Source organism: Lissotriton vulgaris, chromosome 8 (assembly GCF_964263255.1).
Source record: "Lissotriton vulgaris chromosome 8, aLisVul1.2, whole genome shotgun sequence".
In the NCBI taxonomy this organism is placed as follows: domain Eukaryota; kingdom Metazoa; phylum Chordata; class Amphibia; order Caudata; family Salamandridae; genus Lissotriton; species Lissotriton vulgaris.
In genome coordinates this window covers 787,059,142-787,131,230 of record NC_141696.1, presented here as the reverse complement: position 1 = coordinate 787,131,230, position 72,089 = coordinate 787,059,142, and the positions used below count along the sequence as shown (strand labels likewise).

Sequence of the window (72,089 nt, the reverse complement as noted above, 5' to 3'; positions counted from 1 at the left end):
CCTTTGCTCGCCGGTCACTCCGGACTATCACCCAGTTTCCTTCCTGGATGTCGACGTCCTTGGCGTGTCTGCGCCGATCGGCGTATGTTTTCATTTTGAGTTTCTTCTCGTGGTCCATCTCGACTAGGGTGTTGTGGTCAACAGTGATGGTCCGTGGTTGGGAGGTAGTGTTCATCATGGGTAGTCGAGTGCGGGGCGCCCTCCCTAGCATTAGGGTGGCTGGGCACTGGTTTGTAGTGTTGTGCGGTGTGGTCCGGTATGCCCTCAGTACCTCATTCAGAGTCTGCTGGATGTCTCGGTGCGTTAGCTCAGCTTGCTGAATTGCTTTTTTTGAGGGTCCCCATAAATCGCTCCACCATGCCGTTGGCCTGGGGCCACAGGGGAGTGATTTTTTGATGTTTGAAGTTAAGGTGTGTCGCAAAGTCTATGAATTCATGACCATTGAATGGGGGCCCGTTATCAGATTTTACTCGTAGAGGAATGCCCCATGCTGCGAAGATCTCATCCAATATTGGAATAACTGCTGTAGCTCTGGTGGATGATATCAGATGTGCAAACGGGAATCGTGAGTACTCATTCATGACAACTATGATGTATTGTCCTGACTGCAGTGGTCCGAAGAAGTCGACCGCGACTTGTTGCCATACCCCGTCTGGCAGCTCAGACATTTGGTGCGGGGCAGGTGGCTCCTCTCGACTGACAAGTTGACATGTCATGCAGTCTTTTAGGGTTGACTCTACCATTTGGTCCAGCGTGGGGAACCAGACGCGCTCTCTCAAGGTCTTATTTGTGGCATTTATGCCTCTATGGCCTTCATGGGCCAAGTTGATGACTCCTTGGCGTAGCTTGTGTGGAATAAAAATTCTCCCCCCTCTCAGAAGAAGGCCATTGTCGCTGATGGAGAGTTTGTCGTGTACGCGTTGGAAGGCTGTCAGGTCGCGAAGAAGTTGTTCTGATTCTTGAGGCGTGTTTTTCACATGTCGCCAGGAGTTCGTGCGGATGCGGGTCATGACGGCTTGCACAAGCGGGTCATTTGCTGATGCCTCTTGAATGGCTTCCAGAGGAACTGTGGGTGGACAGGCTGCATCGACGATGAAGTGAATGTAGTCATCGGCCAGGGAGTGAGCAGGTTTTGCGTTGTCCAGAGGGTGTCGCGACATATAATCGGCTGGATTTTCGGCTTTTCCTGGCTTGTGGACGATGGTGTATATGTAGTCTTGGAGACGCAGTCCCCACCGTTCGATGCACGGCGGTATCTTGGCGTTAGGGTTGCCGAAGATTGTGATGAGCGCCTGGTGGTCCGTGACGATTGTGAAATGTTTGCCATAGACAAAAAGATGGAAATGTTCGCACGCCCACACCACATCCAGGCTTTCCTTCTCCGGCTGGGAGTACGCTTTTTCAGTGTCTGTGAGGCTACGGCTCGCATATGCAATGATGTGGCGCTGGTCTGAGTTTTCACAGTACTGGGCTAGGATAGCACCTAGGCCTACTGGGCTAGCATCCACTGTGATTTCAGTCCTCTTGTTTGTGTAGAAGTAGGCGATATTGATGGCTGAGCTGACGGCTTGTTTAATGATAGTGAATGCCTGTTCGCATGCATCGGACCAGTCGAAAGGCTGACCCTGGCGTGTGAGTTCTCGTAGGGGGTAGCTGATTGTGGCGTAATCGCGGATGTAGCGCGCGCAGTAGCTCGCCATTCCGAGAAATGAGCGAAGGTCGCTGACATCTCGGGGTGTCCTGGTGTCAGCAAGTGCGGCTACTTTTTCTGGGTCAGGCTTCATCCCTTCCCTGGAGAAAATGTGTCCATAGAACTTCAGGGTGTCTTTGTGGAATTCACACTTGGTGGCATTGAGCGTCAGGTTGGCATTCAACAAGGCGTGACATACCCTGTCCAGGGCCTTGTCATGTTCAGTTTGATCTTTCCCGAAGACTAGCAAGTCGTCACTATAATTGAATGCGTTTGGAATGCCTTGTATGACTCGCCGGATAGCCTCCTGGAAAATCTCGGCGGCCGAGGAAATACCAAAGTTCAGACGCTTGTAACGGAAGAGGCCCTGGTGCGTGGTAAATGTCGTGATATATCTTGATCTGTCATGAAGCTCCAACTGGTGATAACCTTTATTGAGGTCGAGTTTGGAAAATACAGTGGCGCCATTGAGTCTTGTGATCATATCACTTATGTGGGGTCCAGGATGGCGCTCCCGCTCGATGGCGGTGTTGGGAGCGCGCATTTCTACACACAGTCTGACTTTGTTGTCTGGCCCCTTTTTGGGGACCACCACAACTGGGGACACCCATGGGGTGGGTCCCAACGTACGCTCGATGATGTCAGTCTGTAGAAGATCTTGGAGCTCATCGTCGACGGCTTGCTGTAGGTGGAAGGGCACCTTCCTGTGGTGTTGAGCAATGGGTGTCACGCGTTCGTCTATGTGCAGCTTCACTTTGAAGTGGTTCAGCTTCCCAAGGCCCTTGATGAGGTTCGGGAATTTTGCCACGATGTCGGGGGCATCTTCGGTCATATAGAGGAGCTCCACTAGTCTCAGTCTTTCTGCTGTCGGTAGGCTGAGTAAACAGTCGGCCACATCCGGTCCTTCTACAACATGAATGTAAGCTTAGATTTTCCTGTCTTTGAATGCCAGAGTTGTGTGGAAATGACCCAGGCACGGAAGGGGTTTTCGTGACATCCATGTAAATATGCGAACCGCTGCTGGCTCCAATTTAGGTCGTTGCTTCATGTTGTAGTATTCTAGTGCACAGATGTAATTCAGTGATGCTCCTGAGTCCAGAACAAATTTCGCCGGATGTTCTCCCATCATGATGTCTAATTTGGGGTATCGTTTCAAGCGGTCTGGGTCTGATACCATGCAAATGTATTCATCGCTGTCTTGTGACACAGGCGTGTGTGGCGAGGAGTCGCTGGACGTGGGCCTGCGTGAGCGGTAAGAGTCCATGGTTTGGCGTTGGGAGCGGTAGGTGCTCGTGGACCGGCCTCGTGATTGATATGGGCTTGTTGATTGACGACAGGACCTCAAAGAGCTGGATGAGCGTTCTTCTCTCCCTTTTATGGCACGTGCGTGGTGTTGTGTGCCGCGTCGTGAGGTCGATGACCTGCGTGTCGATGACCTGCGTGTTGACTGTTTGGCCTGACACGCCACCTCAAAGTGATTGTCTCTCCCACAGCGGTGGCATCGCTGACCAATTGCCGGGCATTGCCCTGAGTGCGGGTAGTCCTATCCACACCTATAGCATGCGGGTGCTGATTTGGCCGACTTGTCATGTCGCGAGTCTCGTCGGGAGGATGATTTCTGAGAGGAGTATGTTGGCTTGTTAGATCTGTGTGAGCTGGTCATGGATCTGGTGGTTTTGTGTGCTTGTACCCGGAGAGCGTGTTCTTTCCGGTCAGGCTTGTGGGTTTCCATTCGTTTAGCGTAGTTTTCTGCCTGGTCGTTGATTCTTGTCAGTTCCTCGATTTCTTCCAAGGTGTATTGTTTCTTTAGAAGTCTCCGACGCAGTGATTCAGATTGGCATCCATCAATAATGCGGAGTCGTAGGGCGTCCTCCGTCTTGAAGTTGTCGAACTCGCAATGACGCGCCATCCTTTTGATGTGCATGATGAAATCACTCATGCATTCGTCCTTTTCTTGGGTGGCTAGATTGAATGTGTATCGTTCGTAGTCCACGTTGCGCTTGTGGAGAAAACGTCTGTCAAGGGCTCTTTTTACATCCTCATAAGTTGCGGTCGCCGCGTTTGGCAGTTCTTTGATGATTTGTGTTATTTCTTGGCCTATTAAATTTCTTAAGGCTACGAGTTTTTGCTTGGGGTCTTGTACCAGAGACCCAACCATGTAATCTTCGAAGTCCTCGCTCCAGTTCTTCCAGGCAGGCCCCATGCTGTTGCCTGGCGTCAATGCCAGCGGCTGTGGTTGTCGCATGAAGGGCGCCCCCATGGGCGCGTGAGGCAACATGACTGCAGTAGCCTGAGGCGCTGGGCCTGCTACGACGTTTCCCCCGGACGTGCTGTTGGGTTCAGTGTCGGACATTTGGAGCTGTGACTTTGTTTGGCTGTATGTGAGGTTTTCCCGCTCTTTAGTTGTTGCAGGGACTTGATTTTGGTGAGACGGGGTTCTTCCGCCCTTTTCCTGTTACAGGAGATGTAGTTTTGGCTGGATGGGGGCTTTCCCGCCCTTTCTGCTACAGTTCGTGGTTTATTTTAGGAACTGCCTGACTTTAAGATGGCCGCCGTCTTTGCTTCGTGGGTTAGCCAATGGCCAGCGCCTGACCTTAAAATGGCCACCGTGTGGGACGCTGCATCTCGGGGCTTTGGCTGCTCATTATCCACTCGCTTGCATTCTAGCTGGCTGCCACAGTCACTCTCTCTTTTTGCTGCGGCCGCGGCGGGACTCACCCCTGCTTTCCGCTGCGTGGTTCGCGCTTCCTCGGTGGACGGGTCTCTCGCGTCCACAGTGGCGCTGCTGCGTGTCGGTATTCCTCGCTGCCATCTGCACGGCAAGGCATGCGCTTCTTGCTTGCGCTCCAGTATTTAATCAGGTGGCACAGGATTCTCTGGCAGGCTGGCTCCAGCAGTTTCGGCGCCGGTTTCTGTTTCGCGCTCTTCTTGCGCTACCGGGAGGATGACTGCGGACTCGCTGGTCCGGCCGGATACATGCGGCTGGGCTGCGCAACTGAAATTGTGGGAACACAAGGATCCCACCCTCGTCGCCAATGTCGCGTTTACCCACATCAATGAGACTCAGGAGTCGGAGCTGCTTGGTGCACGTCTTACTTTATTCCCTGCCAGCACCTTACTGGCTTACAGACTATGTCTGGTTCCGGTTCCCGTTTCCGGTCCCACCCTTTCCTGGTTGCCTGTCCTGTCTCGATACCGGGTCAGGCGCAGCGACATGACACAGGGGATAAGTTCTATCTACTTTTCTTGGCTAGGAATGAGCGCGGACAAACAGATACCCTTAACCAAAGCCATTTTCTAAAACAAAACATTTCTGTTTCTGGTATGGACTGGGGAAAATCAGCCGTTTGTTGGGCCCCATCACATATCCTTGGCAGTATATGAAAAATGAATGAGAGCCCTATCAGTAAACAAGAAGAGAAGACTGATTTTTTTTACCAGTTTCTGTAGGTTCATTTAATAAAAAGTGAAGTGACTAAACTCGGTTGACACCGAGGGCCCGATTCACAAATACATATAATATCTTTTTATGTGCAGAATTCTCCGCCAGACAGTGGAGTGTCCTCTGTAGTAAACTTACTATTAAAATCATTTGTGTGTGAATAGCGAAAAAGAGTAAAGTTACACAAAAGTGTAAGTTTACCTTTGTGAATCAGGCCTTGAGTTGTTAAATTGTTTAAAGAATGTGAATGTATTAAAACGCTACATTTCTTCCATTTATCTAGTCAGCAACATATAGTCGGTCGGACACCTGCCAGAGGCAATGGCGGTCGGATGCTCGTTGGACCAACATCAGAATGAGGACCTTTATGTTACTGTTGCATGTTTTCTTTATGCATGTTTTGTCCCTTTGTCAATGTTTTGCTATATTTTTCTTCTCCTTTCTCTCTCCTTTTGATCAAACAAAATCAGTTGAGTTCTGCCAAAATGATTGCCGGTGGTGCCCACCACCGGCGACCCTGGCATAACTTAAGCACAGACTTTAACAGAACAGACTCTGGACCTGTTTGGCAGATGGTTACTTCTTCATAAACGTGACCGATTTCCAGCCTGTCTTGTTACAAATGACATAGGATATAATGCACTTGTATTGAGACGGATGGGATATCCGTCACTTTTGTGATTGAGTAACTAGTCCACCAAATTCTAAATAAAGTCTTCTATCTGCTCACAAAATGCCAACTTAACAACCTTGTTACTGGGAGTAGTTTCAACTTTCTCCTTATATGTCACTTTATTCTGAATTTAAAGGAGGTAGACATATTGAGCGATGACAAAGAATATGTAAATCAGGCAGTACTTATAGTTTTTAGGGTTCAGCTACAAGCAACAAGTTGTTTATTCAGAAAATAAATATTTTCAACAGAAAGAGAAGGGCAGTATGGTGTGGATTGAATGTACATTACAAAGAAATGGATTCCCTCGAACATAAAAAATAATAAAAAAGGGGATGTTTGCTCAAACGACTCTAAGGTCAGGAAGATAATGCTATAATCTATCATAAATCAAGCAAGTCAGAGGAGCAAGTGTTTGCTCTGGAAATGTTCCAGAAATTTCAGAACTGTCCAGTCACATCAAGCTTGTGAAAGAGGTTTTTGACCTACTTTCAGGCCATTAAGCTGACCAGGAGTGAAAATACCTGAAAAGGCAGAGATAATTTATTCCTCCTACAATCAGTGTACTTCAACTGAACCAGCCACACAAATAACACAATTTAAAGGTTTGTTTGGAATTATAATTCAATCAGAAAAAAAATGGCCAAGAGCAACTTGGCCTAATTCAATGACTAAGGCCCTGATTACGAGCTTGGTAGTTGGGATACTCCGTCAAAAACATGACGGATATCCCGTCTGCCATATTTATTTATTTATTTATTTAAAGGTTTTGTAGAGCGCGTAGTAACCCTAGAGCATCCCAGCGCTAAACCTGAATCTCCGAGGGTTTCAGCAGTTGAGGGAGTTATGGGTGAGGGAAAAGGAGGGTATTTAGGCCCACATGCATCATTGTGTCATTTTGCATTTCTTAATTTGCGAAAAATAAGGAATCGCAAATTAAGAAGTGCAAAATGCTATGCATCATTTTTTCGGTATTTCTTTGTGATTCGGTAAAAATCGCAATTTTTACCGAATCCCAAAGAAATACCGAATTCTTAAGTTAATTTTCGCAATTCCCATTGATTCCTATGGGCCAAAAGGCCCATAGGAGTCAATGCAAATTGCGAGTGGCACTTAGAAAATTTCATGGGTGCAGCGGGGGGTCCAAAGGACCCCCCCATGCACCCCTGAAATGTATTTTTCGCATCATGTTGCACACACACATGTCCTAAGGACATGTGTGTCCGTAACATGAATGTTGAAAAAAAAGCATTTTCAACATTTTAAACACTTTTTCCAAATTTACCGAGTGGTTCAACCACTCGGTAAATTTGGAACCCTAATTGCGAATTTCCACTTCTCAAAGTAATGATGCATTGCTTTTAAGAAGTCGCACATCTGCGACTTCTTAAAAGCACCCGCAATTTTAGAACTCGCAACAATGTTGCGAGTTCTTAAATTGCTTCATGCATCCCAAAAAGCACTTTTGCATTCGCAAACGGCCGATTTTAAGGAATCGCACCGTTTGCGAATGAAAAAGTGCTTGATGCATGTGGGCCTTAGTGATTTCCTAAACTGAAGGAGATTGGGTTCTAATCTCAGTCTTCTTGGGAGGTTGTTCCAGTGTTTGGCCGTGTGGACCGAGAAGCGGTGGCCACCGGTCCTGGCTTTTTTAACTCTGGGGACTGTGATGAGATTTTCTCCGCTGGATCGGAGGGCCCTTTCCGCTTTGTAGGGGATGATGAATTCCTTGAGGAGGGGAGGGCCGTTGTTGTTAAGGGTTTTGTGGGCCAGACAGAGAGCCTTGAAGGCCACTCTTTCTCTGACTGGGAGCCAGTGGAGGGACTTGAGGGCTGGTTTAGCAGATTATCTTGCTGGTGTACCGGTCAGCAGGCGCGCGGCGGCGTTTTGAACTTTCTGCAAGGTGTTGAGCGTGGCTTCGGGAGCTCCCAGATATATTGCGTTGCAGTAGTCCAGTCTCGCCAGAATGAGGCCCTGAATGAGAAGTTTCTTGGCGTTCGCTGGGAGAAAGGGGAAGACCTTTCTGCAGGCTCTGAGGAGTCCGAAGCATATTCCTGCAGTCTTTTTTGCCTGTGTTCTAAAGCTTAGGTCGTTTTCGATCCAAACGCCTAGGCTTTTGACCTCTTCCTTAGGGGTGGGGGGGTCACCCAAGCAGTCGGGCCAGAGGTGAGGCGGCAGGGAGGGCCCTTTGTGGCCGAGCATCAGTATCTCGGTCTTTGAGCCGTTTAGCTTTAGTGAGGAGAGGTTCATCCAGCGGTGGACTTCGGTGAGACAACTGTGGAGGTCGGAGGGGGAGTAGTGGGGGTGTGAGAGGGTTACCACCAGCTGGGTATCGTCTGCATAGTTGATGATTGATACGCCGAATGGACTGACCAGTTTCTCCAGTGGGGCCATGTATACGTTAAATAGCATAGGGCTCAAGGATGAGCCCTGCGGTACTCCACAGCGGAGGGGGATAACGGGTGAGTGGCTGTCGTTCTCCCAAACTTGGAAGGAACGGCCTGTTAGGAAGGATTTTAGCCACTTCAGGGCCGTACCCTTACTCCGATTTCTCCCTGTCGTTGGATAAGGGTAAGATGGTCCACAGTGTCGAAGGCCGCACTGAGGTCCAGGAGGATCACTGCCACTGATCCTCCCGTGTCCAGAATGCTTCTGGCCTTCTCCACTGCTGCCAGGAGGGCGATGTCAGTGCCTTGTCCTGGACGAAACCCTGTCTGGGAGACCCCTAGTAGGTTGTTGCTCTCCAGGAATAGTGACAGTTGTTTGTTCACTAACTTCTCCGCGATCTTACTATTTCCTGGGAGAAGGGAGATGGGTCTATAATTGGAGAGGTCCTGTGGGTCTAAAGAAGGTTTTTTTAATAGGCCTTTGACCACTGCCGCTTTCCAGCTGGGGGGTACTATGCCCTGCGAAAAGGAGGAGTTGATCAATGCCGTGAGGGGGAGAGTAATGGTGCTAGTCACTTTTTTCAGGAAGCGGAGGGGTGCGGGGTCGAGGGGGGACCCACTTTTGATTGAGGCCAGTGTTGCCTCAACCTCTTCCGTGGTGACTGGACCGAAGGTGTCCAGGGAAGGTGAGGGGCTATAAAGCGGATGGGGGGGATGGGTGGTAGAATTAGTACGATCCCAGTCCGTATGCCCCGGTTCGGGGGGGGGAATGGCTAAGAGAATTTTTTTTATCTTCTCGTCAAAGAAGGTAGCAAGATTAGTACATTTGCTTTCCGCTTCTTTGGGGTCGAGTGGCTTGAGAGGGGGGTCAGGGGCATGAAGGAGTTCTTTGAGAACGGCAAAGGTTTCATGGGCCGAGCATGCGGCATTTTTGATTCTGCTCTCGTAGAATACAATTTTGGTATTCCGTAGCTCCTTTTTATAGACATTTATGGAGGTACGAAATGTATCTTTTTTCTCTGCTGTTTTGTCCTTCCTCCAAAGGCGTTCGTTCCTCTTACAAGCCTTCCGCAAAAGGTTGAGTTCAGGGGTATACCAGGGGGACGGGTTGACTCTCTTGGTGCGTTTCAAGGAGCTAGTTTTTGGCAGGATGGTATCAAGGGATTGGGTGACCCAAGTATTGAATTCTTTGTCCGCAGCTATGGTGTCTTGAGAAGGAAGGGGAACGTTTTTCCTTAGTTTAGCTGCCCATTCAGCTGGGTCCAGTTTGTGCCATCGTCTTGTCCGGGTTCTTATTTTGGGGGGTTGAGGGGGCAGAGTGTTAATCGCCCATACAAAGGGGACCAGGAGGTGATCGGTCCAAGGGAGGGGGACGTGATCAACGGTTTTCAGGTCTGGGATGTTTGTGAATATGGGGTCGAGCAGTTGCCCTCTTTCATGAGTGGCCTGTGGGTTTTTTAGGTCAAGGCCGGTGGAGGTGATGTCCTGTAGCAGTTCTATCGCTTGCTTGTCGGCCGGGTCCAAGAAGTGGACATTAAGGTCCCCCAGTAGTAGGTAGTTGGAGGAGGATGTACACTCAATGGAGATCTGATCGATGATTTTGCTTGGAAATTCTGCCAGATGGCCCGGAGGGCGATATACCAGCATTCCAGACAGTGAGGTAACTGGGGAGATTTGTATGGCAAAGTGACAGCTTTCACATCCCTTGATGTTGCCGTCCGAGGTTCTGCATATTACATGCTCCATAGAATATGATGGAATTGTAATACAGCAGGCGGGATATCTGATGGCGTTTGTGACAGAGTAACCCTGTCCACCAAGATCGTAATCAGACCCTACATTTCCTAGCTACTGAAGAATCAGAACATCTGCGGTTTGTCACTGTAGGCACCAGGTTGTTCTCAAATCAAATAGAAGGCTATGGTCTAAAGAATGTGCAGTTGTCTCTCTTTGTGTGTGGAACCAACAAGTATGCATAGATGAGGGCTGGAACCTGTATGTACATGTTGCAGGATCAAGTGCTTGCCAGCTTCAGCTGGTATTGCTGATGGCCTGAGTATACAGTTTTCCTTCCAACTGACTTTTGAAGAGAGACTTGTAAGTCAGACTGCTGAAGATGTTATATGTGAGCCAGCCATTCTGGCCAGTGGAATTATCTGAGCTTTGTTTGCAGTAGCAGTGTGAGAAATTGGGTTGTTGGTTGAATTAGCCTGAGCTCAAGCAATAGCCACAATCCCTGTAAGGGAGAGCTACAAAAATCACTGAATTAACCTGTGCTTAACCTGCTGGTGGCTTGGCACAAAAGCAGTCAGGCTTAACTTAGAGGCAATGTGTAAAGTATGTATGCAGCATTCAAACGGTAACGAAGTAAAAAGACCACACAAGGAAAATCCACATCAATCTAGAAGAGTAGAGTAAAATGTAACACATTATTTGCCACCAAAATGATCAAAATTCAATCAGTAGAACCAGAGTTATGATTTCCTAAAATGTAAGGTAAAAACTAGCTAGTAAATAATTGAAGTGCCAAACGTGGACATCTAGTCAGGCGAGAACGGGTCAACGTTGAAAAATATGGCTGAATGTGGTGGAGCAAGGGTCTGATACAAACAGTGAATGGGAGCTGGTTGGTGCATACCTCTGGACCTTGAAGAAATCCTGAGAAACATTTTATGAGAAGGTAAAGTTCAGCGGGGCAAAGCTGAAGGTGGTGTCCGAGGAGGAAGCATCATCATCAGGGAGCAGCTGGTCAAAGTTGTAGTGAAGATTTCCACGTTCTGACTTAATTGCTTTTTTGAAAGGCGAAAATCTCCAGTGGGACAAGCCTGAAGGCTATCTGACAATATTTCCATGCTGCTAGATACCCCTTCGGTGAAGGCCCACAAACCAGGATTTGCTGCTGTGGAAAAGAACATAGTGGGAGCTGCTGAGAAATCAAGCCCACCTGCAATGCACCTTGGTCAGATAGACATCAGGTTGGGCCTGTCTTCTCTCAGTTCTCAAAGCAGTTTTTATCCCAAAATGTTCTATGTCACAAGTTTTTGATTTTGGATCTCTTGTCACCTTTAATACCAAAACCATTGGTCCAGGACTGGAGGGGCACCACTTGGCGGTTTATGAATCACTTAGACTGGGTCCAGGTGCGGGTTCAAGATGGTAGAGACTTTTCTGTCAATGAGGCTATGATCAAGAGGCCAGCCAATTAGGCTTTGGAATCAGCCTGGTGATCCTGGGTTCAACAGTAGAAACAGGGCTCAAACAGCATGGCAGGCCTCTGAGGGTTCAAGGCATTCTCCAGCCAACAAAGCAGTGCTTCCAAGTGCAGCTAAGTAGTCTTGTGGAGTTGACAGCAGGCCACAGCATCAGGCAGTCATCTGAGAGACGTTTGAGAGGTTTAGGACGTTAAGTATAGAGATGGACCTATTTTTTTACTCAGTGCATTATTTGAAGTAGAAGAAGTTTCTAGTGAATTCCCTTTGAAGTGCTTTAAATTTCCTTACTCCCCTGCCCTGAGTCTGTAGGAACAATGAAGGGGTGACAAGTCCTTTCTGTGAATGCAGAATACAGCCTATTCAGTTGCAGGTGGGGCCGTGCTCAGGTCTGCCCCTAATCCTGCCAGTTGATAGCCCATCTAGGCACACCTAATCCCTGTGGTGTGTGGCTATCTGGGAAGTATAAACAAAGTCCAACTGGCAATTGTACCCAGTCATGTGACCCAGGAGCAGACTATAGGTACCAAATAGTTAGGGCAGGAAAATGCCAACTTTTTAAAAGTAAAACCAAAGGGGATGATGGACGGAGTGTTGAACATTGCAAGCAGTCACCCCCAGTCAACTGATCTGGGTTTAATCCATCATCGTTCTTTAGCTCACTCTGCCACCACAGTTCAGACATGCAAATCAGTCTGAACCTGTGCCTCATGGGAACAGACCATCCCGAAATGCTAAGCCATGTCTTTCCTGGACCGGAAAAAAGCATCATGGGACTGCTATCTGGCTAATCAGCCATCATCAGCCAGACTAGCTTGAATCCAGTGGCAAAGTGAGCAAGGGACCCATGTATGACATTGTTCTGCATTCTGACCATCAACTGTTGTTTATGCATTTGTCACCCCGAATAGGACGGATAAGCTCAGACTTGAGGTCCATGCTCTACATGTTATGTTATGTTATGTTAATAACAATTTCTTGAGCGCACATACATCCTTGGGTTTCTTGGCGCTATAAAGTCAAGACAATCAACACCACTCTTAAGCATAAGCCTGTTGGAACAGCCACATTTTTAAAGATTTTCGAAACGCCTGTAAGTCATTGCTCTGTCTGATCGAGAGGGGAAGAGCATTCCAAAAGGAGGCAGCCAGATGGTGAAAGCACCCTGGCGTTTTTTCTTGAATGAGGAGACATTTGCAAGGATTAGGTGTTTAGAGCGTAGGTTGCGCGAAGGTGTATAGTTAGTGATAGATTGCCTGATAAATATAGGGCCATTGTCATGAAGCGCCCTAAAGGTGAAACACCCTGTTTTAAAGGCAATTCGCTGGGCCACTGGCAACCAGTGAAGTTTTTCCAACCCAGCTCTGATTGATTGCCACTTTGGTTGTTTCCAAATCAGTCTTGCCGCCTGGTTTTGGACCATCTGTAGACGTTTTAATAGGCCCACCGGGAGACCCAAATAAAGGCTGTTTGAAAAATCTAGCCGGGGAGAACGAGGGCAATCACCACTTGAATGAGTGCAGAGTGTGTTAGGAGATGGGCAATTTTCCTGATCTTCCTAGTTGAAAAAAACTAGTGGAGACCACCATTCCCACCTGTCCTTTGAGGGATAAGTCCTCATTAAGTGTAATCCCCAGGCTTTTTACCGAGTGGGTCTTTGTAGGAGGGGATCCCATGTCTGTTGGCCAGCAAAGTTGCCCCCAGCTCAGTCCACTTTCCCCAGGCAAAATCAATTCTGTCTTACCTGGGTTCAGTTTAAGATGGTTTAAGGTCATCCAGTTCTGTATATGCGACATTATGGCTGAGCATTCGGCGGCAGAATTTGGGGAATTTAAAGGAATAATTAGCTGAAGATCATCAGCATAGTTAAATAAGGTTATTTTGTAATTTTTTAAAGAATAAATCAGTGGGCGGAGGTAAAGGTTAAATAATAAAGGGGAAAGTGACGAAACTTGGGGAACAACACAAGTCGATGACATCTTGGGGGCTGTAAAAGATCCCAAACGCACTGATTGTGTGCGATTTGTGATAAAAGAGGCAATCCAATTCAGAGAGGGGCCCCTGAGGCCGGCCTGCTCAACACGGTTGATCAAGATGTTATAGTCAACCGTGTCGAACGCGGCCGACAGATCAAGGAGCACCAAAGCCTGATGTATGCCTTTGTCAGCATTAGATCTTAGTGTGTCTTGAACAGCCAGAATGACAGTTTCTGTAGAATGACATGGACGGAATCCCGCTTGGTTTGGTTCCAAGTATTTCAGAACTTTCAATAAAGTTGGATAAACATCTGGAGACATGTGCCTCCAGAAGTTTAGAAAAGAAAGGGAGAAGGGAAATAGGTCTGTAATTGACTAAAATTAAGGGATCAGCTCCTGGTTTTTTTAATAGTGGAATCACGGTGGCATTTTTAAACCCATCAGGGACTTTGCCCTGATTGAGTGATTCATTCAAAAGGGGAAGAATTGCCGATGGAATAGCTAGGTACACTTCCTTTAAAATGTGGGGGGGGCAACTGTCAAAAGGCGAGCCTGATTTAACACGTGAAAGAAGTTCTGACAGGGTCTTCTCATCGATAGGAGATAGAGTATCTAGCGTGGCTGAGTTAAAATAGATATCTTCAATAGGTTCCCCACCCGGGAGACCTTGAATATTCTTTTTAATAGTGGCGATTTTCTCTATGAAGAAATCGTTTAGGGAGTCACAGAGCTCCTGTGAGGTCGACAGAGGAAGCACAGTTCTATCGCTGTTACACAGGTCATTTACAATATTAAAAGTATCTTTTGTTTTATTTTGGGAGTTTAAAATTTTTCCAGAAAAGTAATTAATTTTACTTTGTAAAATAAGCTTCACGTATTTTCTACGAGCCGTAATATATTCCTCCTTATCTTGAGGCTTATATTTTGCTCTCCATTTCCTCTCTTTTTGGCGTACCTCGAGTTTTAGATTTTTAAGATCCGAGGTAAACCACTTGTGTGCATCTCTGGTGCGTGCCCGTGTAAATTTTGTGAAAGGTGCATGAGAGTCAGTGGCCTTTGAGAGCCAGTGTGAAATCTCCTCTTCCATAAGATTTACCGCCTTTTTAGATACTGGTACCGTAGATGCCAGTGTTTCAATGAAGGCAGGTATATTTATGGCTTTCCATTTCCTAGTTTCGCCGCCCGCCAGAGGTGGGTTTTTAATATATCCACCAATAGTTAGCGTAAACTGGATAAGAGCATGGTCAGACCAAATGCAAGGCATTATAGATGTTAATGTGCAGGAAAGGTTATGCGACCAAATTTGGTCTAACGTGTGGCCTTTCTCATGCGTAGCCACATGTATATGCTGCGTTAGATTGATATTGGAGAGTAGTTCTGAGACTTCCAGCGCCTGAGGGTCGCTGGTAGTGTTATCAAACCAATAATTTAAGTCCCCGACCAGAAGTACATTTGGGTATTTAGTCACAAGATGTGCAATCTGTTCTGCCAGTGACATGGGGAAAGTAGTCATGATTTGAGGAGGTCTGTATATCAGGACAAGTAACAACGACCCCCCAGTTGTATCCATTTTCATTACTATATTCTCTGTGTCACTCAGGGTAAGAGAGGGCAGTTGTGTAAATTTATGCTCTTTACGAATGATAGCTGCCACTCCTCCACCCCTTTTACCCATCGGGCGATTCTCAGCTAAGATATAGTAATCGGAAGGAAGTGCTGCGAGAATGTCCGGTAGTGAGTCCTGAGAAAGCCAGGTCTCTGTGATTAGGAGAATGTCCAGTTTTTCAATGGAGAGCAGTAAAAAGATGTCAGTTTGGTGCTTGACCATAGATCTGGTGTTAAGATATTTGCACCGTAGCTTTATTTGGGGGGTATTAGCCGATGAAGCAGTGCAGGGTGTGGCAATTGGATAGGCTTCCGTGTCCTGAGAGATACCATACATGGCCGTACGTCTCCGAATATAAGGAGCAATTGGAGGGCAGAGGTGGGGTAGAGGTCTGAGGGAGATAAGCTCCTCTGCTGAGTAAATGTATTTTTGGGCATAGTCTCTGGCCCCTGGTCCCGGCTGGGTGCGGACGGGCGCAGACGGGCTTGCCTTAGGCGCGCCTTCGGCACACCATCGGCGCGCCCGCTGCGCTCGTCCGCTGCGCGTATGCGTCATGATGTTATATAGACGTTTGTGAGCGGTTGAGCACTAGAGCGCCACCCTGCCACAATGGCTGCTCTGCGCGTCTCCACCAGGAAGTGAGTGCCTCCCTCCACACAAACAGCACAAGATTGCTGCGGTGGACCGGGGAGAGCACTCGGATCAAAGGACAAGCTGCCACAAATGTGCAAGTAGTTTTCACCGGCACACAATCAAAATTAAAATATTTCTAGATCTCAAATGTACATTTAGCATTTAACAGTTAAAATATCACAAAAAGCGTAGTTGGGTTCGTGGGGCTAGCGCGAGAGGTAGTGTTTCATTCTCGAGCGCGTCAGCCCGTCTGAGCCTTTAAATACACTATGAGCGGTTGAGCACTAGAGCGCCACCCTGCCACAATGGCCGCTCTGCGCGTCTCCACCAGGAAGTGAGTGCCTCCCTCCACACAAACAGCACGAGATTGCTGCGGTGGACCGGGGAGAGCACTCGGATCAAAGGACAAGCTGCCACAAATGTGCAAGTAGTTTTCACCGGCACACAATCAAAATTAAAATATTTCTAGATCTCAAATGTACATTTAGCATTTAACAGTTAAAATATCACAAAAAGCGTAGTTGGGTTCGTGGGGCTAGCGCGAGAGGTAGTGTTTCATTCTCGAGCGCGTCAGCCCGTCTGAGCCTTTAAATACACTATGAGCGGTTGAGCACTAGAGCGCCACCCTGCCACAATGGCCGCTCTGCGCGTCTCCACCAGGAAGTGAGTGCCTCCCTCCACGCAAACAGCACGAGATTGATGCGGTGGACCGGGGAGAGCACTCGGATCAAAGGACAAGCTGCCACAAATGTGCAAGTAGTTTTCACCGGCACACAATCAAAATTAAAATATTTCTAGATCTCAAATGTACATTTAGCATTTAACAGTTAAAATATCACAAAAAGCGTAGTTGGGTTCGTGGGGCTAGCGCGAGAGGTAGTGTTTCATGCCACTGGAATCAAGCTATGTCTGGGCATACCCTGCCAACTTAGGGCGAACAAAGCAAAACCTAAGGGGATGATGGACAGAGTGTTGAACATTGCAAGCACTCACCTCCAGTCAACTGATCTGAGTTTAATCCATCATTGTTCTCTAGCTCACTCCTCCATCACTGGATTCAAGCTAGCTTGGCTGAAGAAGAATGATATCCCTGAAACCGGTCCTAGGATGCTTGTTTCCGGTCCAGGGAGGACCTGGCCTGGCAGTTCGGTCTGGACTGTTCCCATGGGGCAAAGGGTCAAGACTTATTTGCATATGGCTGGGTCCAAAAAGGAGTGGCGTAGTGTGCAAAAGAATAATGGATTTAACCCAGATCTTTCCACTGGGGGAGAATGTTTGCATTGTCATCATTCCTTCCATCATTTGTTTGCTGTAACACCTCCTTAAGTGGATGGGACAATAAGTGCTGCAGGCCTACTAGTAAGATTTATTTGACAGATCCTTGGTATATGGTATAATACCCTATAAGAGACTCATAAGTAAATTAAATATGCCAGTCAGTTGTAAGTAAATTTTAACATGTTTAAAAGAGTGAGCACAAACACTTTAGCAGTGGTTAGCAGTGGTAAAGTGTTGAGAGTCTAAAAGCCAATGAAAACAAATTGGAGCAGAAATGGGAGGGTAAAGGCAAAACATTTGGGGGAAACCACTCTAAGGCTAACAGATCTAATAAATGGACTATCTACACTCAAGAAAAGGGTGGCAACACTGGGCATCTGGTGGGACCTCAATACAATAGACATAGCTCAGCTAAGATAGCATTTGAAGAATTTGATACTGAAGAGCAGTTAGAGGGACAGAATACCAAACTGTAAGAGGAGAGAAGTGCATAGCAGGAGAACAGAACTGATAAGTCAATAGAATACTGGAGGAATGGAGCAGCCGTGGTGAGAGGTGTAGAATCGCAGATAAAGAGAGGAGCAGAGCTAGAGATCCCAGGGACACAAGAGGGAGTCCAAGTCAATATCCACCACTGGTCACTGACCCAGTCATTGCTGGGAGTTGTTGAGGAGTCCCATGTTGCCTCAGTCATTGTGAAGCATTGTAGCCTAAAGAACGTTTGCTAGATAACACTTACGATTTAAAAAATGTATGATGGAGGCTGAATCCTTTTTGAAAATGTTTTGAAAGAAAAAGTGGTCTCATAAAAAAGTCCGCTCACCCTATTTAAAATTTTTAAAGACTTGTAGGATGTGCAGTTACAGCTTTGCACTGCCATAAATAGGCATTGGAGAAGGTTTACTTGGAAACATTTCTTGTAGGCTTTACATATTACCACTGAGAATTGTATTAGTCAGTATGACCACTTTACTCTACATTGATTGGTCCTTGTTTTCTTCAACCCCTGGCATCTGACTGTAGTCCACAATCCATACAATCCTATCTTCTTTTGATCACCTGTAAAGAAGACCACAGTTGCAGATGGATACCATCTATAGGTATTCTCTACCCCTACTTTCAGGCTTCACACTTCTTCCATTATTCCTCAGGGTTCGCAAGTTCATATAAGTGCCCCAAGTATAAAGACTTCTAATGAAACCTAAACTTCTTAGAATCATCAGAGCTTTTGGCAGTATTATGTGAGGAACTCACATTGACACACTGCCAAAAAAGCACTCCCAGTCAGAGATCATTCTATAGTGGATCCATATTTTATCGTTAGGAAAGCGCAAATAAATACCAACTGTTCCTACCTCTTCCCTATTCACCCACAGGTGTTACCATTAGCCCATTGGCAAGTGAAAGAGGACATTTGGGAGGGGACAGAATTGAGGCTTATTTGCTAGAAATTTTTTATTCGTCTGATGTATTTTCATATGTTACGTTTTGTCTAACATTTGTTTCCCCCTAGCAAATGTCATCAAGCATTATGGCTTTAACATTGTGGCGTATGCCGATGACACACAGCCTATTATCACCTTGCATCAGGATGAGGGACCCTCTGTGGTTTGGCTTAGATATTGCCTGGTTGAGCTAGAAGAGTGGATTGATTACAGCTGCCTCAAACTTAGTGCCTGAGAAACTGAGGTTCTCATCCTTTTAAAGCATCCATCTACATGGTCCACTGCTTGGTGGCCAGACATACTTGGATCAGCCCCTTTTCCTAAGCCAAAAGTAAAGAACCTCAACATCTGGTTTGACACTTATTTATCATTTGACAGCCAGATCTCCAGCCTAGCAGGAAAATGTTTCAGAATTCTAAAAACATTGAACAAGATCACGGGCCTTCTCACTAAGACTGCCAGAAAATCAGTTGTCCAGGAACTGGTCATGTCCAGACTGGACTATTGTAATGTGTTATTTCTCAGAGCCTTACGAGGTATACTGAGAAAGCTCCAGAGGGTGCAGAGTGCAGCCGCATGTCTGCTGATCAATCTTCCAAGGCGTTTGCCCATGGGACCTGCCCTTGCCAAACTACATTGGCTTCCTGTGAACAAGAGAGTTCCCTTTGAAGATACATGCTTTTGCCATAAAAGTTTGAACAGAAAAGGACCTTGATATCTATATTCTCTGGTGAAGCCTTTTTGATCCCCAGGGAAGTCTTAGGGCTACAGGAGCCTCGCTCACGGTGATTCCCAATATTAAAAAAGCACATATGGGAGAATGTTCCTTTAGCTTCCTACCTTGAAAAATATGGCACACCATGCCTTTGGCTCTGAGACAGGAATGCTCAGAACCAGCCTTTCCTAAGAAAACTTAAATCCTTGCCTTTAACCCCTTCCCTGTGTCAGGAATTTTGCCACGGTGTGGGGATATAATTAGGGGCATAACCCCTTGCGTGCTCAGGACGACCCCCGGCCATCCTACGTCACGCTGGGCATGTGCTCAGGACAGCCGGGGGCCGTCTGAACTCCGCCCACAAATTAATTCTCCAGCGCAGGTGCAGAATGCCGTGCTGGGGAATTGGTGGCATTCGGACGGCCCCGGGCCGTCCTGAGCACACGCCCAGTGTGACAGGATGGTTGGAGGCCATCCTGAGCACACAAGGGGTGAAGGCTAATTTAAGGGCCTGCAGAGTGTGTTAAACAGGTTCTGTAATGGAGAATGAAATCCTAGCTCTACAAATTACCTATTATTAATATTGTCAGCTGCATAAACTATTACATAACCTGGCTCATTTTCCTATGACAACTGTCCAATCACTTCAAAGAACTGATAGTTGGGATGGGCAGGGTATGTACAAGGTACCTTCTATATGCCACTGCAGCAACAATGTTTCACCCAGTGCATACTGTCAAAACCCTTGGCTGAATGAATTCAAAATCTTTACAATTCAGTTCCATCAGGATGTTTGCTTATGCACATTTTCAATGACAGTGGATGTCTTTCTTGCACTACTGTCAAATGCCCTGCGGTAGCCCAATGGGTAGTGAAGTGCATGTTTTCTGTAATCCACCTTGCTGCTCCAAATGCCGATTATAAGGTAAAGTGAGAAGTTCTGACTCCATTAACACATTTGCCACTAACAATGGCAGTGTTTTTAAAGCAGGGACACAGTGATTGTTTAAAAGTATTTGAAGCAGGATACTTACTGTAAGAAGTTGGGTTATTGGTTGAGAGGGGTAGAAACCCCATTCAGGGAACAACCACAGTCCTTGTCAGAGTAAACCACAAAAGTGACTAAATTAATGTGTGCTTAATACTTTGGATGCATCGCACAAAAGCGATCAGGCTTAAGTTAGAGGAAATGTGTAAAGTATTTATGCAGCAAACAAACAGTATCACAGTGACAACACAACAGAAGAAAAATCCCAAATCAATTTAGAAAAATATAGTACATTTTATTAAATGAAATGACATGAGAAAGACATAAATCGCGGTCATCTGGTCGCACTAGTCCGTGGGACAGTCACAAGTTTAGGTTACCCGTATTGGAGCGTGGGGAAGATGCAGGTACCAGGTTAGTTCATTGAAGATTTCCTCCCCATGTCTGGAACTATTCTTGTTGGAGGAGGCTTTCCAGCTTAAACAGCAGGTCGAGGGTTGCTTGTGGTTGTTGCGGTAGCGCGAAGATCCAGTCGGTACTGGAGCTTTGTGTTGGCGATCATTGCAGGTTGTCATTGATGTAGTGGGAAATGTAGGTCTTACATTGGCGGTCTTTGAGGTCATTTAATACAGTTGTTATTTGCTGAAAGAGCAGGTCTCACCAGACCTTTCAATTTGAAGTCTTTGCAGGTGATAGAGTTTTGGAGCGAACTGATCCGTTCACAGTTGTAACAAGCAAAAACTTCAGTATTTTTGCCTTTTCTTTTTGGAGTAGTTTCCACTAATGTCAGCCTATGGTGAATGACCTAAGGAACACCCCCTAAGGGTCAGGACTTACTCTAGCAGAGGCCAGCAGCAGGGCCCAGGCAGGTCCAGTTGCAGCTGATCAGCTGGGCATCTGATGGTGGCCTATGAAGATTATTATGCCCTGGTAGCTCACATAGGAGCTCAGCCAACTGACTTCTCTTTGGATAGGCTGGAAGCCAGTCAAGCAGGTTCAGTCGTCCTTCTTCAGACACCAAGGCAGTTCTTCAAGCAGCAGGGCAGTTCTTCTCAATCTTCCACAGGTACAAGAGTGTCCTGAAGATTCAGTCTTGAAGTCCAATATTTGTACCTGATGTCAGCCACTGTATGTAGGATTTCATGCCCTACTCCCAAAACTGGCTCTGGAAAACGTTTCCACTTTCCCTGGTCAACGGCTCCAAACTATCTGGGGTGGCGAAAGGTTGAGCAAGCCTGGTATTAGTTTCCTTTGTGTATGCTGTAGGTAAAGCCTTCATAAGTGTAAATGGGGCTGGGTACAGACCCTCCCCAGTCCTCCTGCTAGGATGGACCTCTGACTTGGGCCCATCCAGGAGCTTAACCCATCCCTGGGCCCACCCCCAGGACAGGCGACACAGGGGAGGCCTCCACGAGTCTGTGTAGGGCAACCAAGGTCACCGGCCTATGCTCCTGAACCCAGCCAGGTTTGGGAAGGCCTGCCTGGGCCCAGGGCATGGAACATTGCCTGGGGAGCCCAGCCATCTGGTCGCCCCATTGGAAAGCATTGCACATGACCAGATGGCCGAGGAGAAAGGAGCAACCAAATGGCCGGGCTCACTCAGCCTGCCCCGAGTCTTCCCTGGAGGGCTCCCGCCTGCCCATGCATGACTCAGGGGCTCTGCATCCTGGGGCTCTCAGAGACCCCAGCTGGGCTAAGAATGAGGATCCTCCAAATCCGCTCCAAAGCAGGAGCTTAAGTCATCCCTGGGCCTGCCGCTGGGCTAACCCGCATAGAGGTGGCCTCCACTGGCCTGTGTCAGGCCACCAAGGGCCCTGCCCTATGTTCCTGATCCCAGCCAAGCTGGGGATGGCCTGCACGGGCCCAGGGCGTGGGACGGAGCCTTGGGTGGGAACACCCGGCCAGCGCTCTCAGGCCCGGACACCCAGGGGAGGACTACCCAGGACTGATGGAGCCCATCCCGGGCAATTTGCCACATGGCAGGCCGGAGGAGGTCGGCGTGGCCATCTGGTCACCCCACTGGAAAGCATTGTGCACAACCAGATGGCCGAGGGGAAAGGCGCAACCAGAAACCTGGGCCCGAAGGACGCCAATCTGCCTGCCCCGAGCCTTCTCCGGAGAGGTCTCACCTGCCCATGCAGGGCTCGGGGCTTTGCTTCCCAGAGGCTCATTAGAGCCCTTAATGGGGTGTCTGGCATGGGCCTGCAAGGGGGGGCCCCCGGCAAAACTCTGACCCAAGACCTGCAAGTACTTTGACACGCAGGTGAAGTGGGGGAGTTCTGCCCCAGCCCAATGGACCTCTGTGACAGGAACCCACACCCTCTGCTGGCCACAGGATATGGGCTCCCACAACCCACGGCCCGCCCTGGGGGGGGGGGGAGCCTCCCAGGCAGCAGGGACCCCTGTCCTTGGCACACGGACCCTTGGCAGGCCACAGGACGGGGGCTCCCACAACCCAGCCTCTGTCTGAAACCCAGGCCCTGGGGGGATCTGATCCTGCCCAGGCATGAGGGACCACCGTCCCAAGCACACGGATCCTTAGCTGGCCGCAGGACATGGGCTCCTGTTCCAAGAATTTTTTTTATAACTCCATGGAACTACGCATAGCGGCACTACGCCAACTCTTCCCAGGGTAAACTGAAAATTGAGATCAAATGATCTTTTGCCCTTCTGCTCCGCTGGAGTTTTCTGTCCTCCCTGAGCTCGCCTTAGGACACCTGCATTATCATTTGACCAGTATACCGCCTTAGTCAAACTCCCTACCTGCCACTGTCCACGGAGCGGGTCACCCCCGGTGGGTGCCTGGCGCTTGGAACCAGGAGCGAGAGCCCCATGGGGCTTGCCCCCGTCTCACTGGGTAAGTGAAAAAACTGTAACAATAATTGTATTTCAATGGTGGCCCGAGGGGCTCACAGTTATCCTACACCTCTCAGGTCTCTTCACAGTGGCAGACTAGGGTCAAGCTCAACTGGGGGTTCTTTCCCCGCTGACTGTGCCTAGCCCCTTCCCTTGGCTGTGGTTTCGCTAGATAGTAGGTAAGGCCAGAGGTAATTCATCCATTCATGCATGTCACTAAATAGATGACAAGGCATTTGGCTACCTTTAGAGAGTATAGTTACTCCAGCCTTTTACCCGCGCTTCATTGAATTTCTTCACTTTGACATTCAGAGCACTGGGCTGAAATCATATCGGGTGAACACCCGCCTTGGGCCTTTGTGATGCTTTGTTTGAATTAAACAGTCAGAATCTCCTGGTCTGCATCAGTTCAACGTCAGATGTTAGGTGACAGCTGAGGCAGAATGCCAGCCCCACGCCCCATGTGAGGGGGCACGGGGAGAGGCGACCACCAGAGCTGGGATGATCCACAGGAAGGGCCCAGTTTGTGTCCAGAGTTGGTGCTGCCCCAGAGGGCAGTGCTTCATCCAGCTGCGGCACACACCCAGCCCCGCTTCACGCCACAGCCCGACCAACCCAGCCCTTAGAGCAAATCCTTATCAAAAAATTACAGATCTGACTTGCCTAATTCCCTTACCTACATTGTTCTAACATGCCAGATGCTGTTCACCTTAGAGACCTTCTGCGGATATGGGTATGGCCCGGCACGAGATTTACACCATTTCCCCCGGATTTTCAAGGACCAGCGAGAGCTCACCAGACGCCGCCGGAACCGCAGCGCTTTCAAAGGCTCGGGTCCCTCTCTCGGGGCGAACCCATTCCAGGTTGCCCTTCATAAAGAAAAGAGAACTCTACCCGGGGCTCCCGGCGGCTTTTCCGGGATCATTGCATTACCGCACTGGACGCCGCGAGGGCGTCCGTCTCCGCCACTCTGGGTTCGGGGATTTGAACCCGACTCCCTTACGATCGGCTGACCCATGTTCAACTACTATTCACATAGAACCTTTCTGCACTTCGGCCTTCAAAGTTCTTGATTGAATATTTGATACTACCACAAAGATCTGCACCTGGGGCATCTCCACCCGGGCCCTCGCCCCGGGCTTCCGTGAGCACCGCATCAGCCCTCCTACTCATCGTGGCTTAACTCCCGCTGCTCTCAGCGATGGCTGGGTCTGGGCTTGATGCTCCAATCCCCATCCATTTTCAGGGTTAGTTGATTCTGCAGGTGAGTTGTTACACACTCCTTATCGGATTTCGACTTCCATGGCCACCGTCCTGCTGTTTATATCAACCATCACCTTTTCTGGGGTCTGATGAGCGTCGGCATCAGGAGCCTTAACCTGGTGTTCGGTTCATCCCAGAGCGCAAGTTCTGCTTATCAAAAGAGTCCCACTAGGCACTCGCATTACATGCCCGGCTCCACACCAGCGAGCTGAGCTTCTTACCCATTTAAAGTTTGAAAATAGGTTGAGATTGTTTCGACCCCAAGACCTCTAATCATTCGCTTTACCAGATAAAACTGGGAGCTCCGAGCACCAGCTACCCTTATGAAAACCTTGGAGGGAACCAGCTACTAGATGGTTCGAGTAGTCTTTCGCCCCATACCCATACCCAGGTCGGATGACCGATTTGCGTATCAAGACTGCTAACAACCTCCATCAGAGTTTCCTCTGGCTTCTCCCTACCCAGGCTTAGTTCACCATCTTTATTGTCCTATCACGCATGCTCATGCTCCACCTCCCCCACAGAGTGGGAGAGACAGGCCAGTGGTGCGCCCACTGCTGGAAGCGAAGCAGGATCTCACCTCAGCCGGTGCGTGTGGCCCTCACCTTCATTGCACCACAGGGTTTTGCTCGGCCCTCCTACTCACACACGTGTTAGACTCCTCGGTCCATGTTTCAAGATGGGTCGGTGGGTAACTGACATCACCGCAGACCCCTGGTGCCCAGCGTGGGCTTCCCCGCCCGGTACCCCGAGGGGTGGCTGGGAGCGGGCCGCCTGGGGAGGGCACAGAGGCGGTTGAATCTCCCTCAGCCCCACGGACACGGTGGAGCTGCTGGTGGGGGGCTGTTATACCCTTCATCAGAGCGGAGGGCCACCTGCCACCCGAAGCCTTCCCAGACGACCTGGAGCTGGTAGCGAGGCACCACTGTAGAGGAAATGCACCCTGCGAGAGCCAGGTAGGGCCCAGGCGCCAGTCCCAAGGAGAGGATCTGGAACTCCTGGGCCACCAGCTTTCCCGCCGTGTTGAATTCTCCAGGTGGACTACATGGACCCCCACCCTTTTACCTCTTGATGGTTTCAAGCCCTCTTGAACTCTCTCTTCAAAGTTCTTTTCAACTTTTCCTTATGTAGGCTATTAGTCTTGCGCCTGTATTTAGCCTTAAATGGAGTTTACCACCCGCTTTGGACTGCATTCCCAAGCAACCCAACTCCGAGTAGACCCGATCCTGGGGTACCGGGGGACGCTACAGGCCTAACACCATCCACGGGGTGAGCCTTGATCAGAAGGACTTGGACCCCCTGAGAGATGCCCAGGGAGTCGGTCTTCTATACACCACATTTCTGTGCCCACCGCTGGGTGGGGATTTGGTGCTGGGCTCTTCCTTCTTCGCTCGCCGTTACTGGGGGAATCATGAATAATTTCTTATCCTCTACTTAGTAATATGCTTAAATTCAGCTCATCACCATGTCTGATCTGAGGTCTTAGTCAGAAAAAACGCCAAAGCGTTAGGGAGATCCGCCCGGGAAGGCCAGGACCTTGCAGGAGCAGGGGCCTGGCTTTCCGGCTGCGCATGCTCTCTTCCCTGGATCGGATCTGGAGGGGTTTTGCCCTCCCCCGAAGCCATTTGCGGAGGTGGGCACCTGAGGCAAGTGGGTGCGTGCCACATGCAGCATGCAGCCAGGCCTGGGGTGGACCGGTCACTTGTACCCATCACCATCGGAGAAGCAGGGAGGTGAGGCTAGGCGCGCCGGTGGCGTAACTCCACAACAGGACCCAGTGAGGGACTCTTTCACGAGTGATTGGGGGCTCTGACCTTGTGGGGGGACGAAGGGAAGCAAAGCTAACCCTGCAACAGCCCCAGCTGCGTCCAGGGGTACCCCAGGGTGATTGACGATTGAGCGACCCTCAGACAGGCATAGCCCCGGGAGGAATCCGGGGCTGCAACGTGTGTTGGAAGTGTCGATGATCAATGTGTTCTACAATTCACACTAATTCTTGAGGCTAGCTGCATTCTTCATCGATGCGTGAGCCAGGATATCCACCGCCCAGAGTCACAGGCAACTCTTCAAAAATGTTTGCCCACCTGCAGGCACAGGAGAGGCTGGAGAAAGGCAACGCTGTCCATCCACTGCCTATACTGAGAGACGGCCTGGGCGCCCTGTTCAAGGCTTCCGCTCTGGGAGCCAGACTGCACCGTTGGGAGAAAAAAGGCATTGCCAGGCGCTCAGCTCGGGAGTATTCCCACCCACCTATGGGCGAGAAGGGGGCTCCTGTATCGAAGGGAGGAGGCAGCCCCACTGCTGCCGGTCCCTCCTGGAATAACCGGGAGGGACCACGCGAGTCTTCAAACCCTTCACCTGTCCGCAAGTGACCGGGTCAAACCGGGTACCTTTTTTTTTTTTTTGCAGAGTTTTATATAGCGCGAACTAGACCCGAACCGAATCAGGTATCAGAGCGCTTTACATATATTACCAGTTACGTTACATGAGGACACACATTCATTTTAGGCACTGGGAGATTAAGTGATTTGCCCAGAATCACAGGAGGTTTTTGCGTCGTTACCAAGACTCGAACCCAGATCCCCAGGTCCGAGGTCGAGCGCCCTAGCCGTTAGGCCAACTGGCAAAGAGGGAGGATCACCCCACCTGCACATCAGCTGACCATTGCCAGGTGGCCCGAGCCATGCACGCAGGCTGGCAAGTAGACCACTCCACCCTTTCCCAGGTTGGAGGTGCCGAAAGGGAAGTGCCAGGTGGCTCCCTATCCCGCCCGCCTCCCAACGAGAGGAGCTGGGGTACTCTCACAGGTCCTCTGCTCCTTCCCGTCCAGGCCACCTTGCCACGCGAGAAGGGAGCTCCTTGGTCGCCTGAAGCACGGTCGGGCCAGGACTTGGGCATTGGAGGGCCCAGGCAGTGGCAGAGCCTTCGAGGGGGGTTGGTACCAGCCCATGGAGGCACTGCCATTCAGTTTCCCCCCGTTGCAGGGGTTGTGCCGGGTGAGCGTGGGTTCTGTCTTGGGAGGACCTACCACTGAGGCACTCCCAGGAAAGGTACAGGGGACGGGGCCCGCCGCCCATCCCCAGAACCTCACGCATCAGTCAGGTCCTGCCTGGAGGAAGAGACCCGTCAAAGGCCTGGACCTCACCCAAATGCCCCATGTGGCCACAGACCGTTTTGCAAACTGGGGCGTGCCAGGGCAGTGCCAGGCACCGGGCCTACGGTGTGTGCTTGCAGGAGGCAGCTGAAGGTTTCTGGCTGGCATCACCAGTCTCTCAGGCCTCTCTGCCGTTAATGATCCCTCCGCAGGTTCACCTACGGAAACCTTGTCATGACTTTTACTCCCTCTAGTTCAGGGGTCTCCAAACCAGTCCTGGAGGGCCGGATCCATTCCAGATTTTTTGGACATCCCCATTGAGATACATGTAGTAATTTAAAAAATCTGGCATGGATCCGACCCTCCAGGACCGGTTTGGAGACCCCTGCTCTAGATAATCAAGTTTGATAGTCTTCTCGGCGCTCTGCCAGGGCGGTTGCCGGCCCTAGAGGACCGATCCGAGACCTCACTAAACCATCAAATTGGTAGTAGCGGCGGGCGGTGTGTACAAAGAGCAGGGACATAATCAATACAAGCTTATGACCCGCACCTAGTGGGAATTCCTCATTCATGGGAAATAATTGCAATCCCAATCACTATCATGAACTGGGTTCAGATGGTTACCCGCACCTGTCTACGAAGGGTAGACACACGCTGATCCGTTCAGTGTAGCGTACGTGCAGCAGCCCCGGACATTTAAGGGCATCACAGACCTGTTATTGCTCGATCTCGTGTGGCTGAAAGCCACTTGTCCCTCTAAGAAGTTGGACACCGACAGCTGGGGGTCGGGTAACTAGTTAGCATGGAGGTCTCCCATTTGTTATCGGAATTAATGAGACAAATCGCTCCACCAACTAAAAACGGCCGTGCACCACCGCCCATACAATCGAGAAAGAGCTATCAATCTATCAATCCTTTCCCTGTCCAGGCCGGGTGAGGTTTCCTGTGTTCAGTCAAATTAAGCCACAGGCTCCATTCCTGGTGGTGGCCTTTCATCAATTCCTTTCATTTTCTGCTTTGCAACTATACTCCCCATGGAACCCAAAGACTTTGGTTTCCCGAAAGCTGCTCGGTGGGTCATGGGAATAATGCCACCGGATTGCTAGTCGGCATCGTTTATGGTTGGAACTACCTTGGTATCTGATCATCTTTGAAACACCGACTTTCGTTCTTGATTAATGAAAATATTATTGGCAAATGCTTTCGCTTTGGTTCGTCTTGTGCTGGTCCAAGAATTTCACCTTTAGCGGCACAATACGAATAACCCCCGGCCATCCCTTTTAATCATAGCCACAGTTCATAAAACCAACAAAATAGAACTGGAGTCCTATGCCTTTATTCCTAGCTGAAGTATTTAGGCGACCAGACTGCTTTGAACACTTTAATGTTTTCAAAGTATGCAAGTGTGCATTTGGGGAGGGAGAGCAAATGACAGGCAAACCTATTTGAAGTAATCTGTAGCCTAGTTCCTTTATCAAAGCACCAAACTCCAGCCCCATAGTTAGCCACTCTTAGGCATTTTTCCAGATAAATCGCTAGCATGTGATGCACTTGTTTACTTTCTAGTTTGTCAGTAAATCAAAAAAGGGCATTAATACTCTGCGCAAACTTGTTTTTTTTGGCTTTCAATTACTGGTTCCAAGATCCAGATTTATTAAAGACCAGACTCTAATAACTGAAATTGTTCATTGTTTTGATGGGTTTAAAATGCAGCAAATATTTTGAGTTAAATTTAACTGCACGTTTAGGACTGCAAGACATAACAAAAGTTCTACTGATGTTACCTTCAAAATACAGACCTTCCATGAAGGCTGAGAAACAGTTTAAAAGATATTGCAGCACTAGGGGGGTGCGACCTATAAGGACAGTGTCATCTGCATACAGCTTAGCTGGAATAGCATGCTGTCTAATCTGAGGCAGGTCCCTGCATGTTTGAACCAACTCTCTCTCCAGAAGGTTGGCGTATAATGTGAAGAGGAACAGTGCAAGGGCACAGCCTTGCCTTACACCGTGTGATGTATAAGTCTAAGTTCTTTTTGTCAATTCCTGGTGGCATCGTTGACGCACTTGTGCGTCATTCAGACCATGTTGAGTGACTGTTCAAAGCTATTGTTATTTTGGAGTAAACATTGGTGTACTATATGTCACATTTTGAATGATGATATATCATTAACAGTCAGTGTTAACTATGGGTATGCACTTTATAAACACTTCAATTCCAAGATATACCTGCATACACCAGATGTATGCATACTGTACTTGGAGTGAAGGCTTCACATACTGCATTTGGTAAGTGGTGGAACTTACTTATATTTATTGAATAGAGGGGATTATAAACTGTTCTCCACAGGGCTTCTTTAATCATGTCCACATTTGAAACATTAACTCAGGTTTTATCACAGACTAAAGAAGCATATGGCGGTGATCAAGATCTGTGTAAGATGTTTGGGAGAGCCTACCTCCTCTACTGCTCTTCCCATTTTTCCCATCTTTTAGTTTTGTACATCACATTTCACCCTTTATTTCTTCCCTTTGTCAACTAATAGATTGTAAATATGATATATATTTTATTAATATATGATGTTAGTAACAATAAAATTTTAATTGATATCACCCTTTGTTGTTTTTACTAAGGTTACAGGCAGAGTAATCTGTTTTATTTTTATAAAAATTTAACTTTTATTAAACATTGCATACTAATATCTAAGAAAAAGGGAAAAAATACTGTCTGCTCATGCCTAACCAATACATGTCTTACAGACGTAAAAGTTGGTAGAAGATTGATTGTGCCTATCTAGTTCAACATAAACAATTCCCTTTCAATGGGAAATCCCAGAATTCAGCTCCTCCACCTATATCATTTTAATAGTCTGTGAAGGTGGTAAATGTTTTTTCTTTTGCGAACAGTTTGGAATATTGCAACGTTTTTGACTTTGCTGCTACTTTATGAAAATCACCACATTTACTACAATTTATGTCTTACATATTGTGCAACATTAACAATATCTTCTTTTAGATACCTTGTAGAAAATAGTTAGGATTCCCTTCCAACTACGCTAAATGCACTAACCCAGGATGTTTGGCCATACATTTTGATCTGATGCAAAACATACTAGCAAACTGTTTAAAATCTACATTTGTGGATCTCGAAATGTAGATTATGCTTCAATTGCTTGGGTTTTCCCCTGTTTTGAGGTGTACAAAACCGATTTTAACAGAATTGCTAACAGTTTCAAGGCCAAAACACAAAATGTCTTCTAAATGCACAGTTAGTAAATACAACACCCTGCGAGATGTATAGGTATTTTCATATTACAAAATTAGCACCCACATTTTCTGGGTATTCAGAATAAGGCCTTCGGTGTTCTTCCTTTACACAATGCCAGTGTGTAATGAAAGCTTTGCAGAAAGTCAATTTGCAGAAACAAAATCTAAGAATTTGTCAATATGCTTAGACAAAATGTACAAAAGGCAGATTGGCAGTGATAGTTTCGACATGTATTTTCCAACTAGGATTAGTGCAAAAAATATCTTGCTATGCAGTGAAAAATATTTGGCAAAGCAGAAATACTTTGTTCGGGAAAAGAAGGAAATTCAGACAACTTTGCAACCTCTACAAAGGGGGAACAACTGGGAACTTTGCAAGACATTGTTTACGCCTATGTGCCACTCAACATTAGTTAATTTCCAAAAATCAAAAAGGCATAATATTTGCTCCCACCATGTACCCTTACAGACTACACCTTCCCATTTCATACTTCAACCGTGGTCAATAAATAATGATGATCAATCAAAAATGCAAAAATACTTAATCAAAGTACTGAAACGGCAATACTACATATAGTAGAAGAGGAATTACTTGCCCTTGACCACAACAAAACATGCATTTTAATCCTTCTTGACTTACCATCAGCATTCAACACAGTCAACCACAAGCTGTTGCTAGATCGTCTGGAATCCAGGATGGGCTTCTCTGGGAACGTTTTAGAATGGTTCAAGTCCTTCTTGAGGAACAGAACACAGAGATTTCTGGTGAATCATAACCTATCAGCTTCTTTCCCCACCCCAATCTGAGTTCCACAAGGCTCAACCTCTCTCTGTAACTATTCAACCTATACATGGAACGACTAACAGATATACTGCGCTATGCCAACATCTCTTTCCACATGTACGCTGATGACACTAAGTTTATATGAAGGTTTCATCTTTGGAGGAGATTAAATCAATACATGAGGCATTAAAGGCAACAATGCTATGGTTAACCAGAAATCAGTTCAAATTAAGCATGCAAAAAACAGAATTCCTCCTTATATCCCCATTAAAATTCTGACCGCAGTAAAAGAATGGACCAGCTCTATCACCGCACTTTAACTGCACCCGGAACATGGTGGATTCAACCAAATCTCTAGGAACTTACTATTGGTCAGAGCCTGAACATGCAAGACCACATCAACTCGTTAGCTAAGAATGCCTGTTTTCACTGGAATTATATTAGAAAATTTAGACCATTCATGGAAACAACAGACCTCAAAATGGCAGGCCAGGCATTAGTAATCTTGAGGACCAAAAATGGAGGCACTACACTTTCCCAAGATTACAACGGCTCCTCTAAAAGCCTGCCTAAACGCATTAACAAGGCTTATAACAGGATCAAAATAATTCGACCACATCTCCCCTCACACGAAGGCCCTGAACTGGCTACCATATGAAGCCAGAATTCAATTCAAAATAGCATGTATCACACACAAAGCGTTACACCGCAATACACCATCGGTAACTAGCTCAGAAATGGGTAATGTATGGGGGTAACAGATCCTCCAGGAGCGCCAGTGATCTGCTACTGAAGCCACTGATGTTTTAGAAGAAAAGAAAATATGACAGAGCATTTTCTGGAGCTGGTCCGAAAATCTGGAACTCGCTACCTCCAAGCATCAGAAGAATAACAAGCGCCGCAAGATTCAAGAAAGAAGCCAAAATATGTCTAATGAGCAAATGTTTTTTTTTTGTATGTTCTTATATAGCGCTCGACTACCCGGAGGCATCTCGGCGCTTGCCTTGGGAACCCGTCCTGGCCTTTCCCTGTGAGATAGCCCCTAACGGGCATCCCCAAGGTGAAAGCCAGGCATCCCGCCGCGGGGGGCCGTTGTGGAGATTAAGCAAGCTTAATGCCCAGAGTTGCAGAGTGTGAACCCATGATTAGGTCAGGCACCGAAGCGAGAATGATCGAGTCCGTGGACATTTGAGCTCAAGACCCTGCCGCGTCGGGAATTGAACCCTGGTCCCGGGGCTGACCTCTGCTTCAGGGTCTGCCTGCTCTAACCAGTGAGCCACACTTCTCCTCCCGCAATCTTTCTGTTCAATCTTGCAGCCTTATCTTTAAACTCCTGCTTTATCCAGTACGAACATCTCGTACCAAGGTCCCATCCCACCTAATATTTTTAGGGGCTTACATTCAATAATGTCAACTAACTAATTTGCAATACTTGGGATCCGCCAGACTTACATTCTGAGAATGTGCATGAGTCTTTGTTGCTGAATGAAGTCAATGTTACGATTTCTGTATTGGTAAATGCTTTTTAGCAAAATGTACAATAAAAACTAAGTATATATTGGTTTAATGTGAAGCGCTCTGATACCCCACGGGGTCAAGTTCGCTCTATATAAAACTCTATAAATAAATTAACTTCTCACCACACATATCCGGTCTCTTTTGCAGCTCCAGTGTCATGACTCGGGTAACCCAAAACGAAAATGACCCATTAATAGAAAAAAAATGTAACACCTGCCATCTCTAAAAAAATATTGTTAAATTATGAGCAAATACCTAGGGATCTCTTTTTTTTCCTTCCCGTCGCGTGGAAATTCAAAAAGAGTAAGTTATGCGGCTAAACTGAGAGAGAGAGAACATTTTGTTTATTTAGACCATGGTCTTTAAAAAATACAAAAAACACAATAGGGATCCAGGTGATGGTGACAATATAAATTCTATACCAAATGAATTACCATTAAAATACATTTAAGAAAACGATAGCACCCACAAACAATCATAACTCATTAAACGCAGTTTATAAGAACATCAAAATCCATAAAACTCTCATTAATGGGAGAGCACTAAAATACATTTAGAATCAATGCCCCTCCTTTAATTTCTCCCGGACAAACTGTAAAGCAGAGGCGGTATACTATCTGTTAATGGCAGTACAATACCTCATCGACTCTGTTATCTTTTAGCTCGTAAGAAAAACTGTAAATTATTTTTAGAAATGCACGCACAATCCTTGTTTTGTCAGACTGGTTATGTATCTGATCATTAACTCGATAACAGTAAGAAAAAATAAACTTTTAGTGAAAAGAAAATTGATAAAATATTTGCAGACTAAAACAAATATTAGATACAACTTGTATATTCAGATTAGATTTGTCTGACTAAATTTGACGTGTGTTAGATCTGGGGGTCCCTAGTTGGCAAGGGTATTCACCTTTGTCCAAATAGGGACCCTTACTTCTAAGTCGGGGTAAGGGGATTATACTCCTTAATAACCGTTCTCACCCCCTTGGTAGCTTGGCACGAGCAGACAAGCTTATCTCAGAGGCAGTGTGTTAAGCATTTGTGAATATATACAGTAATGCAGTGAAAACACTACAGATGGACACAACACAGGTTTTATAAAAATAAGTATTCTTTAAATAGACTTAAACACAAGACCACATAAACAACAAAAATCCACAATACTACACTTAAGATTACTTAAAAGATGATTAAAGTCTATTAGTTCAAGTTGTTGGTAAATGCGACAAAGTTCTCAGCAAAGTACCTGAGTGCGTAACGCAAAGTGAACAAAAGGCTTGCAAAAGGGGAGATGCGTCGGTTCCGTGACCCGGGGGTACGGTTGCGTCCTTCCTCAATGCTTTCGCAGAGTAGGAAACTCTTCGTGAGCCTTACCGGTGCGGAGGTGATGGGTAGATTCCCGGCCTGCGGGCCCGTTGCGGTGCGCAAGATGGCACCTGGATGCAATGCGATGCGATGATGATGCGATGACGCCCTGGCAGCCTTGCGACAACTCTGTACTTTGGAGGGGCAACAGGCCCTGCGACACACTTCTCCGGTGATGCGATGGCGATTCTCACGATGGCATCACACTTCTCCGGTGATGCGACAGCAGGCAGCTTCGATGAACACGCTTCCAGGAAGATGCGGCGAAGGCTCTCTTCTCCGGCGTTGCGATGATTTCAGCTCCTGCAGCAAACCGCTTCTTCTCGATGCACCGTGCTTCCAGCTCCCAGCGACACGCAAGTGTCTGGAGTCAGAATTCCCAGTAACGAAATTCACTGGGGACCTGGAGATGAAGTCTTTTGTCCCTGAGACTTCAGCTGGAGGCAAGCACAGATCAAGCCCTTGGAGAATATTCTGTAGATGAAAGTCCTTACAAAGTTCCTTCTCCTTTCCCTTGGTAATGAAGCTACCACTGCAGGCCAACCCAGCAAACAGCACACTTGCAGAGGGGCAGTCCAAACTCCTGCAGCTTCCTTGGTTCCTCTCCTTGGCAGAAAGGTTTCTTGGGATCAGGGTCCCAATATTTATACCCCAAAATCCTATGTTCTCTCAAGGCAGAGAGACCTCTGCCTAGTCCAAACCAGTTCCTGAGCACTTTGTTTACATGACTTTCTTCTTCCTTTCACTGTGTAGGGCAGAGACATCAGCCGCCCCACAGGAGGTGGAGCCAGCACAGGGGAGGGAAGATGCAGCTCTGGAGCACTCTGTGGACATGATTCCTCCTCTCCTTTCACAGTGCAGGGCAGAGACACCAGACAAGCCACAGGAGTTGGAGCCAGCATTGTAAAGGGAATGCCCAGCCCTATTCAGGTCCCAGGTGCAACTCCTCCCTCCCATCTAGATGCAGATCTCTCTATTCACCACCGGGCTGCCCCAGCCTGTCTCCTGGCATCCCCCAGTCCTGTCACTCACAAACCCAGACAAGGAATACACAACCCAACAGAGGCAGGCCTGGATAGTTAGGCAAGAAAATACCTACTTTCTAAAAGTGGTATTTTCAAACACAGAATATTAATACCAACTTTACTAAAATATGTATTTTATTACTCTGCGTTCAGGCATAGTAAATTTGAATTTCTACCATGTTCCCTGAGTCAGTTAGGATTATAAGAATGTAAAAATCTAACTGCCCATTCTGGCCTCTGAGAAATGGTAGCCTTCAATAGTGAAAAACGGATATGGCTGTAATTCACTACTAGAAAATGCTATACATATCATAGCATGTCCTACCTTATACTTACAATGTACCCTGCCCTTGGGCCTACCATAGGGGTGTCTAATATGAAGCAAAGGGAAGGTTTAGGGACTGGCCAGTGGGTGTACTTGGCCAAGTCGAAATGGCAGTGCTAGACTGCACACAGGCCTTGCAATGGCAGGCCTGAGACACACTTTACAAACTGCTTCTGTGGGTGGCACAACCAGTGCTGCAAGCCCACCAGCAGCATTTGATTTACAAGCCCTGGGCACACATGGTGCACTGTACTAGGGGCTGACAGATAAATCAAATAACCCAATCATGGAATAACCACTTAGTACATATATTTAACATAGGGAGCACTTGCACTGTGGCACTGAATAGCAGTGGCACAGTGCCTAAAGCATATAACCAGCAAAAACATATCAAAACAGAGGAGGCAATCCGTCAAAATGGAAGGGAGACTCACGCCAATGAGGCCAGGTCTAACAACGTGTAACTTTAACACTGGCAAAATCCTGTTTTGTCAGATAAACTGTTCTGAGAGAAGAACTTCACGACTATGTAGAAGTTGGAATTGAAAATGAAGTTCTGGAATTATATACGTTGCTCGCCTGGAGACACCACAATATCAGCAGCCTGGGATCTTGGTCATTTTATCTATCAAGGACAACAGATATAATAATATCCCCATCTTCTCTGTGTGAGTTCTCTGCCCCTTGCCGTATTCACCATATATATATATATATATATATTACCTACTGGCAATAGCCAGTAGGTATATATAGTTAGGATTAATTCCCTATGGGATTTCTGAAAATTCTATGCCTAATAACTTTGGCGTTTGAGGACGGAATCGGCTGAAATTTTCAGGAAAATGGCACATTTTGTTTCTGAGCAGCCCCTGAAAATTTGGTGAAGTTTCGTCAAGGGGGGGCTGAGAAAAAAGGGGGGTCCCAAAACGCGTTTTTTCCATTCATTTTTCCATAGGGCGGTTGGACTCACTTTTAGCTCGAACGGCTGAATGGATTTGCACGAAACTTGGCAAAATTGTAGGGACTGTTAGCCCGATGTGCCTTTGCTAGGTCTCAATATATGTGCTCCAGTAGTTTTTGAGAAATTAACGTTCAAACCAAGATATATATCTGTAACAGCGCTCCGGGCAGCGATCCGGTCCGCTTACTTTTCGCGAAACGGAACTTTGCGCGCAGAAAGCTGATTGGCTCTCCGGTGTCTGTCAACATTCTAAACAGTCCGGAGCGGCCGCCATCTTATCTCTCGGTAGGATCGAGAGAGAAGAGGTGAAAAACGAAGGGGGAATTTATTGAAAGGGTGCATGGTATACCCCTCTTGACCCCCTAGGATTGTTGTTGGGGTTATTAAAGGGTCCCGTGGGGAAAATAAAAAAGAATGATTTTTCACGGTAGAAGCGTTTCCCGGGCCGCGAACTGGGCCGCAAACTGGTAGCGAAACGGGAATTCGCCATTTTGTGCTTCGTTTTAATTGTTTAGAGACAAAAATTATCGCCGCACATCGGCCACAATGCATGAATATCGTTGAAAAGTCAGCGATATTCATGCATTATCGAGCAAATGCTCTTAGCCATGTTATCCACCTTCCATTGGATAACAGAAAGCTGATTGGCTCTCCGGTGTCTGTCAACATTCTAAACAGTCCGGAGCGGCCGCCATCTTATCTCTCGGTAGGATCGAGAGAGAAGAAGAGGTGAAAAACGAAGGGGGAATTTATTGAAAGGGGGCAAGGTATACCCCTCTTGACCCCCTAGGAATGTTGTTGAGGTTATTAAAGGGTCCCGTGGGGAAAATAAAAAAAAAATTATTTTTCACGGTAGAAGCGCTTCTCGGGCCGCGAACTGGGCCGCAAACTGGTAGCGAAACGGGAATTCGCCATTTTGTGCTTCGTTTTAATTGTTTAGAGTCAAAAATTATCGCCGCACATCGGCCACAATGCATGAATATCGCTGAAAAGTCAGCGATATTCATGCATTATCCAGCAAATGCTCTTAGCCATGTTATCCACCTTCCATTGGATAACATGGCTAAAAACCGCTCTGTGCGTGTTTTTTTTTTTTTTTTTTTTTTTTTTTGCTGCGTGACGTTTGTTAACGTTCGATTCGATGGAAATCAGGAAGTGTTGAACACCATTTTGTCACTGCGAGTAAATATTTTGTTATAAATGAATCCTTATTGATAAACATTGTCTGCGCCATCTTGCGTTTTTGTCCAATGCCACAATTTTGTCGTGCACGGCAGCTATTTTAGATGCCTTGACCAGACCCACTCTCTGCACGCCGTCGATTCTCAGCATGGCTCCCCACCCTCGCACGCATCTCCCCCACGCAATGGTCACCCCCGCTCTCTCTCTCTCATGCATGGGCCATATACTTCCCCCATCTGCGCTGCTCTTCTCTGAGAATCACACCCTGTGCCCGTTCGACACCTCCTTTTCACCCTATTCACTACCGCACCCTCTGACACTTCTCTTCCTCTGTGTCCGATTGTCCAGGCCGGACCTAGGCTATCACCTAGCCCTGCGGATGTAGTGTATGGCTCCAGCTGTAGAGTATCCAGACATGCCAACCCTCCCGATTCAGGTGTGAGACTACTGATTTCAGTGCTAGTCTTTCGCTTCTCAATTCCTGCAAGGAAAAATGCGGGGGCATATTACCAACAACTAGCGGTAATTTTTGTCTCTAACTTGTTTAGAGACAATAATTATCGCCGCACTTCGGCGAATTTTATCGCACATAAACCTTGCTATTAGCAAGGTTTATCGCAAATGCGATAAAAAACGGCCGCAATGCATGAATATCGCTGAGAAGTCAGCGATATTCATGCATTAGTCAGCAAATGCTCTTAGCCATGTTATCCACTTCCCATTGAACAAGCGCATGGTCTTTTAAAGATTTGTGAAGTACTCGGGGCGGGGGGGGCACTGGCACAATTTGCAGGCCAGGCAGTGTTCAACACGTGCATCACCCTTTCTCTGCCTGCTATTGCGCACCATGTTTCGGAAAGGTAAGAAAATGAACGTGCATTTGAGTTTGAAATGTCCGATCTTGTAGCAGTACACTTGCAAAGCCCACACATGACAATAACCCGATTCAAGGCCCCATTCACCCGATTTTTTAAAAAAATATAGTACTCCAAGACAGTTACATTTTAAAACTTTATTAATATTTAAATATAACGAACGCAACAAAAACTGTAAATATATTTAACCATTTTTTTAAATTAACCAGAACTATAACGATAACAACAACAACAACAATAATATAACTTTTATGTTTAAATTACGCAAACATTTAGCTAATCTGCTAAAGGGGGGAGTCGCCATTTCTTTACAATAATCAATAATGAAAAATCCACATCAATAGGGTTGCCCGTTTTGTCGATGCAGCACTATAGTGCAATATACACAGCACCTGGGGTGTCAAGAGTGAACAGGTCTTTCTTTGTTCCTTAAGATGTTATCTCCGAGAATGCTGATGCATTGGTGTCTGTACACTTCTTTGTCAATTCTGTCAAGATGATAACTGCTTTATAAACAGACGATATCTTTGTTTCGTCATTAGTGTTAAGTGTGTCTGAAGCTACAGTGCCCTTCTGGTTTTTTTTCTTCAGGCTCTACAGAGTTTTGTGTGTTGTTCTTTTGAGCGACAATTATTCCAGAGGTTTCAGGTTCACTTGTTTTGTTCTGCAGTGAGTTAACAGCTTTAGAGAGTTCATGTTTATTTGCTATGTCCTGCTGTTCGTGAACTGCTTCAGAGACGTCAGCCTCATTTTTTATGTTTCAGTAGATCCTGGACCTGCCCGGCCGCGCCCAAAATGGCGCCGGTGTAAATGGGACTCGTAACTGCTTGTTGTGTACTGGTTGCCCAACCTTGATATCACGAGATACATATGCAGTTTTGAAGCACATGGCGGAGGCTTGTCTGCTGTAGTGGGGCGCCCCTTTATCGTTTCAGTCGCCATTCCGCCCGCTTTTGCTACACTGTGCCTCATCCGCCATTCAGCTGTTTACCGCCCGCTCTTACGGCTACAGCGTCTCGCTCACCATGTAGTTGAGTTGCTCCCACTCTTGCGGTGCAGCGGTAGGCGGCTTCCACAGGACTCTTAAAATGGCGGCCGGCTCTTCGGATTTGGGCCTGGTCCAGTAAAATGGCCCTGGGACACCTTGGAACTCGGACGCTTGTCTGCCAGGGCTTGGGTTCCATTCTCGAAAGCGTCCCCTCAGCCTTGAAGATTGTACAAAAGTCTTGGGGGCCCTCGACTCCCGCAGGCTTCCGGTGGGGAGCGGCTGCCATGATTGCTTGCGGAATGGCCACGACGGAGCTACGAGATGGTGGTGCTCTCATGGTGACGCCAGCTTCAGTCTGAAACATCCAGAAACAAGGTGGGGCTTTTATCGTTTGGGGAAAAAAAATGTTTTAATCCAATGAAAAGTGTTATTTTTAGGTCACATGACCTAGTCTTACATAATTAGGAAAAGAAAAGTAAAATGAACCAATGAAAAGTTTTATTAACAAGTCACATGACCTGTTATGCTTACGTTACGCGCTGCGCGGCGCGCTCTGGATCGTTTCCGGGAAGCTGCGCCTTGCGCACCGGAGCACATCCGGGTGCGCTAACGCGTCGCGTCATATGACGCATTACGCGACAATGCAGGTGCAGAATATAGTCAAAATGTCTCCACCAACCAGCGGTCGGAATTCCACCGCTTTCAGCAGTCCAAAAAGTTCGGTCAAATCTTAAGAGCGGGAGCACCTCAACTACATGGTGAGCGAGACGTTGTAGTCGCAAGAGCGAGCGGTAAACAGCTGAATGGCGGAAGAGGCACAGAGTACCAAAAGCGGGCGGAATGGCAACTAAAACGGTAAAGGGGCGCCCTGCGACAGCGTGTCTTCAGGTGAAACGGATTGTGGGACAAGGTCCAGAATGAAAGATTCTTCAAAAGGGAAAAAATTCCGCCGGACCCCGGGAGCCGGCCACCTATGCCGGGGGCGATCTCAGGCCTCACCAGGGCAACACGACTTGGGGAGGGGGCAGGAGCCAAGCGCCCCCTCTCAGTCCGCGCCATCTCACCGCCCCTCGGGAGCCTCCGTCAAGCGGTTTAGGGAGGCACCGTATCACATTGTTTTCCAATGCAGTCAGGTCCACAAATGGACCCCACTACTTTGAATAGTGAAGCTGCAGCAGGTGCAAATAAGGTTTAAACAGTGTTACAAGAACTGCTTAGAACTCTGAAGTATGGCACTCAATAACCAGGACTTATGCCATTTATGTAAGGCAGTGACATGGAAGCAACTCTGGGACAAAAAGCATGAACGAACATTCACGTATGAAAATCTTATTTGGAGAAGGGGTAGAATCCAAACGCCCCCTGCCAGTTCGCGCCACTACACTGTATGTGGAAAATCTGAAGACATCATTCTACAAACTCTCAACGCTTGTTATCAGTGCATGACTTTCATGCTCGATCGATTGAGCTAGCCGGATCGGGCAATAAAAAGTATAAAATAGTTATGTAAATAGTTATTTAATAAAATGTTTTATTCTGTTTCTTTGGTGGTGTGTTGTGTATATTTATAATATTTGCATAGGGTTTGCCGTTATTTTTGGCGGTGTGGGTGGCGGAGTCGAGCTGTTTTGCAGCCCTCATGGTGTGGAGCTCAATTCATTTCACTATTTTCGTATTTCTCATGAAGGGTTATTCCTAATGTTTGTATTTTACCGAGGTTAAAAAGAGATCGAATTAGTGGTCTACTGATTTTGCTCGATTACTTTTATTTTTTTACACGATTTTTCACTATCTGCAAAGACTAAACAGAGTATTGCGACTTTGTGCTTGTTTGTAAATAGAGAATGATCCAAAGAGAACCAATTGTAAAACAGTAAATGCCCGGATAATAATCAATCAAATGGAGAGACAAGCAGGTACGACGGATTACAACAGGGGTAAAGGTCTGCGTTAACTACCGTTCACTATCTGCAAAGAGAGAGTACTACTAAGAGAAAAGAGGGGAGTGGGGGGGGGGGGCAGCGTTCAAAGCACATCAGCGTGCATAAACACGAAAACGTTTTTACCTATCACGTACTTGACATTTGACAGCTTTTGATGTTTGCTATTAAAAAACCATTGAAATTCACAGAAAAAACCATAGGTTATACTCCATATATAGTTAGGAATTTGCATTTACAAAACCTTGAATATTCAATGAAAAAACCATTGGTTTTAGGCCATATATAGTTAGGGATTTGCATTTAGAAAACCTTATTTTACTCGCATAAAACCATTGAAATTCCATATATAGTTATAAGCGCTAACTATATATCGCGCACCCGCAATCCACTGCTGATGATGTCACATATTACATCATTCATGACATGGTTAGTGACATCACTGATGACATCACTGATGACATCTCAAATGACATCACTGATGACATCACTGATAACATCTCATTTGACATGACTGATCACATCACTGATGATATCATTCATGTGATAATACCATGAACCTCTTCAGACTCTAATATAACCTTAGATACAATCAGTGTAAACAGACAGTCACTCATCCATGGAGTTACTCACACACCTAGTCAGTTATGCCAAAAATCAATCACACCTCCATTTTCTCAACTATACAGTTATACACACCTTACTTATTCAAACATATACTAACACATATTTACTTTACTCTCTTATACAATCTCTGATACATGTTCACAATGATCCATACAGCCACTCACACATTCACTAGCTCTTATGCACAGCTATTTATAGATGTCAACTCTCACATGTACTGTGTTTTACATATGTACTTAATTTGACATGTAGCACTGAGATATCCATTCACTCACTAATACACTCATGCACAGTCAACCGCCCATACAGCTGTTTGCACATGCAGTTTTGAATCTATACATATAGTGAATCAACTACTCACACATCTATGTACAGAGTCACACACCTTCCAGCCACCCATACACACACACTCAGTTTCCCATACAAATACTTGGGCAACCAATCAACCCATACAGTTACTCATATAGCTACTGATCAACATATGCAGCAGTTTGTAGAACAACAGATATAATGATGCACAAATTAAAACAGTTTAGTCACTAACCCATGCACTCAGTGAGACACATTTAATCACTCACTCAATCAGTCAGTCATGCACCTAGTAAATCCTTCATCCAGACACTTATATATCCACATATTCATCAATATGTAAAACATATTTTAACTTTACAGAAACATACAGTCACTGGATGTTGTAATCAGTGATGTCATCAGTGATGTCATTTGAGATGTCATCAGTGATGTCATCAGTGATGTCACTAACCATGTCATGAATGATGTAATATGTGACATCATCAGCAGTGGATTGCGGGTGCGCGATATATAGTTAGCGCTTATAACTATATATGGAATTTCAATGGTTTTATGCGAGTAAAATAAGGTTTTCTAAATGCAAATCCCTAACTATATATGGCCTAAAACCAATGGTTTTTTCATTGAATATTCAAGGTTTTGTAAATGCAAATTCCTAACTATATATGGAGTATAACCTATGGTTTTTTCTGTGAATATATATATATATATATATATATATATATATATATATATATATATATATATATATATATATATATATATATATATATATATATATATATATGAATGAATAAATGAATGGATCTGAATTTGTAAAGCTTTAACAGCTGCTTCCATAGGAGGCGTCCCGGGGCTAAAGCAGACAAAAAAGATGAGGACGATTTCCTTCAACAGAAGACCATCCATACAGGAACGTTTCTAGATTTGATTTGGAAACAGATTTGGAAGCTATGAAAGAGACAGTTAGGGAATTTTGTTAACAAAAAAAATGAAGAAGCGATGAACCATGAAGTATTTATGGCCAATGGCAAAGAATGTTCAGGCTTACGCTGTGTTGTATAAAAAGCTCTATGGTCATTTAAGATGCATGCGCCTCCTCAATTTTCTAGATCAAAACATATTTTGATTTGATATTTGTATGAGTTAAATAAAATACATTTTCAGAGACTGCTCCCTCTGAGTGGTACTTTTTTTTCTGGTGGTCAATCTTCCTGGACACAGCAATTTGTTCCCGGGAAAATGATAATGGACTTTTCCATTGTAACCGTTTGATGCCTATTAGAACCAACACAGTACTAAAAGGAAAGTGGGATAGACTTATTTTAAACACAGAGTAATTCATTAACAGTGCATGTATCCCTTGTGATTACAACAGCTACAGTCAATAAACCTTCTATAAATAGAAAACCAACAATATCCCTGGGGATTGGGGAACATGGGGGCTGGCTGACGCCAGTCGGGAGAGCTCCTACGCAAGGTGGAGAAGTCCGGTGTTAATGCTTGCAGGGATTCAGCAGTGAACGGAGGAGATTCACTGCAGTGCTGCTGCTGAAAGTTGTGATGTGGCGGGTGCGCTGAGTGCTCCACAAGGCTACCGGATCAAAATGGTTTTGCGAAGACAAAGTGTTTATACGGCGCTAAATAGTGGCTCTCTTACCGCTCACGCTGTGATTATGGTTGGGGCACCTACAGTTAACAGCAAATTATTACGCCTTCCGTTACGGTTATGGTAAGCTCCTGTATGGGCTTGATTCCTGCTCTCTCCGCTTCTGCCGCCGAAAGACATGGCTCCGTCCCCCTCGGGAGTTGGAGTCGGGCGGCAGAGTGCTGGAGGAAAATCCACGCAATTGAGTCTCTGTATGTGGGTAAGTGCAGAATTTTTTCTATCATTTCGCATAAGGAGTGTGTGATAAATAAAGCTCTCAAGACCAGAACCGGTAAACTTACTTCTTTTGGATCACCTAACTTGAATATATGTGATTTTCGGGGGCTAACTTCTTCGTGTTTTTGGGGTTGTCACAGCTGCAGAACGGGGTCCACAGCGATATTAAAGCCAGGAAGGGGTGGATGGAGAGGGAGTCTCACCCGTGCCCCAATACTTGATATACAGTATTCTATAAGTTCTGATGAAAGGGGGACCAGGCTACCTACATCAGGTCACGGGTTGATGGAGGAGCCAAGCTCTCTGAGTGAGATCATTAATAATAACGGTGGGAGGTCACCGCCAGTTAGGAGCAAGTCTCAGCTCTGTTCACCTCCTGATAAAAAAGAAAACGACAATCAAGGATAAAGATAAAGCTGACAAATCACATCCGGTGGTGACTCCAAAGACACCCCTCAAAACAAACTCCAAAAAAGCTCAGATCAAAAAGTATAGGTCAAGAGAACTGCATTCATTACCCATACCACGTCCTTCTCTCAGGTCATATTTTAAAATAATGGAACAGGTAGCAGGTGCAAAATTGGCTGTCGGAGAGAATAAGAAGGTACCTAATCCAGTGGAGAGCAAGGCATCCCCATGTTTAAGGGCATTCCACTGAGACCTGAGAATCGTTTCACTCCGCTTGCGGAGTTGCAGGAAAACCTACCCGAGTCATCACAGAACAGGTTAGGGATTGAAAATGACATAAATGGAGAAACTGCAAATAGTGCTTTCTTTCCTGAACTTTCGCAACCTCTTCGAGATGAAGCTACTCGAGGGGTCTCAGGGGGTCAGTTGGTTAATTTTTTTAACAGCCTAAAGCAAGAGATCCTAGCTAAATGCGAGACTTCTGAAAATAATCTAAAGGAAATCCAGGAGAGAGGGGAGAGCCTTGAGCAGAAGATCGATGGATTAGCCAAACGTCTGGAGAGTTTGGAAGAAGAGGTGAAGGTCTTGAGTGAGAACACCGCCTCCAATCTCAGAGAGATTGAAAGGCTCAAACAAGGGAACAAGGCATTAAAAGAGGATATGGAAAGGCTAGAACTGTAGGCCAGGCGAAATAATATCCGCATTCTTGTTATAAATGAAAATGCAGAAGGGGCGGATATAAAAGGTTTTATTTGTAAGCTGTTGGGGGAGCTCTTCCAAGATAGAACAAATATAGATTGGAGGAAAGAGCTCCAGAGAGTGCATAGAGACCCATATAGGCTACAGACTGGGAGGAAACCCTGAGGAAGATATTGGTGTATTTTCTTACTTATTCTATCAAGGAGCTTGTTCTGGCCTGGGCATTAAAAGAACGGTCACTTATGTGCGGGGTTCCACTTATCTAATACTATCGGATATGGGTAAAAGGACAGCAGAGCGCCAGTGGCTTCTAGGTTCAAAAATTAATGATCTTCGGTCCAGGGGGGCGTAGGTTCATATGAAATTCCCTGCCATGTTGAAGATCATGTGGCAAAATAAGATGTATAATATCCGAGAAACTGAGGAAGTGGATGCACTATTAAAACATATGGGAGGATCAAAATAGACTGTAGCCCTATTGCAGTTTTGGCTAAAGATATATTATCTGTCAAGAATTTGTAAATAGTATGGAGTGGAAGTTACATTTATATGTTTATGTTATATCTGATATGTGGTTAGAATGGGCTATTCCAGGATAATCGGATGGCACAGCAGCACTGCTAATATTATCGAACATAGGTGCTGATGTTAAAGTGTTCATTCTGTTTTAGCACCTGGACTTGTCTCGGCAGTGTAGGGATATCTCGAAGGCATTCGTGCCTCAAGAGATAACTAGGGGGTTTCCTGGGGTGGGGGGGGGGGGGGCGGGGGGGGTCACTGGGTGTTGGGAGCATTTGGGAGAAAAAAGAAGAAAGAAATCAGTGTCCTTAATCTGCTATACACAATTGGCATTTTTTCCATTACATTTTTCATTTTTCATTTTTCCTGGCATTTTTTATGGGTGTGAAGTTAATCATTTTTACATGCTGTAGATTGGGATGGAGGGGTTCTTTCGCTATCAATAAATGAGTAAGAAATTGGCAGATCTCACCTCATTGAATGTGAATGGGGTGAGATCTGCAAGGAAATTGGCCCGTATCATGGAGTATCTCAAGAAATCCGAGGCGAATGTCATTCTTTTACGGGAGACTCATTAGAAAGTAACGAATGCGTGACCATGCTTCAAAAATGGTCCTGGTTTCAGGATGTAGTCAGTTCTAATCAGAGGGGTAGTACAAGAGGTGTAGCGATAATAATAGGAGCAAATAGAGGAATCAAAATGGAAAGTCATCTTACAGATTCTCCGGGGAGATGGATATTAGCAAATATAATTATGCAGCACAGGGTGTTAGCGTGCGTAAGTTATTATGGTCCAAATCTGGATAATCAGGAATCGGTAATCAAATTGGAGGCCGCCCTTTAATTAACTAATAGCCCAGTGATTATTGGAGGGGATTTTAATTTAGTCTTAAGAACCGATTTAGATAGAACCTCTAAAAAAATATATATTACCCCTTTACATTCAATGTCCACACTAAGAACACTGATCCAAGAGCTAAATTTTGTCGATTTATGGAGAATCAAAATGGGAGATAAAAAGGGATACACTTTTTTTTGTGCAAAAAATACGGCCATCACTCCCGCATTGATTATTTTTAATAGATAAAGGTTTACTTGAGGGAGTGGAAAGGGTTAAACATCTCCCGGCTACCCTTTACGATCACTCTGCAGTCAGCCTTTCTCTGAGATTGCAGGATAAAAGTGGAATAACAAGATGGACTCTTGACCGGACAATCTTATTAGATGAGGCTGTCCAATTTATGATGCGGGAAGAGGTCATGACTTTTTTTAAAGATAATAATGGGTCAGCGAAATTCCAGGTCATTTGGGAGGCCTTTAAGGCATTTCTTAGAACCCTGGGCGCATCAATTATGGCTGGGAAGAAGCGTAGCTTTAGGCAGCCAGAGAACAACTTTTTGGAAAAGATTCAAATTAAATAGTTAGAATTGCAGAAGGCTTGTTTAGAGGCTGCTTCTCACCAAGGAGTTGGAGAACCTCCAACTAGAATATCAGGGTGTCTTAGATAAGATTCAAATAGAAAAATGGAAGGTCAGCAAAGTTCAAAATTTCTCATATGGTGAGAAGAGTGGCCAGCTTTTAGCCCGGAAAGTTAAGACTGATAAAGCGCGTAATTATATAAGTAGCCTAAGAGAGAGTTCTACAGTTCCGATATTGGATACTAACATTAAAAAAGGGGCTGAAATCCATGGGTATATGGCCAGGTTGTATAAAGAGGATACTGTGCCCAGGTTGGAAAAATCACAGAATTTTTGGGCAAAGTAAAGCTCCCTTTCTGAATGAACATCAAAGAGAGTTCTTGGCCTCTGAAATCAGGAAAGAAGAGATTAGATTACAGTTGAGAAGGATGACAAGAAGGAAGGCGCCCGGGCCAGATGGCCTCCCAATAAAAATGTACCAATCTCTTGAAGACTGCCTAATACCAGTGTTTAAAGAGCTTTTTGATAAGATCCTGATAGAAGGGGAGGACCCCCTGATATCTTGGGCTGAGGCAACACATGTTTAAATTTTAAGCCACTTAAGGACCCATTAGCAGCTGAGTCTTATAGGCCTATATCCCTGTTGAACACTGACTATAAAGTGTTCACTGGGATATTGGCAGCTAGAGTTGCTAAAATTATAAAAGAGTGTAGTCCATAGGGATCAAGGGGCTTTATTCCGGGAAGGCAGCTTAATGAACGTACCTTTATGATGTTGGATGTAGTAGATTTGGCAGAATCTTTTAACCTTCCAGTGACTTTGGTGGCATTAGATGCTGCTAAAGCGTTTGACCAGGTCCATTGGCCGTACCTATGGGAGTCGCTAAGAACTTTTGGATTCCCCATGAATTTAATAAAAGCAGTACAGTCACTTTATAGTGCACCTAGAGCCAGATTCTTATCCAATGGGGAGTTCACGGATTGGTTCAGAATTAAGTGAGGAACAAGGCAGGGATGCCCGCTGTCCCCCTTGCAATTTAACACCTATATTTAACCTTTTGCAGCCCTAATCAGACAAGATCTCTCTATCCTTCCATTTAGACATAAAAACATTGAGGCCAAATTGGCTTTATATGCAGATGATCTCATCCTTTATACGCAGAATCCCAAGGACGCTATTCCTACGTAGTGGGTTAAAACAGATTTGTTTGGGAAGGTCTCCGGGTATACTGTCAACAGAGACAAAACTGAAGTTATGGAGTGGAATCAGCCCTCACAGACTCTGGGGGTAAAAACCATAATGCGATATCTCAGTATCATAATCACCCAGAAGTTAGCCGATGTACCTGTGGTCAATTGGAGGAAGATTAGTCAGGAAGTTGGAAGGTTACTGATTAGATGGGACAATCTCCCTCTCAATTTATACTGCAGGGTACATTTGGTTAAAATGATTATACTCCCCAACATTACTTTTCTTTTTAATAATATACCCCTCCCATTTGACAAAAATGAAGTTGCAAAACTGCAGGGCAAGACTGGAAGTTTTGTTTGGGCCTCAAAGTGCTCACGTATATCCCGGAAAAGGCTGAGGAGAAAATTAGAGAAGGAGGGACTTGCTCTTCCGGATATATGGGTCTATGCACGTGTTTTTCATTTTAGGAACCTTCGGATGTTACTAAACAAACCAGATGATTCTGCATTAGTTATCATGTTTGGGGCATTACTCAGTGATCTGGGTGATGGACAGGAGCAATTCCTCTTTAAGTATGGAGATCCAAAGTTTTTCAAAAAAGTAAGATTAAAAATGTTGTTGCAAGCCGTTAAGAACTGGGTTTATATACGGAAATAATGGGAATACCATATTACTCAGATCTTTCACCAATTTTGGGTTCCCCAGGCATCCCAGCATGTTTAGATGATCAACTCAGCATCCCATTGAAGCATGTGGGTATCTCCCGTTTGGGGGATTTAAAAACAGGTGTGGATCTGATCACTTGGAAAACCTTGACATTATGTACTCGTGGACTGTTAGCTAGATTCAAGTACTATCAATTGTCTGCTTGGTGCGCTGGTCATCAATGGGAGGATCAATTGATTGATGCCTGGTTAATCCAAGCCGTGAAAATTGGAAGTATCAACAAAGAGGTGGCTTTGTGGTATCAAACCTTGATTGAAGCAGACGATGATATAAATCAGGATATTCAAAAGCTTTGGAGTAATGATGTAGAAAATGTTGATTTGAGTGATGTTTGGTTGAGCTCCTTCACACTGCTTGGTGAGACTGTTAAGCCCGCATGTCTTAAGCGGAATCACCTCTTCACCCTTTTTCGGGTTTATTGGTCTCCAGTGAAACTCACAAAATTTTCTGGAAATCAGTATGTCTGTTCGAGATTTCAAGATCACTCAGCGAATGATTATCATATGTTTTTAACTTGCCCTATAATCACTAAGCATGGGCGAATTTTGCGAATTCGCGAACCGCGAATCCGCGGATTTCCCCATGAAATGGCGGATTTTTTGGAAATTGCACTATACTCAACTGCAGTACTTTCTACTGGCTAATCAGTAAGTGCTACATCGTTGGGTAAATGTATTGTGCTTTTCCTACACTACATCAGAGTAAAGGCCTGGAAGAGTTGTCTTCAGTGACCCCGGGTGATTGTAACTTTGCCACCGCGCCCATAGGCGCTGAGGTCCCTTGAGTGAGCTGTCCATCACAGTGGGGGAAAGGGCGGGAAGAGGTTGCATAGCCTAGTATGTGTGGGGCCGGTCTTCTGTGCGAGTTTACATGCCTCTTGTTTATAAAGGTCAGAGACCGATCAGAGCAGCAGATGAGGAGAAAGCAGTAAGTGCTACCTCGTTGGGTAAATGTATTGTGCTTTTCCTACACAACAGCAACGCAAAGGCCCGGAAGAGTTGTCTTCAGTGACCACGTGTGTCTGTAACTTTGCCGCCGTGCCCATAGGCGCCGAGGTCCCTCGAGTGAGCTGTCCATCACAGTGGGGGAAAGGGCGGGAAAAGGTTGCTTAGCCTAGTGTGTGTGGGGCCGGGCTACTGTGCGAGTTCACATGCCTCTTGTTTATAAAGCTGAAAGAATTATGCAGGGGTTCTGCCCAAATGACCCTCCCAAACATGGGCTATGTACATCACAAGGATGAAAAAGTAGAACAAAGGGGTTATAGAGGGATCAATTCAACAAAAAACTTTATACACAAGATATATTTATTTACCTTGTGATGTACAATTATTTATAAGGCATACAATTTCACAAATTTACAAACACAAATATACGCATCACAGGACAAGGTGGCACACAACAGCAATAATAATATATAAATTATACATATTTATAATATATATATATATACATCAAACAAATACATTATATACATTACATATAAACAAACATAGTGTACCCTACAAAAGGAAAGAAAAGATAATTGGAATCAACAATATTCACTATAACCTTAGAGTGATATAAAGCTATAAAGTAAATCCTCTCAGCGCCTAAGTTATAAATTCTTTATACACAAAATTATAAAAGAGAAGGCGTCAGAAATGAAACACAATAATCAATGTAAGGGGACTCCTTAGAATGGTGTTGACGCAGTCGCGGTCGTGTTTTCGCCAAATATTTCTTTAGGCTTCATCAGGACACGGGTACTAAAAAAATGTATTGGAAACCAACACAAATCACAATTAACAAATACCTACTAAAAGAAAACCGTATCTACTCTCACCCGTTAGTGTCACTGCAGTGCCCAACACAAAAGCAAGAGAGACAAAATCCTCCACCAAAGTCACAGGAACAAAAGCCAGAGACCGATCAGAGCAGCAGATGAGGAGAAAGCAGTAAGTGCTACCTCATTGGGTAAATGTATTGTGCTTTTCCTACACTACAGCAGCGTAAAGGCCCGGAAGAGTTGTCTTCAGTGACCCTGTGTGTCTGTAACTTTGCCACCGCGCCCATAGGCTCCGAGGTGCCTCGAGTGAGCTGTCCATCACAGTGTGGGAAAGGGCGGGAAGAGGTTGCATAGTGTAGTATGTGTGGGGCCGGGCTTCTGTGCGAGTTCACATGCCTCTTGTTTATAAAGGTCAGAGACCGATCATAGCGGCAGATGAGGAGAAAGCAGTAAGTGCTACCTCGTTGGGTAAATGTATTGTGCTTTTCCTACACTACAGCGGCATAAAGGCCCGAAAGAGTTGTCTTCAGTGACCACGTGTGTCTGTAACTTTGCCACCGTGCCCATAGAAACCGAGGTCCCTCGAGTGAGCTGTCCATCACAGTGGGGGAAAGGGAGGGAAGAGGTTGCATAGCCTAGGGCGTGTGGGAAGGGGCCAAACGGGCAGGGCTTCTGTGTGCCCGTTTGTCCCCTTTGGGTCAGAGACCGATCAGAGCAGCAAATGAGGAGAAAGCAGTAAGTGCTGGTCACTGGAAGTACAGGGGGATTGCACTCGAGAAACTCGTGGATGCCTAGACCCCCATCACGGATTACAGCTAATTGAAGACGGTAGATCTGGGGAGAAAGCACACCTGCCTAGCATCGACGGTGCTCACTAGATTCTTGGGCTGATTATAATGCGTTACTGAATTTGAGCTTCAACTCGGGCACCTGCTTTATTTATATCTGTAAGTGCTTCCTGCTGAGGTTTAATTTTTGTGACAGGAGCCTCGTTGCCTAATTGTAACTATTCTCTGACCCTGCTTCGAGGGTCAGAGCAGGGTCAGAGAATAGTTGCAAGTAGGCAACGAGGCGCCGCTCAGGAAGCACTTACAGGGTTACAGCAGGAGCCCAAGTTGAAGTTAATTTCTTGGTAACCATTTTGTAAATGGTTACAAAGAATTTAGCTTCAACTTGGGCACCTGCTGTAACCCTGAAAGTCTTCCTGAGCAAAATTTATCCCGCTCACGGATTCGCAGATTTTGCCGCGATTTTGCAAGATTCGCGGATTGCGAAATCGCTGAAAATCCAAAATTCCATAAGCGGAACGAATTTTCCGCCCATAATCACTATATTTTGGATCGATCTTTGTGAATCTTTGATGGAGGTAACAGGAATTCAGATAGAAGTGACCTCTTTACTTATATTTTTTGGATTAGACCAGGAAAGTACTTTTGATTCAAACAAAACTGTGGAAAGATACATTTTCTATGTTATTCTATTGGGAAGATGAGAGATTTGTAAAGCCTGGAAGTCGGCTGTCCCACCCCTCTTTTCTGAGTATAAAAACAGTATCATATATATAAGCCAACAAGACATGGCATGAGATTCTAGAATCCGGGAAAAGATGTGATCTATGTTGGTGGATTGGTGCCAGAGGAATGGGTTCCAATGATTAAGCCAATAAACAGCTGTTGGTCCTAGTCCCCTCTCCTTGGCATCGTTAGTGTGTCATGCGTAAGAAGGGTTGTAGTGGAAACGGCTTGATTTCTTGTGTGGAAAGACTCTATTTCCCATCCCGTCTGACTAAGGGAAAGTGAGTATGGCCAACAAGTTAACTGGCAGATTGAGGACCAAAAAAAACATTATTCCTGAGCGATTTGTTAGTTTTTTTTACAATAACACTGAACGTTTGACTTTTTTACTTGTCCTGGGGCATTTATTTTATTGTGTCTACAGTCTCCTATCAGCTAGTTTGAAAAACACATTTACTAACAAAATTAAAACATTCATGCTGTTACTTGTTTATTAGAAGGTTTGTTCAACACAATACATTCTTTTCCAGTTAATTGCTACTTTCGTTTATAGATTGACATTTTTCTATACTTGCGATATTTTTACAAATAACATTGTATATCACAAAATAGTATCTACGAACTGTGCTTCAGTTAAACTTCTAAACGATGCAGAAACCAATGGGATTTTTTCAAAGCCAAGCAATGGCAAGTTAATAGTAACATCATGGGGACGATTCCGATTCGGGAAAAAGCGCTCCAAACAGCTGAAGGGAGCGTTTTTCCCGTACGAATCACAATCCTTCAACGTCCCCGTATGTACGAGCAAGTACGATCCAAACCCAAAGCGCTTCTCCGTACGAGCCGTACCAAACACCGTACCACAAAAAAATACGTACGGATTTTATCTGGGTCACGCTGTTCATGCCGTCGGTACGTAAACAGGCAGCAGTTTCCGGACCAGGAAGTACGAACGTCCCTGCGACACTCCGTACGACCCTTCTCCTACATGAGCCGAAAACAGCTGCACTCCGGTACGCGACATACACAACATGAATCCCATTGTCTGTGTCATCCCAGTCCTGTACGCCTACGACCTGGTACATAGAAACCGACGACAGCGCAGACGGTGAGTACAATGTACCGCAACAATGGAAGTGTACCTGTACGGTGCGCCACACGCGCATATCTGCATTGCAATAGTGATACGAGCTGCACATACGCCATCAATGTTGGGGTACGGGGCGCCACACGCTTTCGCATATCACCATTGCAATATTGATACGACCCGCACATACCCCATCAATGTTGGGGTACGGTGCGCCACACAATCGCATATATCAACATTGAAATAGTGATACGAGCCGCACATAGGCCATCAATGTTGGGGTACGGTGTGCAACATCTGAGTGGTTGGTATAAATGACTCCCAGCAGTGCCTAACAGTATGGGTGTGGGTGGCTAAGACTTCCAGCAGTGCCCAGACATAGAAGGGGTGGGTGGCTAAGACTACCAGCAGTGCCCAGACATAGGAGGGGTGGGTGGCTAAGACTCCCAGCAGTGCCTAACAGTATGGGGGTGGGTGGCTGTGACTCCCAGCAGTGCCTAACAGTAGGGGGGTGGCTATGACTCACAGCAGTGCCCAGACATAGGAGGGGTGGGTGGCTAAGACTCCCAGCAGTGCCCAGACATAGGAGGGTTGGGTGGCTAATACTCCCAGCAGTGCCTAACAGTATGGGAGTGGGTAGCTAAGACTCCCAGCAGTGCCTAACAGTAGGGGGGTGGCAATGACTCCAGCAGTGCCCAGACATAGGAGGGGTGGGTGGCTAAGACTCCCAGCAGTGCCCAGACATAGGAGGGGTGGGTGGCTAAGACTCCCAGCAGTGCCTTACAGTATGAGGGTGGTTTGCTAAGACTCCCAGCAGTGCCTAACAGTAGGGGGGTGGTAATGACTCCCAGCAGTGCCCATACATAGGAGGGGTGGGTGGCTATGACACCCAGCAGTGTCTAACAGTATGGGGTGGGTGGCTAAGACTCACAGCAGTGCCTAACAGTATGGGGGTGGGTGGATATGACACCCAGCAGTGCCTAAAAGTATGGGGGTGTGTGGCTATTACTCCCAGCAGTGCCTAACAGTATGGTGGCGGGTGGAGGACTGGTTGGCAACTTCCCTTGGCACTTGCCCCACGCCTAAATCCTCAGTAAGAAATCTAGGGGTTACCATAGACAATAAACTATCCATGTCTGAGCATATTGATAAAGTTGTTGGCACCAGCTACGGCATCATGCGTAGTCTGAGAAAAATCTTTAAATGGCTCCCCCTCTCAGCTCGCATGCCTCTAGTTCAGGGACTCATTATGAGTAGAATTGACTACGGGAATGCACTCCTGGCCTCAACAAATACCACCCTGCTGACCCGCTTACAGGTCCTACAAAACACCGCTGCCAGACTGGTGCTTGGCCTTCCCCCTCGCACCCCCTCATCACCCTGCCTAAGAACCTTGCACTGGCTCCCAATACTAAAACGTATTAAATTCAAACTATGCGGCCTGGTCCACAAATCCATACTTGGGCATGGCCCAGCCTACCTAGAACAAAAACTTAAGGTTTACCACCCAGTGAGAACACTTAGATCATCTACCAAGTACCTCCTAAGTGTCCCCAGAGTGCGTACCACCAGAAATGGAGATAGAGCCTTCAGTAAAACAGCTCCTGAAGCATGGAACTCTCTGCCCCTCCAGATTAGGTTGGAACCTGACTATCTGAGACTCCACAGACAGTTAAAAACATGTCTCTTCTAGCTCTTGTCTATGGCCTGCTCTGGTTTTCTGTAGGACTTTCTCTGCAAGCGCTCTGAGACCTTCGGGTGATTTATGCGCTATACAAAAGAAATAAAAGTAAAGTAAAAGTAAAGATATGACTCCCAGCAGTGCCTAACTGTATGGGGTGGGTGGCTATGATTCCCAGCAGTGCCTAACAGTATGGGGGTGGGTGGATATGACTCCCAGCAGTGCCTAACAGTATGGGGGTGGGTGGCTATGACACCCAGCAGTGACTAACAATATGGGGGTGGGTGGCTATTACTCCCAGCAGTGCCTAACAGTATGAGGGTGGGTGGATAGGACTCCCGGCAGTGCCTAACAGTATGGAGGTGGTGGATATGACATCCAGCAGTGCCTAACAGTAGGGAGGTGGGTGGCTATGACTCCCAGCAGTGCTCAGTCATAGGGGTGTGCATTTCCACCATCCTCCAACAACTACATGCCTGTATGTGTACATCCCTAATCTGTTAAACTCATGATAGTTGCATATCAACAATTCACTCACAGCAGTGACCTACTCCACGGAGGATGGTATCCTGTCACACACTGTGTGACACACCACATGTGGGTGTTTTGTCACATCCCACATGCATATCCACCCATGGAGGTTGCAGGCACCCACACACCCCTCCATCATGACTCAATAGTGTCTAGTCATGCAACAGCCAACAAAACAAATAAAGCACAAATGGACTAATGAAGTGTCATGTACATCTAGGCCATGATGTGAATGTCCAGGTGGTGAAACATGTACTCCCTCATGGAAGGAACAGGGTTGAAAACTGAAAAAGAATAGTTTAGGAGGGTCAAGGGGACTATATTTATTGACCATCCAAACTCAAATACCCCTAATCAAGCTACAACGAACAAAAAGAGTTGGAGGGTCTGTAAACCAAAAGAGCCGAGCCTATACGGTCCTATTTAGGAGACCACACTTTTGGATTGCACTAAACCAGACCAAGTGGTCACATGACACAAGTACATGATAGATGTCCTATCAGCCCACCCACTTGGCGGAGCCTCGTCATGTAGGACGTCTAACCAGGATGGTGAGTCCGAGCCCAGATGAATTGGCCAGACAACACACACTACTGGTTCATATAGTGGAAGTGTCCATGCCACAGAATGGTGCTGAAAAAGTGCAGTGCAAACAAAAAAGAGTGAGGTAAGTGATGTTAAAATGACGGTCGAGGCAAAAGAATTTTTTTTATTGATATTCACCAGGACGCCAGATTAAAAAGAGTTGTAGGACAGTGTGAAAAAATCACTGTTTACTTTGCTGTGTTGTGGATTAGGCCAACATGTTTCTGCCAATAGGTGAAACAACACCGGCATTCTTCAGGGCCACATACATAAGATATTGCTACTGCAAAGGTACACTCAAATTATTTTGTGTAAAGTGAAAAAGACAGACCAATTTAATTGTTAACAGACTGTCAAAACTACTGGAGTGGTCATATAGACCATCCTACCGTATCCTCTCGAACCAGTAGTTGATAGAGGATGTAATCCTGTAAACGGAAACAAAAAGACAACAACTATTTTGTGTTCTTTAAACATAACAAACTTGTCACGTTGTGAGGACCATTTAAAAGACTCAGCTGGGCTAGTCCATAATAGAACGGCCAATCAAAATAATAAAGGTTGCATTTAGAGTAAACCACAGTCATTGCTGAACATAATTTCTCATAAAGTATAGAAGACTTACCCAGCACTATGTGGGAGTCAAGCCTCACCTCACCCGGCAACGGCTCGGAGAGTGAGGCCCCGCTCTATGCACAAACAAAATAAGAACATATAAACCTAAGTGACTCAGAGGGTCTGTAAAGTATCCTAAGTCAATGCTAAGTTATCAAGTCTGTGCATGTGAAAAACTGGTTATATGATTCCCCGCACTGATCACAGTCCCATGGAGATCAAGAGAAGGTATAACTGCTAGTCAAAACTAGTGTCTAGTCGCTGACTGGCTGGGTCAACCAAGAGTCAGTACCCCTATTAACCAAGTGTTACTTGTTAAGTTATCAATTTGTTGACCACTCAGAAGCAACATACAGTCAAGGAATGGGAATGAACTGTATGGCTCAAAGATGAATTTATAAGGGTAGTGAATCTGAGTCAAAAAACAGCCCAATACTAGACTGTAAGAGGACAAAATGAACCCTAGCCTACACCTATTACCGTACTCTGATGGTAGGAAAAAGGTGAAAAAGCTCAGTCCTAAAGTTAGGCTGGGAATACAAATCAGCCTTGAGGGCTTTACTTCTCAGAATCAAAGTGCTCAGAGAGACCCCCAAACGCCAGAAGGAGCGTACCGCGATCTGCCTACTCACCTCTCCGTCGGTACCTCTCGGCTAACACCAAAGCCGAAGGGGAGGCAACGAGGAGAGGTGAGACTCGCGTTTTTATACCCAACCTAATTGGAAGGAATGGCAACAGCTGTTATCCTATCGCTGTTGCCGATGTACGTCTAATACATGCACTGAGCATGCGCGCCAATGCGTCACTTTTCGGCACGTTGTGGTCCAAGCACCGGGCATGCGCGTTAAGGTGAAGCATGCCTCCGGTTAAAGGAGATATGCCCGTAGCGAGCGCATGCACAGGGCATGCGCGAAGAGGTAAAGCATGCCTCAGGTTAGTGGGAATATACCTATAGCGAGCGCATGCTCAGTAGCATGTAAACAAAGCATGGAACTGACTAGCGGGAAGACAATGCTGCGCTTCGTTTGCCCGTCCAATGCCAAATATACATATCGCCTGGGACAATATAAAAACGGCGACATGGGGTTGTCTGGAATGCAAACCGCAGGCTCAGAATCGTGCATAGTCACGCACCTATGACAAACATACACAATCATGAGATATTAAATAACGGGCGCTATGAGATATATTATGCGCCAGGATTTCCGGTATTGATCAAATGTGGTGAGTCAACAATACAGATGTAGGAGCAGTGTGTGAAAGATGTATGAAGGGCACATTATGCTGGAATATTAATCAATTTGCAAAGAATGGGTGTAAACCACGGTGGATGTGCGCTGTTTTTTGACTCAGATTCACTACCCTTATAAATTCATCTTTGAGCCATTCAGTTCATTCCCATTCCTTGACTGTATGTTGCTTCTGAGTGGTCAACAAATTGATAACTTAACAAGTAACACTTGGTTAATAGGGGTACTGACTCTTGGTTGACCCAGCCAGTCAGCGACTAGACACTAGTTTTGACTAGCAGTTATACCTTCTCTTGATCTCCATGGGACTGTGATCAGTGCAGGCAATCATATAACCAGTTTTTCACATGCACAGACTTGATAACTTAGCATTGACTTAGGATACTTTACAGACCCTCTGAGTCACTTAGGTTTATATGTTCTTATTTTGTTTGTGCATAGAGCGGGGCCTCAATCTCCGAGCCGTTGCCGGGTGAGGTGAGGCTTGACTCCCACATAGTGCTGGGTAAGTCTTCTATACTTTATGAGAAATTATGTTCAGCAATGACTGTGGTTTACTCTAAATGCAACCTTTATTATTTTGATTGGCCGTTCTATTATGGACTAGCCCAGCTGAGTCTTTTAAATGGTCCTCACAACGTGACAAGTTTGTTATGTTTAAAGAACACACAATAGTTGTTGTCTTTTTGTTTCCGTTTACAGGATTACATCCTCTATCAACTACTGGTTCGAGAGGATACGGTAGGATGGTCTATATGACCACTCCAGTAGTTTTGACAGTCTGTTAACAATTAAATTGGTCTGTCTTTTTCACTTTACACAAAATAATTTGAGTGTACCTTTGCAGTAGCAATATCTTATGTATGTGGCCCTGAAGAATGCCGGTGTAGTTTCACCTATTGGCAGAAACATGTTGGCCTAATCCACAACACAGCAAAGTAAACAGTGATTTTTTCACACTGTCCTACATCTCTTTTTAATCTGGCGTCCTGGTGAATATCAATAAAAAAAATTCTTTTGCCTCGACCGTCATTTTAACATCACTTACCTCACTCTTTTTTGTTTGCACTGCACTTTTTCAGCACCATTCTGTGGCATGGACACTTCCACTATATGAACCAGTAGTGTGTGTTGTCTGGCCAATTCATCTGGGCTCGGACTCACCATCCTGGTTAGACGTCCTACATGACGAGGCTCCGCCAAGTGGGTGGGCTGATAGGACATCTATCATGTACTTGTGTCATGTGACCACTTGGTCTGGTTTAGTGCAATCCAAAAGTGTGGTCTCCTAAATAGGACCGTATAGGCTCGTCTCTTTTGGTTTACAGACCCTCCAACTCTTTTTGTTTGTTGTAACAGGTTTGAAAACCCCTACATACAAAGCACTGAAATGTGAGTCGTGTTCACAAATTCCCGGCATTACAATTAGAAACATAAGGTCAAGGCTGATAACATTTTCATGCATAGTGTGAAAAAATGTATGATGGTTTCCCTGATGGCATTACTACATACTACAAACCCAAGCACAGTGAGTAGCATGGATGGCACAGACCAATGATCAGAACTCATTTGTGAGCAGGCATGGCCATTGCTGAAGGGAATGTACAAATAAATAGGAAATCTACACAAAAGTCACTACAACAATTGTGCAACTGTCTGTAGTGCAGATCTCATGTGTCACTGAGGAAGGGACACTCTTTGGGACTATGTATGTATGCAAACTGAACACACACAAACAAAGAGTAATTGCAGCCACATTGTGATGGCACATAGATACCATGGTCCAACTCATCACCATCATGAAATAGACATCTTTCACAATCTCTAAACATTACCATGACAACAACTCCTAGACACCCAGCACCTAAAGCAAGTACCTGAAATGCAAATGTTTGGAAAGAAAAATAAAATGCTTTATTCAGCTCCAAAGGAAAAAGATGATGGAAATTAGTCCAGGATATAACAAGGCCAATGGCCAGTCCACAAAATAATTCTTGTCTGGGGACATAGTGGAGTATCACAACCCCAAACTTGCCTGCACACGGATGATTCAAAGGGTTGGTGACCCGTGAGGGGCATCATCAGGGACAGGGACCGGCACCACAGGGACAGTAGAGGGAAGGGTAGATGTTGTGGGTGCAGGGGGGACGAATCTTCCTCAGTGGCGAGTGCAGCGCGAAAGGTGGTAACATATACACTGCTGCACATAGCTGCCAGATCCAACAGACTACCACCTGCATCCGGGGACGAAATTGGAGTGGAGGTAGAGGGTACTGCATCTTGCGGAATATGTGTGTGGCTGTGCGCGTGATATCTGTCCCCTGTCCCTGTGGGTGTGCCTACATCCCCCTGATGGACAGGTATGGGAGAGGGGGATGTGGATGGGCCTGAAGGGATAGGGGGGTGGGACGCTGCAGTAGGGCAAGTGCTGCCATCAGTGAAGAGTCTATGGACGACAAACTCCGATGTTGATAAGACATGTCAGATGACATGCCCTCCATGAATGACAAAAACTGTGTCAAGAATTGTGTTTGTCCATGGAGGACAGTCAGCATTGACGTCTGACCAACGTTAATCTGCCGGAGTAGGTCCACCGACTCGTCACTGAGGGCAGCAGAGGAGACAGGGCCAGGGGCTGCGGTGCCGGGGACGAAGGAGACAAGGGGGGAGCACGGACCAAAGGGACCCTAGCAACTGGGAGGGTGGAGATGGGTCTGGAGGAGGAGGGGACAGACAAAGTGGTGGCAGATGCTGTTGCTGCATATTCCCCCTCCTCCTGGTAGTCTGAAGCCGAGCCGTCTGCATGATAGGAAGTGTCTTGCTCAATAGGTCCTGCCGGCTGACTCCCCTCACCCTCTGTGCCACTGCCTCCCTCTGACTCCTCAAAGTAGGTGGCACTGCCGCTGGGTCCCTCCGCCTGGTCTGTGCTTGTGTCTCCTTACGTTTTGGTTGATGATGCTGTTGGCAAGGAGAAAGGAAAAAACTATATCAGTCACCTGTACACATCAGACACATGAGCACAAAATCATTTGGGTACATTTCAATTCATGGCCTGCATCATGAGTAACATGCCACATAACTCAGCACATATTCAAGACTAGTACTGCGCAGTTGTAATAGACACAACGCTCCTTGGATACCAAGATACAAGTAACAGACCAGGCCACAACTTGAATGAGAGTCACAATGATGAGCCACTGTATGTCAACCGATCAGGTTTTCATCCATCACCGTCCTGTTGCCCAGTCTGCCACCCCAGTACAGACATCGTCATGTGCAAATCAGTCTGACCCTGTGCCCCATGTGAACAGTCCTGCCCGAACTGCCAAGTAATGCCATCCCTGAACCGGAAACAAGCTTTCTAGGACTGGTCACTGGCATCACAGCCGTCTACAGCCAGGCTTGCGTGAAACCCAGATCTGGATTCAAGCAAGCATGGCTGAAGACGGCTGTAATGCCAGAAAGCGGTCCCACGAAGCTTGTTTCCAGTCCAGGGAAGGCATGGCTTGGCATATCTGGCTGGACTGTTCCCATGAGGCACATGGTCAGACTGATTTGCACATGAACATGTTTCAACTTGCTGTGCAGAGTGGGCAACAGAAGGATGATGGATAAAACCCTGACCTGTTGATAGTGTGTGAGTGTATGATTGGTACAGATGCTGCCTCCATTCATACTCCCTTTTGTGACAATCCTCACAGGGGCATCTATCAACAGATCACACAGTTGCTAGGACATAACACACACAGGCTGTCAAGTGAAGTGGCACACATGTCCAAAATCCTGACAATGCCTAATGTGCCTGCATTTGTGAAGATCAAAATCATTGCTGCATTGTTGACACACCCTCAACCACATGGGAAATGTGAACACAGTAGTGTGCACACCAAGACAAAACAGCGTTGCACTACCAATACATACATGTTGCACAAATCTATGAGGAACAATCATCTCTGTGAGCAAACAACAAAGCCTGTAAAGCCCACAATGACAGCACTGTCCAGCATCACAGGGTAAGTGCAAAGTGATGACTTTACATCACAAATTACATCCACAGCTCAACACTGACAAGGCCAAACAGGCAGACCCATCACACCTCTCCTGCACAACACCCCCATCACTCCGTCAATGTGAGTGATAAAGCTCAAGAAGTGAAAACTCAGAATCAGGGTATCAATAACTGTGCAGCAATTTAAATAAACCCAAGGTCTCCTCGTGTGGCTGGCCATCCATATTAGTCACAAACAACCAGCAACATATTCTTGTGAATAGGCACACAGGCACTACCCAGTGTGAGTATGCACAAGCCAAATTTTGTATACATGGTCAGTGTGCACATGTAGATAAAACATGAGAAATACAAAGTATGCCAGGGACAAATGCCACTGAGGCAGACCCATGCTGAACTCCACGTTGAGACTCATGATCAGTGGCAAAAATCATGAAGGCCAAACACAGTGCACAGGTCGTGGCACAGCTAAGGTACCAACACGTGTCACAGACCTCCCTCCAACATGATGATGTGCTAAGAAATGTGCATACTCATACCTTGCACCCTAGGAGTACATGTGCAAAATGAAAATACACAAAGCAGGGGACACATGTGGAGGAGGGGAAGGGATGTAAAAGAGCAGCAGACGAATATGGGGAATAGAAACTACAATGCATAAATTGCCTGTCTGACCAGACCTCCCGAACTGTGGGAGTGTTACCAGACTTCAGAGCACCGCAGGTAGCATGTGACATACAAGACAACAAACAGCCATGTACCTACCCCCTCCTTTCTTCTGTCCCTCCTGCAACTGCCTGTGGAGGTCAGGAAAAACCACTGCCATGTCCCGGAGCATGTGGGGGGGTAAGGTGACATTCACCGTGATGCCGGCGTGGAGCTTCAAGCTTCAGCTGGACCCGGGCTATATGCCGGGTCCAGCACCGGATGTCCTGCCACCTCTTCCTGATCTTCATTATCCTTCGGCGAGGGCCCCCCACAGACCTGACAGCCCTGGCTATGTCCAGCCAGATCTCCACCTTCTCATAGGCAGTTACCTGTCAGGAAGACAAAGTGCAACAACATCACTACACCTGCTCCATGTCCAAAGACACAAACTTGCAACACATTGACGATGACAACAAGGCATAGGATGCTGACAGGACTTGCATCATTGTCAATGTGAATGTGGCCTGTGAGCAAACACGAATGCACTACATGCCTTTGAAAGGCAACAGATGCCATAAGGGGTGCAAACCACTCACTGAGCATGGCACACACTGAACAAGATATGCAACTGCAGGGTGGTAGACAGCACGTGACATACTGTCACATATCCCACTACACCTAAGAACCCTCAGCAGACCACACATACACACCCTGGCACAGATCATTTGCTTGTCAGTGTAAACAGTGTATACAACCCTCACTTTGCACATGTCACACTTGACAAAGACGTGACACAGGCATCATGCTAACTGTCCAAGTCATGCACACAACATTGCATACTTGTCACATCAGATGGCTACAGCTGTGGCATACGCCATGCAGCTGTGTTGCAATACATCACATACACACTTTGCCAGGTGACCACGAACATTCACACTCTTCAATGTCCATGAGTTCAAACCATGCATTTGTCAAACATCCACACAGGTCACCAAAAACATTTAACAACAGTGAGTACATTCATCTGTCACTCTCGGGGGAACACTGTTACACCTCAGTAAATCATGGCAATAAAACATGTAAGGTGTGGCACAGCAGATTGTGTGATTCACATTGCATTGAATGTCACAGTTAGCACAATGCAGGTAAGCAGTGAACACTATTTAACTACTTCATTCACTGCATGGGAGAGAACACAATGTACACACCTGGCACTCAGTGCCAAACCACATTGCATGCCTGTTCCACAAATACACAATGGCTGTAGTGATACACACACAACAGGTGCACAGTCCAAGCTAGTGCAGTCATCACTCACCTGCTCCCCTGGTTTCCCATACAGCCTGCTGTAGTTTGGTAGGAGGGCATCCAGCAGGGCCTGGTTCTCCTCCTTACTGAATGCAGGTGCCCTCTCCATGGTCAGCAAAATCAGAGTCCAGGGAATGCAGAGACAGCAGCAGTGTGGTCCACTCCAATGTTGTGCAGGCAAGTGCCCTCTCCCAGACACATGCAGCCTAAAATCAGTGCTGCTGAGGGGCTTTCAGTATCATGAGTACAGTGTGATAGGCCAGATTACTTAGCATCCTATCTTTCATCCGAATCCCATTCCACATAAGGCCCTGATACACATTTGCATGGTTTAAAAATTGATCTTTAGCTCCACAACAAATTGTGCAACATTGTATAGTTTTGCCCAACTGAATTTTGCAGGACACCTGTAGCACACACTCAAATCTCAGTTTCCTTGACAACTAGCCTGCATTCTGGGCATTCTACTCGTCCCCTAGGTGTTCCCTATGTATTTTCTGCGATCCCCACACAAGTACGGTGCGTTTTTCATCACAAATGCCACATATTCAATTGTGAAACGATGCGCACACACACACGCAAAGGCGGGGTACGGTCTGCTCGCGTATGGCCCCATTGCAATAGTGAAACGTCCCGCACACACGCACGTACTATTGGGGTACGGTCCGATCGCGTATGGCCCCATTGCAATGGTGAAACGTCTCGCACACACACAAGTACTATTGAGGTACGGTCCGCTCGCATACGCCCCCATTGCAATGGTGAAACGTCCCGCACACACGCATGTACTATTGGGGTACAGTCCGCTCGAGTATGGCCCCATTGCATTGGTGAAACCTCCTGCACACACGCATGTACTATTGGGGAGCGGTCCGCTCACGTATGGCACGATTGCAATGGTGAAACTTCCTGTACACACACACGTACTATTGGGGTACGGTCCGCTCACGTATGGCTCCATTGCAATGGTGAAACGTCCTGCGCACACGCACGCACTATTGGTGTACTTGGCGTTCCGCTCTGGTGAATGCAGGGGTACGGTGCATTTCACACGCTCACACATGGCACCATTACAATAGTGATGCCAGGAAAACACATGGCAGGGATGTAGGGGTAAGGTCCTAATAAGGATGTCCATGTTTTTATTGGCATGGCATTCTTACATGAGCAGGCCCTAGGTGTGGCAGACAGTGATATAGCACAGGGCATGGGATATTGTAGCACAGTTGATGTGTGATGACCTGTTTAGTCATGTCATTTGTGATGGGGCTCTATGTGGTACACATTACCTTTACACTTGTCCCATAAGTATCATCATAAACATGTTGTGATGCACATCAACACTGGGATGGCACACTCTTCAGTACGGGCATCTGTCTTGTGATGCCAGGGACAGGAGCACTGTCTCACTTGACAAATTGTCACTCAGCATGACCCTGTGTGACAATGTCATGTGTGTGCCATGTTAAAGATTGGGCTTGCGGTTTGTATTCTGTAAACTTAATCTGCTGTAGGTGCATCTATGATGGGTCTGTGTTGTGCTTGCAAGGGTTTCACATGTACGCACACCATGCCACAGGGGCATTTCAACAGCTTATGTGTGTGATGGCATCATACATCAATTGTCCCCAAACATACAGTTCTGCATTCTGAGAATGGCTGTGGTGTTGTTTTGTCAAATACACACCTTATTCACAATATGTCTGATATGTGCAATAGTAGCACATGTGACCTGGGTGTGTGCCTTGCAGTCAGCTGTCTGGATGTGTTGACAACCTTCTCATCCAGGTCAGGTGAAGTGTGTCACTAACGTGATACATTGTTCTGCACACTCAGACCAGCTCAGCAGATCATTTGTGTGCATGTCATGTCCATTTCACAGACAACAGGTGTATCAGTTTTTATGGAGGAGTGCCAGCTAGCTGGAATATGTGTCCTTGATGTGGAATGGTATTGAGTGGATAGTTTAAGATCACAGTGGGAGTGCCGTACACACAGGTTGTGACATGTAGTTTTACAAGTTTATGAGGAACAACTCACTAAGGTATAATTGATTTACGATTGGCTATGCAAAATAGAATTTCCTCATATAATTTGCCAATGTTGTGGAGAATGATTTTAATAGTGTTAACATCGATAGTATTAATGATGTATATGAAATTGTGGTTAATTATCAGTGTATGGAGGTTTGATGCACATATTTTGCACTTTCAGTCACCCCTGAAGAAAGGCCCCAGAGGCCTGAAATGCATTGGGTCACAATAAGACTGCTTTTTAACGGATATGGCCCTACATTAACATGAGAAAATTTGAAAATAGCTTTTCCTGGCATGTGGATGGAAAAATTGATAAATGTGAAAACGGCAAAACGGATATAAATAGGAGTAATATGATGAAACAGTGAAGGAGTAAAAAAACGGCTGCATATGCAATTGAACAATGCTGTGCCACAAGTTGGAGCCTACATGTGTTCCATTTTGATGATGTCCTTGATGTATTGCCCCGCCAGACTCAATAGTGATTTGATGTGTTGAAGGAGTGTTGCTTGTGCTATGTAGATTGTAATCGTCGTTGGCTGACAGTTGTACACCATTTTTCACAAATATGTAGTTCAGGGCACCACCTCTACCAAGGCCTTTGCCAGACTTGGAGGCCATAAGTGAACGTGATTGCATACGACGTTACAGATTCACTCAACAGTTGATTTAGGACTTGACGGACAGGCTGGAACCCCATCTCCAACCACGACACAGGTATCCAACTGCGCTGACACCCAAGGTAAAGGTGATGGTAGCCCTACATTTCTTTGCCACAGGTATGTTCCAATTTACCATTGCTGATGTGGGGGGGATGTCACAGACCATGTTCAGCCGTGTCCAACGCGATGTTTTAGCTGCTATGTTGGGGCACATTGATGAATTTATCCCATTTTTCTACTCCAGAAGAGTTGACAGCTGTCAAGGGTGAATTCTATGCCCTGGGACAGATGCCACATGTAATTGGGTCCATGGATGGAACACATGTTGGTTTGGTGCCACCACAGGCTGAGGAGCAGGCCTACCGCAACAGGAAACACTACCACTCTATAAATGCCCTGGTGGTGTGTCTTGCTAACATGCTGATTTCCTATGTTTGTGCACGTTTTCCAGGATCGTGCCATGATGCATTCATCATGAGGCGTAGCAGGGTACCACAAATGATGCTGCAGCTGTGCAACCATTGGGCATGTCTTGTTGGTGGGTAAACTCTGTTTCTCATGTATGTCTCAATGTTATTTTGTTTTCTGACGGCATCTCATTATACACTCATTGCCATGATGTCTATTTGTAGGAGACGCGGGATATCCCAACTTGCCGTGGCTCATGACTCCGCTCCGCAACGCGAGAACAGCTGCAGACCACTGGTACAATAATGCACATGGGCAGACCAGGCGAGTGATAGAGCGTACGTTTGGAATCCTGAAGAGCCGGTTCAGGTGCCTCGACAAGACTGGCGGATCCCTCCCATACGCCCTGCTCAAGGTTTGTAACATCTTCATTGTGTGCTGCATGCTGCACAACATGGCAGTTGAGAAGGCCGTGCCACTCATCCTGGATCCTGATGAGCTGGAACATCCACCCGTTGAGGATGAAGGCCTTGGCCAGGATGCAAGCGATGAGGAGGATAAGGATGATATCCGGAGTCAGCTCATACGCAACTTCTTCTCATAATGGTGAGTCCTTGGAAAATAGTGTGCAAGCTTGTACTATAGAGTGGCATGTGTAGCATACTGTGTGTCCAGCTGACTGTATGCAAAGTCACTTTGATGTTTGTTGTGAAGTGTCACACAAGAGCTGATGTCATGCCACACACATATGCGCAATGAGTTAACTTGGAATGTACAAGTGTACTACACTGTTAGTGTATTCTACATGACCATGTCTGTATGAAAATATTCGGAATGCGACCCCTTGTGTACCTGTCATTCCCAGGTCTCCCTGCCTGTTGTCTGTTCATGTCATCTTAGTCCTCCTGCTATTCCTTATGATGATAGCAGCGTCTGCCGAATCAGCGTTACATGCACGGACATGTGGAAATGTCAGTTTGGGTAAGGATTCCAAACAGGCTGTTTTGTATTGGTATGGTTTTTAAATGTCTGGTAAATGTTCATGCGCTTGTTGTCGGACCATACATACATGTCAAATTACCATGTATCAAATTTCATGTTGCGCCACTCCCATGACAGGACAGTCACCCTTCTTGACAGTCATCCTTCTTGACAGCCATCTGTAGCTGAGTTTTGATTCTGGGGAATGCATCAATGTGTGTAAACCTTGACCCTGACACATTGCGGATACCACGGGTTGACATTGTGTGTGACATCACAACCACAGGCTCTGTGGGGAATTGCAGCCTCACTGTGTGCAGCAGGATGTGTCTGGCTCATCCCCTCAACCTTGTGGGCCAGTACAGTTTGATGTCCCAAAAACCATGTTGTGTAGGTGTGGGCCAGTGTATATCCCACATGTTCAGTCAACTGTCCCTTGAGTATGTTCGCATGGATGCATTGCTCCTTGTGCCAGTATGTCATGTCACTGTCATGTTGTTACCGCAGGGCCGGTGGAGAACACTGCTTTGCTAGCCTTCCCTGTAAGTTGATCTTAACTTTCCATTCCCATGATGCCAGGTATGTTGCGCTGATGACATCCCAGCGTTGGGCTGTAGCAAATGTAAAAGCTTCTGTGGCACCAGTCGGGTGAGGTTATTCCCAGGATTCTCTTGTGCCGTGCAGCATATCCTGGTCACGGTAGGGTTGTTTTTATGGCTTTGTTCCTCATTACTCGCTGTTGAGTTTGGTTCCACCTGCTTGTCATGTTTAGCATTGTAAGGCACAGTTGCAAGAGCCAATGACTGGCTCCTGCAGGGCTTACTTGAGTTTAGGTAATTCCCTTCCTCATTGGATGAGCTGTTTACGGCTCTTGCGGGTGATGTCTAATTTCCCTTCATGAACCTTACTGATTCACAGGGCTAACTATGGATTGTTGGCTTTGTGTCATTAGCACTTCTATACATGACATTTTCTGAGATTAGGAGCCTCAATCATACACTGTGATGTAGTTGATGACCGCATGGATCTAATTTGATTTTAGCAGCCTTGTGAGCATTACACAACCTTCATTTAGGTGACAAACTCTGCTACCTTTTATGTGTCCGTGTTCAAGCATCTGATCTTGTCTCCTTGCAAAATCTGTGATCACAAATAGGATACAGTAGCAGTGGTTACACGTCACAGGTGTGACTGGTACAGTATAGGTCTAGAGCAGAGTTCTTCAAACTGTGGGGCGCTCCCCCCTGGGGGGGGGGGCGCGACATCATCTCAAGGGGGGTGCACACGTCACACTAAAATCTTTCCTTCCTTTGTCTTTCACAGTCCCACTTCGCAAGTCTTCACCCATTTCAAATGGGGATGTAGGATCGGAGAACTCTGGGGCACACAGGAACGTCACCACAAACATTCCACCAATGAGTGGGACAGAAGCAGAGATGGCAGGAAGTGCCGCGAAAATTACGTGCATACAGATGCTGCAATCTAGTTCGTGCTGCCTTTCTTTTCTTGTTTTTTGTCGAGGCTTTCCTGAGTCTTACTGCCCCCTCGCTGTGAAGGACTTTGCATAAATCTACATGAACAGGAAAGAGGGCTTTGCTGGGCCATTTAGTGCTGCCCCCCAGTTTTCAAAGTCCGGGGCAGGGGGGAGAGGAGGGAGTAGGAAGGCGTTTGGGCGAGGGTTCAGCGGTAACAGAGGTTTGTAGGGGGAAGGGATGGGAATCATTGGGGCACAACGTGCCCATGCTTCTTTTGTCATTGCCAGAGCTAACAAAGGGTTAATTGCTACAGCTGAAATGCCGTTACTTTTCCCTCGCATGGCACAGGCATACTGATACAAACGCCCCACAGCTTCACATAAAACCACGTGTGCATCGGAACTGCTGATGAGGTCACTGATGAAGGAGGTGTTTGCCAATGGAAATCTGGGTGGGAAGTTTCCACATTAATCATATCTAGCTCACGGGTGGGATCCCACTCCTCACCCACCTGACACCAGGGCTACTGCATGCCACACACCCCGGCGTCCATGGCAATGGCAAACACAAAACAGCTCACAGGAGCAAGCATGCATACCCTGACACAGCGAGCTAGCGAGGTATAAAAAGAACCCGGAGAGCATGAATTATTCACCGGCACTGCTCCAGAGAGTACCCACCTGTCCAGGTCATGCAGCCTGGGAGAGGTGTGTGCGGCTCTCCATTACCTTACCAGGGGGACAACAACATCTTCAGTACCGGCGCTGCTCAAAGAGTAGGGCAAACACACCTGCTTCAGTTTACAGGTTGTGTTGTGTGGACTAGGTTAAATAAGATTTTCACCAGGGAAGACATGGCACACACTGATTCTGCTTTATTTTTGCCGTGTTAGCATATTAATTGGATAAAATAAATGTCTCCCAGTGTTCGAAATATAGAGATGGGAACTCTTTGAGGCAAATCAGTTTGCTCTGTTTGTGGCGTGTAAGTAGTAGAATCATTGCTATCTCAGATTGAGCTATATTGAATGATTCCTTATCTACGATGTCTTTGCTGATAACTATGGTACTCCTAAAATGACAAACTGCTAAAACTGAAAGCGCCATGTGTTGTTTAAATAGCCTGCAAAGACCTTGTTTTGACACTAAATGACGGTTATAAATAACGAAGTATGTATTTATTTGCAATGTGACTTTCCTGTCTTTGTTCCCTTTAATTATCAGTCATGGACCATACAGGCAGCCCTATAACACAATTAAAGAGCTTTCTATTTATTTTTACTGTTCGAAATATGTACAGATAAGTGCTGAAAATACAGCGTTAGTGACTGCTTATTTTTGTACCACCTGGGACATCAAAATAATGAACTGGCAACCCTAATCATAAAACTAGAAGTTTGTTACAATATCAGCACAATATTTACTTCCTCCACTCTTGATCCCTGGTTAATGCTATAATAGCAATAGTTTAACTTGTATCTGAAACTCTATGCCACTGTCAATAACATGCTGAGTTACTTCAAGTGTCTGGGAATGCACCCAGCATTCAGACAACTCACTCCTCATTCTCGCCCTTCACTTTCACGCTCACCCTGCATTTACAGCAATTACAGTGCCCTCACACTGATACCCATGCACTCACACCAGTCACCCGCTCACCCTGTACTCACAATGATCACTCTGCACTCACAATGCACTTGCACTGTTCACCCTGCAGTCTCACAAGCACACTACTCAGCCTGCGCTCATGTGACACTTCACTCACCTGTCCGACTCACTGCTCAATCTGCAATCTTACTCAAGTATGCCCATTACTAACCATACATTCATTCGTCCCACTCTGCACTTACATCTGCACCCAAATTCATATGGTCACCTCACTCACCCTGCAGTCACTCCTCTTACCCTACTCTCACACTGTTGCATTGTTCACTGTGCACTCAGATGGGCGGTCCTGCCACCCACACAGCGCAGAGGAATAACATACCTGTTACAAAGAACGTGTATCATGCATATCAAAGACCTGTGTAATAAGCCTGCCATTTAACCACACCCACTCACAAACTTGCAGTTTACTAAACACTCTTATTGTGTGGAATATCATTTGCAGGATATGGCCCGGGATATACGGGTGGCGGTTGATTATGTAGTGTCCCAGATTCCAGAAATTCCTGCCAGGTGGTGGGGGGCTGACATCTAAAAAGATTCAGCTCGGCGGGCTCACCCTACAAAAGTTTGAAGACCTCTGGTCTAGAGGTATTCTG

At 46.2% G+C, this 72,089-nt stretch overlaps 1 non-coding gene and 2 pseudogenes across 1 annotated transcript; all 3 read right to left on the bottom strand.

The window, feature by feature from the left end:
• Window positions 1–23,590: 23,590 nt before the first annotated feature.
• On the bottom strand, window positions 23,591–25,621 carry LOC147697984 (28S ribosomal RNA; annotated as a pseudogene).
• Window positions 25,622–26,061: 440 nt separating this feature from the next.
• LOC147697983 (5.8S ribosomal RNA) lies at window positions 26,062–26,215 on the bottom strand. Its single transcript, XR_015299475.1, has one exon. It is a non-coding gene; the product is annotated as a 5.8S ribosomal RNA (ribosomal RNA).
• A 1,235-nt stretch (window positions 26,216–27,450) lies between these two features.
• LOC147697982 (18S ribosomal RNA) lies at window positions 27,451–28,907 on the bottom strand (annotated as a pseudogene).
• Window positions 28,908–72,089: the final 43,182 nt, after the last annotated feature.